Here is a 60948-nt window from a genome sequence, read left to right on the forward strand (position 1 = left end):
TGTGGAAGAGGCTCATCCAGCAGAGAAAATGGAGACTCTCTTATCCCTGGGAATAAAAACTTCACAATGTGTGGCTGCAGAGTAGAAGCTGCAGGATCTTGACCCCCCCCCCCGTGTCTTAGAAGTATTTATTGTTGGTTTTTTGTATCTTTTGTTTGCTAAGAGTCTCGCTACCCTGACCAGGAGAGCTTTTAACTAAATCCTGAAGGGGAAAGGACACAATATTTTAATCTGTTTTAGTATCTTAACTTTTGCATTTTAAAGTACTTTTGTAATTTTTTCTTTATCTTTTGTTTTGTTATCTTTTGTAAACACTTTGAGGGTTTTTGCAATCAAACAGTATACAAAATTTATGAAATAAATATTACAGACAACTGGGAACACTTGGTCCTGGGGATGATAGCTTCATTGATACACAGGAAACAGAGGTGGTGCTACAGGGACCTGCTAAAGAGCAGGAAACTACAAGAAGGAATGACTCATGTTTTCATTTGTCTCTATACTAATGCACAGAGTATGGGAAACAAGCAAGATAAATTTGAGCTCTTAATATAGGATGGCAAATAGGACCCGGTAGTCATTACTGAAACCTGGTGGGATGATACTTATGACTGGAATGTAGAAATTGAGGGGTATAACAATTTTTTTAAAAATAGACCAAACAGGAAGGGTGGAGGAGGAGCATTACCGTCCTCGTCTCTCTCTCTCTCCTGCACGCGCTCCGAAGAGGGAAAGGCAGCGCTAGCTGGCACGCCCGGCCTTGGCTGCATCGGGGCTTCCCGGCCAAGGCCTCTGGGGCTGTTTCCCCGCCCTGCCCCGCTGGAGTCATGTGGCTTGCGCCCTGCGCCGCCATCAGCGTTCTCCTTGCGGGAGAAGGGAGAGAGAGAGACGAGGCGGCAGGGCGCTCCTGGCGGCGCAGCTCCTTCTGCTGCGCGGAGGGTCGGCAAAACTTGGGTCCGGGGATCGGGAGCGGTGGGGGAGATTGAGGCAGTGCCGTGGATTCACTACTGAAAGTGTAGACAGACTGATAAAGGGGCTGTGGAAGTCTTCTGAACAAACATGGAATTTTGAGCTGCAGTAAAATTTAGTGTATACAGTATAGGTCTTTCGCAAAATCCATGTAAACAGTTTTTTTCCTCTCTCTCCTCCTTCTTTCACACTTGCACTCCCTCAACTGAGGAAACAGCAAAACTGCATTTGGGGGCAACTGGGAGTTCCTCTAGACATCCTGTCCACTGAGCATTCAATCCTGGTTTGCTAGCAAAAAAGCTTGCGTGGAGGCTATACTGGGCTTGCTCTTTATCAAGCATTTGTTCCAGTTTGATTGCACAGAGGTTATAAGGCTTCACATCAATTGATTGCTGTCCCACATTTTTTAGCACACCCCCTCATCACTTTCCTTACCACAAAAAAAGTTCAGAAGTTTTAGTTTTTCTCAACGCAGATTTGTATTGACAGAGCACTTCAACATACTCTAACTGACTGCCAGTATGCCATTGAATCCCTCCTGGAAATTGGTGGGACAGTCTGGAGGCGACCATGACACATGGCACATATAGTTTGCATGGAATAGCAAATTCCCCTTTCCCTGTACATTTCCAACTTACTGTTGTCAGAGGGAAACAGCTCCATACACACTCCATTAAAGGCACAGTTTGCATGGATCCTTCCTTTCCCTCTCTTCACCCCACACCCCAAAATAGAACAGGCTGTGGCTCCTTCATATAAGAGAGCATGTGGACTACTAGAAAGTAATGAGAGCTGCTTGCTCACCCACCTCATCCCCTGCCAATAAGGAAAGTAAGTTTCTGGCCAACACACAAACATACTTGGAAAGGTTTGATGAGTCACTGGTTCATATGCAGCCATCCAGCAAACAGCAGTAAAAAATTAGAACTCTTTCCCCTCAATTCATTTAAAAGGATTTCTTGGGGGGGGGGGAGAGAGCAGCAAGCCAGTTGAAAGAGAGCAGAACGAGGAGGAAAAAGTAGTACCTAAAGGAAATTATTATACACAGTTGGTTCTGGAAGTCTGTACTTAACCTGAAGCGTACTTAACCTGAAGCAAGCTTTCCCATTAAAAGTAATGAAAAGTGGATTAATCCGTTCCAGACTGTTCACGGAGTACTCAACCTGAAGCGTACTTAACCCGAAGTATGAGTGTAATTGGTTATGGAAATCCGTACTTAACCTGAAGCGTACTTAACCTGAAATGTACTTAACCTGAAGCGAACTTTCTCATTGAAAGTAATGGAAAGTGGATTAATCCATTCCAGACAGGTCCGCAGAGTACTTAAAACTGAAAGTACTCAAACCAAAGCGTACTTAAACCAAGGTATGACTGTAACCACAATGGGTGCCAATGTAGTGCAGCCTCTGGTGGAGGTGGAACAAAGCCATTGTGGCTAGTAGCCATTGATAAATAGCCTTATCTTCCATAGTTTTTTTTTCTAAATTCGTTTTAAAACCACCCAAATAGGTGGCCATCACTACTACCTCTGTTGGGAGCAAATTCCATAATTTTGTGAAACTAGCTTCTTGTGAACTCTGGAGATGCAGGGCACAATAATCAGACATCTCTCTCTCTTTTCTTTTACTCTGTGGAGCAATGCCTATGGTCAATATAGGCACCCTCCCTACTCCAAAGAATATATGTATTTAAGAAAAAAATCATTTAAAGCGGGGGTGGACAACACTGACAGAATTCAAAATCCATATGGTTTTTGTATGAAAGATCCAGAAGCAAGAGACTGGGTTCCTGAAAATGAATTCTGCATTCCTATTTCATTTTTTTCCATATGGATCACTCCAGAGAACTCCTTTCATAAAGCAAAAAAAAGTTTTCTGTCCCAGGGCCAATTTGACACCTCCCCCCCCAGTCCTCATGCTGCCTTCCCAAAGAAGGAGGCTGCTGGCAGGACCCTAGAGCCCTCCTACCTCCTTCCCCAAGCTGGGAAAATGCGAACTAGGCTTTGGGAAGATGGGCACCTGCTTCCCAATGCGCAAAACCTGGCTTACCTCACCTGGTTCTGGGAAGGCAGTGCAAGGGCTGGGGCAAGGTGTCAGATGTTGCTGAAGGCCACCAAAATATTGAGGACTGCTGGACCCACCTGATCTAGACTCTTGTCCTACTTTGGTGAATGTGCAAGGCCTGTAGTTTACAAGTCACAGGTTCCCCCCCCCCTGCTCTTGGAATCATTGAATTATAGAGTTGGAAGGGATCCTGAGGAGCAGCTGTCCCATGTGGGGATCGAACCTGCAACCTTAGCATTATCAGCACCACACTCTAACCAAGTTATCCAGGCTCTGAATATGGCCTACCTTAAAAACCATGGCCCTTTAGGATACTCTGCTGGAGGAGGGGGGGTACTCCTTGTACTGCTTTCTTCTCACTTTGCTCCAAACTGCACTGAGATTTGTGGTTGTAAATTTATAAGTATGTTTGTGCTCTACCCCACGCTCTGTTTCTTCCAAATATGCTTCGCTCCAATTAAACTGTCAAGCCCAGGGGGTCCTGAGGCTTATCAGTTGTCAAAGGTAACTTAGGTTTGGTTTGATTTGGTTTTTAAATGTTCCTATGGCAGCAGTGCAAGATGGGAAGTTCAGAATGTATAAAACCTGTTCTCAAGTGTCTGCAACCTCTGAAAAAGGGGCACTTAGGAAATTACACCCCTTCTTCCAGTTGTATTCTTATACTGAAGCCTCATACTTTAGTGGTGGAATACATGCCATGCATGCAGAAGGTCTCAGGTTCAATCCAGTACTCCAAAATTGCCAGGCACATTTTGCACATGGCTATTGGCCACTGAAGGCCTGATGTCTCCACCATCTGGAGTTGCATGCCTGGGGATCCTTGGATCCTGACCGTTTGCACACACTAGCAATGCATCCTGTAGAATTCTACCTGCTATATTTTTTATCTGCACAATCAGAATGAGTTTCAGGAACCAAAAAGTCTCATTGAAAAATACGACTTTCAAGCTGTCTGCCCCCAAAATGGCAACTAGGCATTCTGTTTGGTGACTGTAACCCTGGTTTAAGGAGCACCTAGATAATATATATTTAAGTTTCTAACACGGGTTCAATTCTTCCCTAGCATCATCGGTTAAAAACACATAGCTGCCAAGTTTTCCCTTTTCTCGTGAGGAAGCCTATTCAGCATAATGGAAAATCCCTTAAAAAAGGGATAACTTGGCAGCTATGTAAAAACAGCACTCGGCTATTTGGATGGATAGTCTAATGTGCCATTAGGTGACTTCCTGTGTCCATCCATGTATTTTTCACAGGCCCCTTGTTCAGAATACTATTCCGCTGACTTGGTCGCCTTAAGGTGCTACTGAAGGAATTTTTTTACTGAAGGAATTTTTTTATTTTATTTTGGTCGCCTGTGGTAAAGCTATGGAGGCACATGGGGAGTGCGAGCCGGGGGCCACCTCGCCGCGCCTCTCAGCTGTTCAGCGGAGGCGGCCCCAGGCCCGCGTTCCCTGCGCACCTCCGGAGAGCTGCCTGAAGCTGCTGAGTTTGGCGCCCCTTTCGTGCCCCTGATGGCCAGGTAAAGAGACTGCTTTTTACCCCTTCCCTTCACCAACAACCAAGGAACTCTCTTTTTATTTTTTATTTTTATTTTTTCTATTTTTATTTATTTTTTCTTAAAAAAGGTCAACAACTCTGGGAAATTGGGGGGGGGGGGCGCCAGAAGGTGATCGCCTAGGGCGCAAAAAACCCTAGCCCTGGACACTTTACATTTCTCCTTGTTAAAATTCATCTTGTTTGCTTTGACCCAGTTGTCTATTCCCGCCCGTCGTGACGTCACGACGCCCCGCCCCCAGGGGCTGCTTTCATCACGCGCGCTGCTCGGAACGGTCAGGAATCTTCCTCCGCCGCTGCCTGTTGCTAGTTTAAGGATTTTGGAAGAAGGATGCCAGCCATGCTGCTGCGACGGGCTGGCTGGGAGCGGGGCACAGGGGAAGCGCTCGCCGCCAGATTCTCCTATGCTCTGCTGCTGGCGCTGTTCGTGCCCTTCGCGACAGGGACAGAGGAAAAAGCAGGTAGGTGATCTCTCTCTCTCTCTCTCTCTCTCTCTCTCTCTCTCTCTCTCTCTCTCTCTCTCTCTCTCTCTCTCTCTCTCTCTCTCTCTCTCTCTCTCTCTCTCTCTCTCTCTCTCTCTCTCTCTCTCTCTCTCTCTCTCTCTCTCTCTCTCGTTTGAAAGTCACAGATCCCGAATCTCTCACAGGTGTTAAAAGTGGCTTGATGATCAATTCTTCTTCCCAGAGAATTCTGGAAATTGTGGTTCTTGTGAGGATGATAGAAGGGCTCTCCTAACAATTCTCAGCATTCTGAGTTCGTAGCCGATTGCTGATGGCCGAATGAGATGTGAGGGGCCCCAGGGCGAGGGTCAGGTTGGGAAGTGTCCGGTTGGGACTGTGACGTGGGCAGAGGGGGGCTCTTTAAAGCCCTGCCCCCCCTTTGTAGTCCTGATCGGAAGCTTCGCTCCTGTGTCCCCTTCACGTCAGGGTCTTCTTCTGCCGTGACTCTTGCAGCCGGAACCTTGCAAGGAGGAGGAAGAAGGAAGAGAGGAGGGAAAGTGGAGCGAACGGGAAGCACCCCCCCCCAGCAGAGTCTCCCCCCCAAGCGTCGGTTTGCAATCCAATAAAAAAGGCAATGCAAGAAAAGGTCAGCGCTCCTCCGGCGTTGGAGAGGGGGCGCAACTGCAATGGTCAACCCCCGTCGTTGCAAACTAACAAGCGACGCAAAACACACATTGCAGGCGGCTCGGGACATTTTTGCTGCTGCTGTTACTGGGGGTCGCTCCCTCCTGGATGTTTCTTCCTCTGCCCGCCCCCCCCATCTGTGGGTGTGCCGCTCCCCAACAGCCTGGAGACGTCAGGACCCTCGTTTGAGCCTGGAAGAAGGAGCAAGACAGAGGCTGCTCTGCACAGTCTCCTTTGCGCGCAAGCCAGCCAGCCAGCCAGCCAGCCAGCAAGCAAGCAAGCAAGCACGCACATCCATCCCCTCTCTCTCTCTCTCTCCCCGGGGCCTTTTCTCCCGTCTCCAAAGCTCCCCCTGCAAGAGTGGCTCGTAAAGCATTGGTCAAGAAGCCCCACAGGATATAGGCAGAGGAGGGGGGGGGGACAGACAGGCAAAAGCCCAGGCTCTGGAGCCCGCGCAAACTCCCCAGGGCGCACAAGGCGATGTTCAGCACGTTTACTCCATGGTGCAACTCCGGGAAGCGGTACTTTGTGGGGTCAGGGGCCCACGTAGCAGAAGGCTACCCCTAAAATGTGGTGGTAGTAGGGCTGAGGCAAGACGCCAGCGCGCAGAGCTTCCTAGGCTGGGGAGAATGAGGCAGCGGCTCCTTCACCTCCCCAGCCCAGCGAGCTCCGCCTCCGTGCGCAGCCCCGCAACACCCTGCCCCACTGACCACTGTTGAGTGGCGGGTGGCAGCCAGGAGCATTGGGACGGCCTCTCTGCAACAGCGGTCTCTTAAGACAGTTTCACGTTCGCAACCTGAGGTATGACTGTATGGATTCACCACAACTGAGGGTGGGGGTGAGGAGGGCTGCTTGCATTAATTTATTTTTGGTTTGCAATTGTTCCTGTTAATTATTATTATTCATAATGGAATTTACTACCCACACTTTTCCATAAAATCTCAGGGTAGCCCCCCCCCCAATTAATATTCTATCATAATAACTTCATTGATTAAAAGACAGGGTGAGAAAGAAAGAAAGAAAGAAAGAGTGAGTTGAAAAGAAAAACAAAAAAGTAACAAGATAGCAAAAAAATATACCACTCTTAACCACTACACCACGCTGGCGCTGGGTAGTTTACAACAAAACAAAAATACATTATTTCTTGCATTGTATTATCATATCATGCTTCCCTACTATTTTGAAAGCTGATTTTGCCCCATTTTAAATTAACACATTTTTTATTTATTTCTAGACCGTTGGCACTGCCCTTCAGCTAATCTTTCCATACCAGAAGGTTCTTCTGGGATGATCATTCCTAATAAAATATTGAACCATTCCAATAGTCTTCCTTTATACAAGAAGAACCACTCCTCGTCTTCTTGGCAATACATCTTGAGCATAGCCAAGAGACACCTGAATCACAGTGTCGGCACGTATGAAGCGGACATCTATATATCTGATAGCGGCCTTTCTGTCAAGAATGCTTATGAAGGACTTGCCGGAGAGTACCAGCTTGTTTATCAGCAAAATGAATCCTGTGTGCTTCAGTTCTTCCTTAATATACCTGGTAAGTTTCTGATGTGATTGACACCTAGAGATTCACAGTCACTGAGGGAGGAGACAATGGTTCCTTTTATTCATTTCTGTTTGTTATATATTTGTACTGTTCAGGAGCTTTAGAGGTTTCCTAGATTCAAGGTGTTGCCTGAGGATGCTCCTAGAGTTTTTGTTTCTGTGCAAAGGTGCCCTTCATTGTGCAATGACATCATGTATCTCTTAAGACGCCATCCACTTTGTCCCATTCGTAGTTTTATATGAATACCATTAATAAGTTGCCTTCTATCTGCACTTTCCTTGATTTGTCCTTCTGATAACTTCTCCATCCTAGAATGTTCGCCTAATCCAGTCTGCCTAATCCAGTCTGCCGGTCGATTTAATCCAGCCCCTGCATCAGTTACCGGTAATTTCTTGTGCTAAAATTCCCCCCAAAGCTCAACAACTTCAATCCTAAAAGAAGCTCAACAACTTTTGTTGGCCCACATTCATGTTCACTTCATCAAATCTGGCCCTCTTTGAAAAAAGTTTGGACACCCCTGTTCCAGGATGATCATTTCTCACATATCAATCCATCCCCTGCTACAAGCTCCCCATATCTGCTATAATTCAACCCCTAATTCAAGGTGCAGATATTTTTTTCTTAAAAATCAATTACAAAACTAAAACCTGCTCTAAAGGTCAACAGTTGAATCTTGCAAATAACTTGTGACCCACCAGATCACTAGCAATGTGTTATGGACTGTATCCAAATACCTTTTACTCAGAGTTTTAGAGTTTTAAAGTCCTGTACTGCTCAGGACTGCAATATATAAAGAACCGCATTTCTCCCTTTGAATGATCCTGTGAGGCGATTTCTGCTCTGCATACCTCTGAAGGAGGTCTGATCCTGCAGGGAATTGGCACACGCAGACACAACCACTGCACATCACCTGATGTCACCCAAGCTTTGGGGTGACAGATGTTGATTGACAGGTGGGCATGGTATGGAAGAAATTGTCCTGTATCCAACAGGTTCTCTACCCCTGCCCTCGTTCCTTTTCTGCTGAAAATATATTAAGGACATGTAATCAACGCAGCATCCTATATAATAAAGTGCAAGTGTCTCTGCGTCCAGTCCCTGTGTCTCTGTGTCCGCGCTACTGCGCATGTGCCCCACGGACACAGGGCTTGGACACAGAGACTGGACACACACACGTGCACGCTCTCCCTACCCCCGACCTACCGTTTCCCTGCGACCGCCAACCGCCACTCCCGGCCAGATTGAGCGTTGGCGGGGGGGGGGGGGGAGAGCGCGCATGTGTGTGCGTCCAGCAAGGACAGGTTCCAGGGTTCGGAGAAGCGCTGCGCAAGCACTTCTCCAAACCGCGGGATGTTTCCTTCCTATCGGCGGCTAGGGGAGAGGAAGGAAGGAGGAGAAAGGGCTGCTTTCTCCTCCTTCGTTCCTGTCCCCCCGTCGCCGACAGGAAGGAGAGGTCCTGGGAGCACAAGATCGAGGATCCGGTCTGCAGAGTCAGCGCCCAGCAACGCCGTGCTGGATTGAGGAGGCGATGCTCCGTGCGGTGCTGCTGGGTGCTGACTCTGCAGCCCGGTGCTCCGTGCAGCGCTGCTGGGTGCCGACCTGGCAGGCAGCTTTCTTGATCCGGCGGCATGCCGGGTCGGCGCTGATCAGCACTGCGCGGAGCACCGGATCGAGGAGCCGGTCTGCAGAGTCAGTGCCCAGCAACGCCGCACGGAGCATCGCCTCCTCAATCCAGCACGGTGTCCAGACCGGCTCCTCGATCTGGTGCTCCGCGCAGCACTCACATATGTTCTAGCGCCCGTTTATTTAACGGGCTGAATGACACGAGTAATTAATAAAAGATATATTGCACAAGTATAGCTTCCTCTAGAAACAAGATTCCACAAAGTTTGGTTTCCTGCTCCAGGCATATAAATGACCATCTGCAATGTTTGCTACTATAACAAAGCAGTTTCCAAAATCCATATTACAGAACACAAAGTGGTGCGGCTCACAGACAGGTAATTTTGCCCAGGATCAGAGTATAATCACGTGCATGCTTACATGGGACAAGTCCCCATGAATTCAGTTCTACCTATAAGCAGAGACGCAGATTGAAAGATCTAAACCTAATCTAGAACGTCAAACAGAAATAGTTATCAAAGTGAATGAATGTCAAACACAAGTAAGTAAATTCTTCACTGGCTCAATCTGCTAGTTCAGTGTTGCAAGTTTATGGCTCAAAGTGTAAGGTCTCTTAAGACAAGTTCATAAAAGGTTGTATTATTTGCGCATTCAACCCAATACCGGCAGCGATGCAGCATTTGCCGACACCCGGGGCGCAGAGGGTGAACAAAACCTGCCACGTCAATGCGGATAGTCTGCCCCCCAAAGATGATGGGATCCAGTAAGTTTCCAAACTGCCTTCAGAAACTTTGGTCAACAAGTGGAATATGACTTTTACCCAATGTGCAATTGCAAAGGTGTAATGAGTTCACGCCTCTCTTAAAATATGAGATCTAATCTGTCTGGTTGGTGGTAGATTTCTATTAATGAGTTGCCCTCATTTTCTTCCAGGGTCTACACACTGCCCTTCTCGTAACGTCTCCATAGCAGAAGGTTCAGCTGGGATGATCTTTGCTAATGTTTCCAGTTATCCCTACATTCTTTTATTTCTTAAGAGCAGTTCCTTTGATGGTCCCATATTAGCCATAACTGAAGGAGAACTGAGAGTCTACAATAGCTCATTCAAGGAACACTTCTATCTACAGGGAAATGACCTCTTTATCAAGAATTCCAGCAAACAGCTTGCTGGAGAATACCAACTTGAAGATTTTGAGAGGAAAATTTGTTTCCAAGTCTTCCTTAGCATACCTGGTGAGGTTCTGAAGTTACTGTAATGCAGTCATACCTCAAGTTACGAACGCTGTGGGTTGCACGTTTTCAGGTTGTGGACTGTGCCGAACCTGGAAGTACCGGAATGGGTTACTTCTGGTTTTCTGCACTTGCGCATACGCAGAAGTGCAAAATGACATCACAGGCATGCGCAGAAGCACCGAATCGTGTCACATGTGTGCGCAGACACGGCGCTGCAGGCTGCGAACGCTGTGGGTTGCGATCGTTCCTCCTGCACAGATCACGTTCGCAACCTGAGGTATGACTGTATGGATTCCCCACAACTGAGGGTGGGGGTGAGGAGGGCTGCTGCATTAATTTCTTTTTGGTTTGCAATTGTTCCTGTCAATTATTATTATTCATAATGGAATTTACTACCCACACTTCTCCATAAAATCTCAGGGTAGCCCCCCCCCCAATTAATATTCTATCATAAGAATTTCATTTATTAAAAGACAGGGTGAGAAAGAAAGAAAGAAAGTTGAAAAGCAAAAGCAAAAAAGTAACAAGATAGTAAAAATATACACACCTGTATATTGATGTATGGTAATGTAAGAGTACAGATTTCAGGGTAGAAGAAGAAGAAGAGTTTGGATTTGTTATCCCACTTTATCACTACCCAAAGGAGTCTCAAAGCGGCTTACAATCTCCTTTCCCTTCCTCCCCCACAACAAACACTCTGTGAGGTGAGTGGGGCTGAGAGACTTCAGAGAAGTGGGACTAGCCCAAGGTCACCCAGCAGCTGCATGTGGAGGAGCGGAGACGCGAACCCGGTTCCCCAGATTATGAGTCTACCACTCTTAACCACTACACCACGCTGGCGCTGGGTAGTTTACAACAAAACAAAAATACATTATTTCTTGCATTGTATTATCATATCATGCTTCCCTACTATTTTGAAAGCTGATTTTGCCCCATTTTAAATTAACACATTTTTTATTTATTTCTAGACCGTTGGCACTGCCCTTCAGCTAATCTTTCCATACCAGAAGGTTCTTCTGGGATGATCATTCCTAATAAAATATTGAACCATTCCAATAGTCTTCCTTTATACAAGAAGAACCACTCCTCGTCTTCTTGGCAATACATCTTGAGCATAGCCAAGAGACACCTGAATCACAGTGTCGGCACGTATGAAGCGGACATCTATATATCTGATAGCGGCCTTTCTGTCAAGAATGCTTATGAAGGACTTGCCGGAGAGTACCAGCTTGTTTATCAGCAAAATGAATCCTGTGTGCTTCAGTTCTTCCTTAATATACCTGGTAAGTTTCTGATGTGATTGACACCTAGAGATTCACAGTCACTGAGGGAGGAGACAATGGTTCCTTTTATTCATTTCTGTTTGTTATATATTTGTACTGTTCAGGAGCTTTAGAGGTTTCCTAGATTCAAGGTGTTGCCTGAGGATGCTCCTAGAGTTTTTGTTTCTGTGCAAAGGTGCCCTTCATTGTGCAATGACATCATGTATCTCTTAAGACGCCATCCACTTTGTCCCATTCGTAGTTTTATATGAATACCATTAATAAGTTGCCTTCTATCTGCACTTTCCTTGATTTGTCCTTCTGATAACTTCTCCATCCTAGAAGGTTCCTCTAGGACAGGCATGCCCAAAGTCTGGCCTGGGGGCCTAATCCAGTCTGCCGGTCGATTTAATCCAGCCCCTGCGTCAGTTACCGGTAATTTCTTGTGCTAAAATTCCCCAAAAGCTCAACAACTTCAATCCTAAAAGAAGCTCAACAACTTTTGTTGGCCCTCATGCATGTTCACTTCATCAAATCTGGCCCTCTTTGAAAAAAGTTTGGACACCCCTGTTCTAGGATGATCATTTCTCACATATCAATCCATCCCCTGCTACAATCTCCCCATATCTGCTATATTTCAGCCTCAAATTCATGGTACGGATATTTTTCTTAAAAAATCATATATAAGACTAAAACCTGCCCTAAAGGTCAACAGTTGAATCTTGTAAATACCTTGTGAACCACTAAGGTGAACCACAGATCACTAGCGATGTGTTATGGACTGTATCCAAATACTATTTACTCAGAGTTTTAGAGTTTTTAAGTCCTGTACTGCTCAGGACTGCAACATATAAAGAACTGCATTTCTCCCTTTGAATGATCCTGTGAGGCGATTTCTGCTCTGCATACCTCTGAAGGAGGTCTGATCCTGCAGGGAGCTGGCACACGCAGACACAACCACTGCACATCACCTGATATCACCCAAGCTTTGGGGTGACAGATGTTGATTGACAGGTGGGCATGGCATGGAAGAAATTGTCCTGTATCCAACAGGTTCTTTACCCCTCCCCTCGTTCCTTTTCTGCTGAAAATATATTAAGGACATGTAATCAATGCAGCATAATTAATAAAAGATATATTGCACAAGTATAGCTTCCTCTAGAAACAAGATTCCACAAAGTTTGGTTTCCTGCTCCAGGCATATAAATGACCATCTGCAATGTTTGCTACTATAACAAAGCAGTTTCCAAAATCCATATTACAGAACACAAAGTGGTGCGGCTCACAGACAGGTAATTTTGCCCAGGATCAGAGTATAATCACGTGCATGCTTACATGGGACAAGTCCCCATGAATTCAGTTCTACCTATAAGCAGAGACGCAGATTGAAAGATCTAAACCTAATCTAGAACGTCAAACAGAAATAGTTATCAAAGTGAATGAATGTCAAACACAAGTAAGTAAATTCTTCACTGGCTCAATCTGCTAGTTCAGTGTTGCAAGTTTATGGCTCAAAGTGTAAGGTCTCTTAAGACAAGTTCATAAAAGGTTGTATTATTTGCGCATTCAACCCAATACCGGCAGCGATGCAGCATTTGCCGACACCCGGGGCGCAGAGGGTGAACAAAACCTGCCACGTCAATGCGGATAGTCTGCCCCCCAAAGATGATGGGATCCAGTAAGTTTCCAAACTGCCTTCAGAAACTTTGGTCAACAAGTGGAATATGACTTTTACCCAATGTGCAATTGCAAAGGTGTAATGAGTTCACGCCTCTCTTAAGATATGAGATCTAATCTGTCTGGTTGGTGGTAGATTTCTATTAATGAGTTGCCCTCATTTTCTTCCAGGTTCTACACACTGCCCTTCTCGTAACGTCTCCATAGCAGAAGGTTCAGCTGGGATGATCTTTGCTAATGTTTCCAGTTATCCCTACATTCTTTTATTTCTTAAGAGCAGTTCCTTTGATGGTCCCATATTAGCCATAACTGAAGGAGAACTGAGAGTCTACAATAGCTCATTCAAGGAACACTTCTATCTACAGGGAAATGACCTCTTTATCAAGAATTCCAGCAAACAGCTTGCTGGAGAATACCAACTTGAAGATTTTGAGAGGAAAATTTGTTTCCAAGTCTTCCTTAGCATACCTGGTGAGGTTCTGAAGTTACTGTCATATGGATTCACCACTGGGGGTGGGGGTGGGGGTAGAGTTCGGGGTTAGGAGGGCTGCTTGCATTAATTTCTTTTTGGTTTGCATTTGTTCCTATTAGTTATTATTATCTATATATATATAAATGTAGGCATTGCGCACGCGGAGGTCACAGCCTTTCTCCGTAACTGCTGAACCGTAATATAACAAATTTGGCCACAACGTTGCATGCCCATCAGGGATGGATCTGGCATAATTCCCCCCCCCCAAAAAAACCCAACAACACACCTTTCACACCTAAAATAATGATTAAACACAGGTGTTAATGGGTGATTTTCCATTGATAATGCTCAAGGATGTGGACAAGGTGCTTGGACAAGGCGGCTACGACGCTTCATGGCTCATCATATCTGACAAGGATTGGAGACTAGTGGTGCCACGGAAGTAAACAAATGTCTCTCTGAGAGGAGAGACCACTCTAAGTAACCCTCCCTGAGCCCAGAAGATCTGGATCATTATACTGTAGCCTGCTTGCAAATGTCTCCTCGCAGGTGGTTCCTGAACTCCAGACATACTTGGATGAGATTAATTTTGTACTCAGGACCATTTCTGGCCCTGAGATGGCCTTGGTTGCCCTGTATGCAGGAGACACCGGTGGGAAGGAGCATAGCATTCCACTGGACCTCCTGGCCAGTGCAGGATTTACGTATAAGCTAAAAAAGCTATAGCTTAGGGCCCCCCAAAAAACTTAAAGGAAAATAACTGGATATAGATTTCCAACATATAAGATAAAAAAACAAATAAAATAAAACCTACATACAGCAACAGTGTTTTATTTTTGTGTGTATGGACCTATTGGGACGCAGGTGGCGCTGTGGTCTAAACCACAGAGCCTAGAGCTTGCTGATCACAAGGTTGGCGGTTCGAATGCCCGCTACAGGGTGAGCTCCCATTGTTCGGTCCCAACTCTTGCCCACCTAGCAGTTCGAAAGCATGTCAAAGTGCAAGTAGATAAATAGGTACCACTCCGGCGGGAAAGTAAACAGCGTTTCCGTGCGCTGCTCTGGTTCACCAGAAGCGGCTTTGTCATGCTGGCCACATGACCCGGAAGCTGTCTGCAGACAAACGTTGACTCCCTGGTCCTATAGAGCAAGATGAGCGCCACAACCCCAGTTGTTCTCAACTGAACCTAACGGTCAGGGGTACCTTTACCTATGGACCTGTTAGGTCCATAAATGACCATGTAGCATATATTCAACACCAAAAACGACGGCAATTTATTGTTGACAAAGGACAGCTAGTCATATAAAGGGCCCCAATACCTTCAGTAGCTTAGGGCCTCATCACCCCAAATCCGGCCCTGCTCCTGTCACCAGCATCTATCTTACTTAAGCTTACTTCAGAGGGTGAGATGGAAAGTCAGCCCTATTTGTATCTGAAGAAGTGTGCATGCACACAAAAGCTCATACCAATGACAAACTTAATTGGTCTCTAAGGTGCTACTGGAAGGATTTTAAATTTTATTTTGTTTCGACTATTTGTAATATGTTTGTGTATTTTTATTGTATTTTTACTTTAGCTGTAAATCCTTTGGGGGCTCGTTGTCATGGAAAGCGATATATAAACCTAAACCTAACCATTGAAGGAGAGGCATGCTATAAAGGCAACACAAAATAAATAATAGACTCATACCAGTAAACAATAAAACTGATTTGTTGTTCCACTTGCCATAATGGCTGAAAGCTCAGTAGGTAGACCATGAGACTCTTGATCTCAGGGTCAGAGGTTCAAGCAAGCCCCACGTTGGGCAAAAGACTCCTACATTGCACGAGGTTGGACTAGATGACCCCCGTGGTCCCTTCCAACTCTACAGTTCTATGCTTTTATGGCACATAGGTCTGGTTCTATCTAGCCTTCTTGGTGGGGTGGAATAATGCCACACATAGCTCTTTCCATGGTACAGCTACACTTAAAGGGTGTCAGAAGCATGCCCGCTGACTTTTTCTGTTTTCCAGTTTCAGGACGCAGACATGATTGCGCTTACGGCGCACTAGGGTTTGTCATCTTTTTGGTGCTCTGTTTCGCAATGCATCTATGTTGCAAAAGGAGAGAGAAAGGCACTGCTCAACTTGCTGGTGGCTTGGCAAATGGAACTCTGCCTCCTGGGTCACCAGAGGTACAAGAAAGCAGAGCAGACCCACCCGGGAGAGAAAATGGGAACTCTTTTCCTCATGAATGCGACCCTCAAACAAATGCCTTACTGCCTTGAAGGATAAAAAAGTTGGTTTTCAAATGAAAAAGTCTAAATTGGAAATGGAATTGTTAGATTCAAAAAGTAAGAATTTATCAAAAATGTATAATTTATTGTTGGAATGGCATACAAAAGATGAGCAAACAAAATGTGTAATGATTAAATGGGCAAATGATGTAGGACATAATATCATGGTGGAAGATTGGGAAAGGTTATGGATGTATAATATGAGATTTACCGCGTGTTCAGTGTTAAAAGAAAATTTGATGAAAATGATGTATAGATGGTATCTGACCCCGGTAAAGCTTGCAAAGATTTATCATAAACAAGATAATAAATGTTGAAAATATAAAAAACAAGAGGGAACTTTCTTCCACATGTGGTGGACGTGCCCCCAAGTGAGAGACTTCTGGGAAAAGATTTATAACGAATTGAAAAAAGTGTTGAAAAACACCTTTGCTAAAAAAACCAGAGGCCTTCTTACTTGGGATAACGGGAGAGGATATACCTAGGAAGGATGTTACTTTCTTTTTGTATGCCACAACAGCTGCAAGAATTCTACTTGCAAAGAATTGGAAGAAGGATGATTGGCTGAAGAAGTTGATAGAATATATGGAACTGTCTGAGTTGACCGGGAGACTCCGGGATCGGAGTGAAGAAGCAGCGGAAGAAGATTGGAAGGAATTTAAAATTTATTTAAAGAATAAGTGTTTAGTAGATTAGAAATAAGGGAAGTGAAGGAGAAAAAATAGAGGTTGTAGATAATATAATGGTAAGAGATAAGTATAGTTAGAAATAAGGATTTTATTTTATTGAGAAGAAAGATTTAGATAGAATATAATAGGATAAGATGTAAAAGATAGAAAAAATAAGGGATTATTAAGTAATAAGTAGAATTTATATAAGATTTAGACTTTACTACAGAAGTGATGAAAAGAATCGCAGAAGGAGAGGGAACGAGGAAGTCATTAGATTGGAGATAAGTTTAATAAGTTAGATTTTTTGTTTTCTATTTGAATTTTTGTCTTTTTTGTCTTTTTTCCCCTTTCTGTTGTGTGGGTGTGTATTTTTATATGCCTTGTTGTTTCAGAATTTTTTTTAATAAATATATTTGAAGGACTTCTCCTGTTCATTTTTCTAGCCATATGCTTTTTAAGATGCTGGCCATGTGCAATACACATCCTCTGATATCACCTCCCCCCCCCCCGCGCGCAACATGAAACCTTCACACGCCCTCCTGCCTGTACCATTATTATTTTTAAAAAAACCAAGTGGCCTTGAAGTGTATTTTCTTGTGAATTTGCACAAAAAGATGGGAAGCAGTTTGAGGGCATCAGCTCTGTTGAAAGATCAGCATTTGAGTTCAGTTCCCCCAAGCAAGGAAGCCTCAAACACTCCCCTTGGAGGAGACCCGGGTATCAACTCTGGCAAAGCCCACTCCTATGAGACACTGACTCAAACAGAAAGGACCAGGTGTGCAGCCTGGGAGTCATTCTGGACTCACAGCTGCCCATGGAGGCGCAGGTCAATTCTGTGTCAAGGGCGACTGTCTGCCAGCTCCATTTGGTATGCATGCTCTGGTTATCTCCTGCTTGGACTACTGCAATGCACTCTACGTGGGGCTACCTTTGAAGGTGATCTGAAAACTACTGTATAACTAATCCAGGATGCGGCAGCTAGACTGGTGACTGGGAGTGGGACCATATAGCACCGCTGGGACCATATAGCACCGATCGTAAAGGATCTTCACTAGCTCCCAGTACATTTCTGAGCACAAATCAAAGTGTTGGCTCTGATATATATATATATATATATATATATATATATATATATATATATACACATATACACACACACACACACGATTTTTTTTGTTAAGCAATACAACTTGCCAATACATAACCAATTACAATTTCTCCCCCCTTTCCACCCTCCCCTCCCTCCCTCTCCCACCCTCTCAGGACTTTCCTCAGCTCCCCTCTCTCATTTGTTTATACATATTTATACACGCTACTAAACTGTACATATGTTCTACTAATAAATTATGGATGTTTATTCAACACTTGCCAAGGAGTCCAAATCCTTTTGTTGTCTTTTGAAATAGTTTGTAAAAAGTTCCCATTCTTCCTTAAAGTCACGGTTGTCCTTCTCACATAGTTTATGTGTTAACTTTGCCAGTTGTGCATAGCTCATCAGTTTTTCTTGCCATTGTTCTTTCATTGGGACTTCTGGCTCTGACTTTTAAAGCCCTAAATGGCCTCTGCCCAGTATACGCGAAGGAGCATCTCCACCCCAATCGTTCAGCCCGGACACTGAGGTCCAGCTCCGAGGGCCTTCTCGGAAACCAGGAAACCAGGAAGAGGGCCTTCTCGGTAGTGGCACCCTCCCATCAGATGTCAAGGAAATAAACAACTACCTGACTTTTAGAAGACACCTGAAGGTAGTCCTGTTTAGGGAAGTTTTAAAGGACTGATGTTTTTATTATGTTTTTAGATAGGTATGTTGTAAGCCACCCAGAGTGGCTGGGGAAACCCAGCCAGATGGGCAGGGTATAAATAATAATAAAATTATTATTATTAGTCAGGAAAAAAACATTCCCTTCGATTTGCACGATATTTGCATCCCCTCCCCTTTTATCTCCAGGTTGAGACCTGGAATTTTTTTTTTTGGACTGGAAAAGCTGACAAGAAATGATAATGCATTTAACATTAATAAAATGGCAGAAGTTTCATTTGCAGTAGATGTTTTGAGGTGGTCCAGCATGCTTCTAAACTGAGGGGTTTTAGAGTGCAAGGTGGCTATTGTGTCCAAACAACTGCATGGTCCCTCACCTCTCAGTCATGTTTTAACCCAGCAAGAGCCAGTGAAGCAGGCCAACAACATAGTTGTGAGCAAATTCCTCTAACAGAGGCTGGATACGCACCAAAATGCCCCCCCCAACTTTTACAAACATTTTAACCAGAAAAACAAGGTCTTTACTTTCTGTACTTTCCCCTCGATTTCCCACTCTTCCCCTCCCTTTTTGAGTTTATTATTATTATTATTATTATTATTATTATTATTATTATTAAATCAATAAATAACCATACATAAGTAATCATAAAAATGTGCACCCCACCACTGAGACCATTCCATTATAACTTTCCAACCTCCCAAAATTTTGACACCTCTTGTGCTAGTTTAACCCCTTTCAGTTTTAACAATACAAATTCTATGAACACCCTCCATATCTCTTCAAAATCATTTCTGACGTTTGCATTTCTGAGGTTCCAAACAATGAAAACTGAAATTCTGGATGCTGGATACAAAAAATATTCCTAGAGAACAGTGATTCGGCACCTGCTGATGTGATTCAGTTGGGGGTAACACTATATGTAAGTTGTATGAAAACCCAAGGGCTAAATACTCACAGAAATTCATTTGCTCGTTTGTCACCCTTAAGTATCTGCTGTCTTGCTCAGTCAAACCACTCAATACAAGCTCTATGTATTATGAGGATTTTATCACATCTATTTTAACATGCTTCTAAGCATAGCTGCCAAGTTTTCCCTTTTCTCACGAGGAAGCCTATTCAGCATAAGGGAAAATCCCTTTAAAAAAGGGATAACTTGGCAGCTATGCTTCTAAGATTGTTCACCTCTTTCCTTTTCTGCTTTTTGGCTGTAGCCTTCATTTGGTCGATCAATAACATTTGTTTGTGTAATTTGTTTCAATTGTTTTTAATACTGAATTTTAACTTGTGGTAAGCTGCCCTGGGATCTATTGGTGAAGGGTAGCCAGTGCCGGATTTACATATAAGCAAAATAAGCTTCACTCTTTTGGGGGCCTCAAAAAATTTAAAGGAAAAAACAAAACTGGATGTACATTTCCAAAATATAAGATAAAAAACAAATAAAATAAAACCTACATACAGCAACAGTGTTTTGTGTGGTGTAGGCTCCTATGATGTACATATTTAGTTATGTGCAAATGGCTTTAGATACCTATTGGCTCCATAAATTACCATACAGCATATATTCAACACAAAAAACAGCGACAATTTGTTGTTGACAAAGGACAGCTGGACATATAAAGGACCCCATTACCTTCAGTAGCTTAGGGCCTCATCAAACCTAAATCTGGCCCTGAGGGTGGCTAAAAATAATATTGATAACAGATAATTAATAATCGTTTTTCCTTTTCAATATAAAGAATGTAATATAAAGGTTGTATGTTTGTTCAAGTAAAAACAAACCAACGTGACTTTACTGGTTTATTTTCTACAGTTCCTGTTCTTCAACGAACGCTGATACTGCATGTGGCGCTGCAGCAAGGAAAAAGTTCCTCCTCCTGCTGTTCTCGCCCACCCGCAGGAAAAAAAAACCCCAAACAATCTCTCCGATTACTCCGGGAAGCAGAGCTACTTCCTGCTGCAGGAAGCTCTATGGAGAAGTTTGAAAGAGCAGGAACAATAATCTCAGCACTGATTTGGTTCCCACCTCTCCCTCTCAATAACAAGAGTCCTGCGTGCTTTAAGCTGAAGATGAACATCAGTTGGAGAAGGCTAGAAGAGAGAGGAAGTAATTTATGGGAAGATTATGCACTCACACACACTTACACTCCCTTCCTCCGCTTAGAGCATTAAGCGCCCCAAACGTTTATTTGATTAATTGCAGGTGTTTGCACAAATCTGCTTATGGTGAGGAGCGCGCAGCAGCAGAATATGTGGCAACAGAGGCGCACCCATTGACATGAATTCTTGAAGAGCCACTGCCTGCCAGTACTAAGTGCTGAGCTAAAGGAACCGTCTGTCTGGCTTAGTCATAAGGAGGGTCCCTATCTTCCTAAAAGAACTCCCACGGTGGCTGCAGGGGTACAATGCACAATTGCCCCTTGTCGGAAATGCAGATGAGAGAAAGAGAAGGTTGTTGTTGTTTAGTCGTTTAGTCGTGTCCGACTCTTCGTGACCCCATGGACCATAGCACGCCAGGCAGTCTTGCACTGCCTCCCGCAGTTTGGTCAAACTCATGTTCGTAGCTTCGAGAACACTGTCCAACCATCTTGTCCTCTGTCGTCCCCTTCTCCTAGTGCCCTCAATCTTTCCCAACATCAGGGTCTTTTCCAAGGATTCTTCTCTTCTCAAAAAAAGAGAAGGTACAGGCTGGCATTTAGAGAAGGACGACGGACCCCGCGAAAAGCGCTCAAGAACCAAGCCCCCAATAAACTTCCTCTTACCTTCAAAAAGCAAGGTCCCCCTTCTTGGCATCCTTTGCGCTGTTCTGCCACAGCGTATTGTCCAGTGTCTCCTAGAGAAGGGAGGAGAATCTGCGAGATAGGGAAGGTCAGGGAGCCTGCCTTGCTTATCCTTCTCCGAATAGTCTTTGGTGCCTGCTCACCTTGCAGTTCTCGAGTCCTGTCCAATGTCCATCAAGGAGCTGAAGCTGGGTCCAGCCTGGACAGACAAGTGGATGCAGCGAAAGAGGCACAGCATTGCTCAGAATCATCACCATGAACTTCACAGCGCGGGGTCCGGTGCCCATCTTCACTTTCTCCCTCTGGCTGCCTCTTCTGGATCACTCCAGGCTTTCTCTCTTCTTTTTAGCCTCTCCAATTATTATTATTTTGGATCGCCTGTCAGGACAAGAGGCCCCAGAGATCAAGGCAGCTGCAAGCTCTCTATTGACTGCGGCTGTCCCAGAAAGATGTGGTGCGTTCTCCCCCAGGAAGCAGTGTTCCCACCCACAGCTTAACAGCATCAGCACCACGAACAGGTCAAGTTGGCAGGTAGACCAAGTGAGATATTTGCTGAAATCCTGAGCCGTTTCTGCTTGCGGATATCTAACTGCGATAGTTCAAGGACTTCAGTTTTAGTTTCCTTTTTCCTTGCTTCTGGCCACCCCTTTAAAGGAGGCGCTAGGAAGGGTTAGCCAGTGGTTAGGAAAGGAGCCGATTTCATGCTGACAGTCAGTGAGCAAAGCGCAACACAGAGACTGATTCATTTCTCAATTGCAACTCTCCCTGGCGCTCTTTGACTGGATGGGCACACACTTCAGCGGCACGGTTCATTTCCCAAAGAATATGTCAGTTCAACGGAAATAAGGGAGCATTTATTCTGAAAAGCGCGCTAGAAGATGTTCCCTGCGTCACACACAACTTCCCACCTGCAGTCTTCTTCTCCGCCCGCCTCTATAAACCTCCCAGAGGAGGATTTTCCTTCAAAAGGTAGCGAATCTCTTAAAGGTATATCGCCATGTCATAAGAATTTACAAACCACACCTCTGCCTCACACTAGGGTTACACTTACAGGTGAAACTCGGAAAATTAGAATATCGTCGAAAAGTGCATTTAATTCAGTAATGCAACTTAAAACCAATGTATGAGATAGATGCATGGCATGCAAAGCAAGATATGTCCAGCCTTTATTTGTTGTAATTGTAATTGGGTCAATTATAAATGGAATGTAATTAATGAAATGTAATAGCGATGTTTGTTTTTGTTTATTATTATATTATTGTAACTATGTGTTTTATTACTGTGGGATTTCCAAAAGAAAGCATTTGTAAAAATAAAATAAAATAAAATAAAAAGTTGCATTACTGAAATAAATGCACTTTTCGATGATATTCTATTTTTCCGAGTTTCACCTGTAAATAAAGCAGCCCGGCCCCAACACGTGTGCAATACCCCACGGAAGGGTAAACAATATTCTTTATGATAAAGGTCGAAGAATCTGAGTCTGCAAAACACGCCTATTTCCACATACAGAGCCCGCTGGGTGCTGGCAATGGAACGTTGAAACAAAGAGAGAGAGAGAGCCCTGTCAATCAAGCAGCAGGCTGCCCCGTAAAACAGCGGGACTCCAGTTACCAGCGCAAACCAATAATAATAATAATAATAATAATAATAATAATAATAATACCGTAATATATTTATACCCTGCCCACCTGGCTGGGTTTCCCCAGCCACTCTGGGCGGCTTCCAACAAAATATTAAAATACAATAGTGCGTCAAACATTAAACGCTTCCCTAAACAGGTTATTATAGGTTTCAGATACAGGAAAATCACACTCCACCTTGTTTCTTTCATCAAAATAAAAGTTTTATTTCCACCTCTCTGCACAAATGTCCCCAAGGAAGAAAAATAACACTGTATCAATGTATCAATAGACTTGGATGTATCAATGCTCTTGAATGTATCCTGTTACTTCCTTATCTTCTGAGTTAGCCAATAAAACTCAGAGACAAGAGGAGTTAGGAGTCCATTATGTTTATTGCAAAGCAATAAGGTTACAGTCGAATCTTTTTGGAATACTGGAACCCCGCCCAAAGGCCAGGCAGGGGTATTTATAACATTTCAGACAAAGGATTTCAATTTAACCAATCACATAAATCATTACATCATTTTAATATTTAATATTCATCACCTCATTTCATATTTAATACGTACGTCATTATCTAATCTAATACGCATGCGCAATAAGCGTTGCTAACTAAACTTTGATTCTTACCATGATCTGTTACATATTGTTAGTTTGCATGCATGGGAACCTGTTTTATGTGTGGATGTAACAATTTATGTTCTAGTTTATGAATTGTTTCTTTGTGATTTACGTATTAGCTGACCTTCTATCCCAGTAGGGACGGCTTCTTGCTGAATCATCAGTTTCTCTAAAGCAACAGGTTACCATAATTCACTAATATAAGCATATTCCAGGATTTACAGGGAATTACATTATTAACTTAATTGGGGCCCTTTGGGCCCCTGCTACAGTAGTAGTAGTATTTATTATTTATACCCCGCCCACTCTGGGCTGCTTACAGAATATATAAAAAAATTATAAAGCACCAAACATTAAAAGCTTCCTGATACAGGGCTGCCTTCAGATGTCTTCTAAAAGTTGTATAGTTCTTTATTTCCTTGACATTGGCAATTTTTGAGATAGTGTGGATAAGCCTGAGATCGGATGGACAGCAGTGATGTTACTCCTCTTGCAGTGAATGTACCTAAGAGAGCCAGTAGAGGGAGCCTCGTGGTCATCACTGCTGATTTTCAAACAGCTCTTCAAGTCCATAACTTGACTTGGTTTTTGTTTGTTTCCTTCCTGCTAGAAATGTGGAGATGAGGTGGAAACGCAGCTGACATCATTTGGCACATGGGCCAAAAGAGGAGTCATGGGGAGGGAGGGAGAACTTTTCAGGTAGGAGCAGAGCCATTTCCTTTATTCCTACTACGGTATACTCGCCATTCTCTCAGAACACTACTACTTAGCAAACAGTTTACTTTTTCCTTTTCCTGATGATAATTCTCCGTCCCAATATTTACGATCTCTGACCCCTGTCCCTTCCTCTGTGAAACTTTTCTGTCCTCAGTGCTCACTATTAGCTTTCCTCTGAAGCCGTTTGTTTAATCGCTGAGCAGTTTGAAAGTTTGTAAATATTTCAGCGACATCACAGCCATTGAGACAATGGCTGGATCCTTTCCAGGATCTAACAGCCAAAAAGCTACATTCAACACTTCCTTTAAGAGACTAGTTCACCAAGGGGGCAGCTGGAGCTTCAGAGAGGCAGAGGCTGGAAAGCCCTTGTTGACTTCCTTGCTTGCTGGAGCAATGTGCTCACCCAGAGCTATCCTGTCGCCATGGTGTTGTGACAACTGTGCTACCTTACCCCGTCACCTTGTCTTGCAGGCTCCAAGATATATGATCACTATAGATCAGGCATGTCCAAAGTCCGTTACGGGGGCCTAATCTGGTGCCTGCTGGTCAGTTTAATCCGGCCCCTGTGGCAGTTTATCTCCTGGGGTAAAATCCTAAAAAACGCTCAAGAACTTGAATCCTAAAAAAGGTCAACAACTTCTTTGGTCGGCCCCTCACACATGTTCACTTCATCAAATCTGGCCCTCTTTGAAAAAAGGTTTGGGCACCGCTGCTATAGATGAACATGTGTACATATATGATGTATGTTCATGTAGAGATGAACAGTTAGAAATAGGCTCGGGCCTCCAAGGTGCCTTGTGGAAGACTGGGGTGAAAACTGGGTGTCTATGTATTAGGAAGTGAATAAGGAACCTTTCCCCACTGGCTGTCTATCAACCCCAAACATACCTGCCTAATTGCTATACAGCTAGGACGGGCAGCTTTCTGGAAAGCAGGGAAGACAAAATGTATAATTCCCTCTCACTGCTCTCCCTCCTGAAACCTTCCCATATAGTGCAGCGAGGATAGGGATTGTTTTTGTTTTAAAGTCATAGTGTGCATCTCCCAGCCTTAACCCCCATTCCCTCTGGGATGCTATGAATGCTTTATGGGCTCAGACTGCTAAATCTCCTGTCCCCGTGTGATTTCCCACCCCTATCCATCCTCCACCTGCAATATTCATAGAATCATAGAGTTGGAAGAGACCACAAGGGCCATCCAGTCCAACCCCCTGCCAAGCAGGAAACACCATCAAAGCATTCTTGACATATGCCTGTCAAGCCTCTGCTTAAAGACCTCCAAATAAGGAGACTCCACCACACTTCTTGGCAGCAAATTCCACTGTTGAACAGCTCTTACTGTCAGGCAGTTCTTCCTAATGTTTAGGTGGACTCTAGTAGGCAAAGGTCTTTGTCCAGTGACAAAGGGAGTCTTATCATATGCCCCCAGTCACCTTTTTGTTTTGTTTCCCCCCAATAATTTTTATTCATTTTATAATAAGACATCATACAACAACAACAAAACACAACAAAACAAAAATAAAAACAACAAAAAAGAAACACTTCTCATACTTTGCTTAACATTGACTTAAGGACTTCCTCAGATCCCTCCCTTCTGATTTTCATTTTTTGAGATCATTTTGCTCCTTAGCAATTTTCATATATCTAAATTCCATTATCATCTAAATCAACCAATATTTTCAGCCATTCATATTTCCAAAACATTCATCTCTCTCTCTTTTTTATCTTACTATCCTCCTTCTCCTACCCCCCCCTCCCCAGGCCTCTTCCTGCCACTAGAAGGCCCCAGGGTGAACGGACAGTCAAAGGTAGTCCATTTTATGATTAGGCTTCTCCCCACCCCAAAACCTCCCCCTGCCACCAAGAGGCTCCAAGACTCCAGTCACCTTTTGGGAAAGGAAAACAACCCTGGTTGAAGGCTGCACCCTTAGAACACCTTGCCATTTGAAGAAGCAGGCAAGTAAAACACTGAGTGTCCTCTGGGCATTCCCCTTCCTGCACACACACGGCTGTGTAAGGCCCATTAACCAAGCAACCAACTCTAATTTAATACATCAAAAAGACTGTGGTTTCTATTTGACGTTGCTATTCCTCATCTGCCTTCTGCTTACAACTTTGCTGAGCCGCCACCCTTCCCATTGGTTTCTGCTTCAAGGTCGTAATTCTCTGAAATAATACAAGTAACAGTTTCTCTTCTCTTCCTAGCTGCCCAGCCTAAATGCATTGTGCAGCAGGTACCGGACCCTGCTAGACCACATCCTTTGCAGATCGTGTTATCTCGAGTGGTCTCATCATACCAGAGCTGCTTGCTTCTCTCATTTTCCAGAGACCTTTAACTTAACTTTAACTTACCACATAGAACAAAAATGAGAGACACAATTTGGAAACATTCAGTTAAGGAAGCAGTTCAATTGTTGGAGGTTTGAGATGGGTCCGATTTCAGAATTGGTGCAGTATCTAATTATATGACCCTCCAGGATGATGATCGGTGTGGCATTCTTCTGGGCTTTCTTGGGTGAGTAAAAGCAAAAGCAGATTTTGTTTTGGAAGTTGGTTCTTTGGGGACAATGTTGGGCAGAAGAGCCTGCAAATGGGCGGTTATTGCTATAAGCATTTTACAAATGGGATAGTGAAGCTGTTGGGGTGAGTTTCTGAAGTGCAGGAGAACCATATGAATGTCAATGAGTTTAGACACTTTGTTCTCCTTTAGAAAACACAAAGCAGATCACCCCATACCCTGGGTGGAATTCAACATCACGTTATGTCGAATCTTCCATCTACACAAGCAATTCAGCTTGCCAAGCAGAATGATCCCCTTCCTGTGTGTGCTGTTCTGAGCAGGGGTGTACCTAGGGGTTGGATAGGTTGGTGGCTGCCAAAGGCCCAGGCCCAGGAAAGGCACAAAATTGCCCTCAGTTTAGGAAGTCATTGGCGGAGCGCGAAAGGCAACGAAAAGGAAACTCTTTGAGTTTCTGGCCCATGGTGTCTTTCAGCTTTGGAGGCACCTATATGTCTCCATGCCTAAGAAGCAAAGGGGTCTAGTTATAGTTCTGGGAGTTCTCTTGACGTACCCTCGGCCAATTTTGTGGGCTGCACAAGGGGAGGAAGGGAGAAATCTCTCTTGCATGGGATGGGTTGAAGCCCTTTTGCAGGGCTTCTGATGACAAGTTTCATTAGCTGAATCCCTCCTGCTGAATCAAAACATGGATGAAAATACGCCTACTCTTGAAGTTTTATACTTTTCTGAATTTCGAGTTGGCGTGCCACACACAAAAAAGACTGCAAAATGCATATATCAGTGTGCAAAAATGTTTATATTGGGCAGCCGTGCATAAAGACGTGTATATAGGCTCTGACACCTGCTATTTTCTTAATGCGCCTCACATTGTGAGGAATTTCAGGGATAAACACTTTCCCTGTGCGTGGCTTTCTATGCAATTACATAGGGCCTTCTGGGTAGTGGCGGCCTCCCTGTGGAACGCCCTCCTGTCAAGGAAAGAAACAACTATCTGACTTTTAGAAGACATCTGAAGGCAGCCCTGCTTCGGGAAGTTTTTAATGCTTGATGTTTCATTGTGTTTTTAGTACTCTATTGGGAGCCTCCCAGAGTAGCTGGGCGCGGTATAAATAATAAATTCTTTTGCACTGATGTGGATGCAGTCTCAGTGGCACAGCCAGCGCCATAGGATTTTTTTGCATAACTACAACAACAACAACAACAATTTATTATTTATACCCCACCCATCTGGCTGAGTTTCCCCAGCCACTCTGGGCAGCTCCCAATCGAGTGTTAAACAACACAGCATTAGAGGTGAAACTCGGAAAATGAGAATATCGTCGAAAAATGCATTTATTTCATTAATGCAACTAATTATTTTTTCTTTTTCTTTTAATTTTTACAAATGCTTTCTTTTGGAAATTCCACAGTAATAAAACAAATAGTTACAATAACACAAAAATAAACATCGCTATTGCATTTCATTAATTGTTGTTGCTTAGTCGTTTAGTCGTGTCCGACTCTTCGTGACCCCATGGACCATAGCATGCCAGGCACTCCTGTCTTCCACTGCCTCCCACAGTTTGGTCTAACTCATGTTCGTAGCTTCGAGAACACTGTCCAACCATCTCGTCCTTTGTCATCCCCTTCTCCTAGTGCCCTCAATCTTTCCCAACATCAGGGTCTTTTCCAGGGAGTCTTCTCTTCTCATGAGGTGGTCAAAGTATTGGAGCCTCAGCTTCACGATCTGTCCTTTCATTAATTACATTCCATTTATAATTGACCCGCCTATTGACAAATAATTACAATTACAACAAATAAAGGCTTGACGTATCTTGCTTTGCATGTCATGCATCTATCTCATATATTGGTTTCACCTTTTAAGTTGCACTACTGAAATAAATGCACTTTTCGATGATATTCTAATTTTCCGAGTTTCACCTGTAAATATTAAAAACTTCCCTAAACAGGGCTGCCTTCAGATGGCTTTTAAAAATAGGATAGCTGCTTATTTCCTTGACATCTGATGGGAGGGCGCCCATCCACACGGCGGGCGCCACTACCAAGAAGGCTCTCTGTCTGGTTCCCTATAACCTCACTTCTCGCAATGAGGGAACTGCCAGAAGGCCCTCGGCGCTGGATCTCAGTGTCCGGGCATACCCTCCCATTCGTCTCCCTCTCTTTCTCATTCAGTCTCAGACTCTCTGCCTTTCTCCAAAATGCTGTTTCTTCCCACAAGCACTAGATTATCTTATCAGCTACTGGGCAGGGCCCCCTTCTCTGACAGACTTTTTCTGTACAGATGTTGTAAGAAAAACATGATGATGGCCACCATCAGGGGTGACTTTTGAAAGGGATTAGATAAATACATCAAGGATAAGGCTTTCAGTGGGTATTAGCCACACATAACATCTAGGAGTCTTGGTAGACCACAAACTTGACATGAGTCAACAGTGTGATGCAGCAGCTAAAAAAGCCAATGCAATTCTGGGCTGCATCAATTGGAGTATAGCAAGCCTGTTCAAGGGAAGTAATAGTACCACTGTATTCTGCTCTGGTCAGACCTCACCTGGAGTGCTGTGTCCACTTCTGGGCACCACAGTTCAAGAAGGATACTGACAAGCTGGAACGTGTCCAGAGGAGGGCAACCAAAATGGTCAAAGGCCTGGAAACGATGCCTTATGAGGAACAGCTAAGGGAGCTGGGCATGTTTAGCCTGGAGAAGAGAAGGTTAAGGGGTGATATGATAGCCATGTTCAAATATATCAAAGGATGTCATTTAGAGGAGGGAGAAAGGTTGTTTTCTGCTGCTCCAGAGAAGTGGATATGGAACAATGGATTCAAACTACAAGAAAGAAGATTCCACCTAAACATTAGGAAGAGCTTCCTGACAGTAGGATCTGTTCGGCAGTGGAATTTGCTGCCAAGGAGTGTGGTGGAGTCTCCTTCTTTGGAGGTCTTTAAGCAGAGGCTTGACAGGCATATGTGAAGAATGCTTTGATGGTGTTTCCTGCTTGGCAGGGGGTTGGACTGGATGGCCCTTGTGGTCTCTTCCAACTCTATGATTCTATGATTTATAGTAGACGACACATGCATTTTCCTTCTCTGTTGCTTCCAGGCATGGCATCTGCAGTGCCCATCTCCTCAGTTCACAGTTGGGTCAACGAGACTGTTCAGTTACCCTTCTCCCTTCAGCCCCCCAGTCCTCCTTGGGAATTCCTCCACATCACATGGAATTTTATCACCGGCAACAGAAATGCCCTTATCCTTGCATACCTTTTAGACAAATGCAATGGGACAGCTCTCAAATGGTGGGAGAAAGAATGCTATATTAACAAACAGGTGGCTGAGATGTATCGGCAGCGGGCAGACGTTCTGAAGAATGGCACTCTAGTGCTTTATCGCGTGGGGCTTCACGATACGGGGATGTACCGCACGACAATTATAACCATGGATTTCAGACGGCATGCAACAGTAAATCTCAAAGTGACTGAAGGTAATGGACAGCAATTAGCATAAATAAATATTTGGGGTGCTTCGTCCTTGGAATGATTGCCTGCTGTCCTGATGTGATCTCCGGGGCTTCAGTCCTATGTGTTTTTAACTCCACCAAATTCAGTGAGGCACAAGGTATGACTGAGAGTGCCATTGTTTCTTTTTTTTTCTTTTTAAAAAAATCATTTTTATTAAAATTTCCAAATTAACAATTCAATCAAATCACATAAAATCTTCCAAATTGAACATTTTTTTCATTTCATTATATATCATCTCCCAGAATTCCTTTACATGTCCACCACATATGATAAAAGGCGTCTTCTTTTTCCTTACATTTCCAGCATGTATTTGACCTTGTTTTGTACATTTTGGCTAGTTTACAAGGGGTTAAATACCAACAATACGTCAATTTCATATAATTTTCTTTCAACGTATAACACGCTGTAAACTTCAAATCCCAGTTCCATAGCTTGTCCCATGCTGTAAGTTGTGTATTATATCCAAAGTCCCTCGCCCAGTGTATCATAGCTGATTTAACCTGTTCATCTTTTGTATGCCATTGTAATATCAGTTTATACATTTTAGAAAGCGATTTAGTCTTGTTTTCTAACAGCTCTTTTTCAAATTTAGAGGGTTCATTATGGAAGCCTTTCTTTTTATCCATATTAAAACTATCATTTAGATGACTTACAACTTTGTTGAGCTGCAGCCCTTCCCCTCAGTTTCTGCTTCAAGGTCATAATTCTCTGAAATAATGCAAATAACAGTTTCTATTCTCTTCCTAGCTGCCCAGCCTAAATGCATTGTGCAGCAGGTACCGGGCCCTGCTAGACCACATCCTTTGCTGATCGTGTTATCTTGAGTGGTCTCATTACATTGTACCAGAGCTGCTTGCTTCTCTCATTTTCCAGAGTCCAGATCTTTATCTTACCACAGAGACTAAAAATGAGAGACACATTTTTGAAACATCCAATTAAGGAAGCAGTTCAATTGTTGGAGGTTTGAGACATGTATGAATTCAGAATTGGCGCGGTATATAATTGTATGACCCTCCAGGATGATGATCGCTGTGGCATTCTTACGGGCTTTCTCGGGTGGATAAAAGCAAAAGCAGATTGTGTTTTGGAAGTTAGTTTTTGGGGACAACATTGAACCTGCAAAATGGGCGGTTATTGCTATAAGCATGCACACGAAAGCTCATACCAAAATAAAAACTTAGTTGGTCTTTAAGGTGCTACTGAAGGAATTTTATTTTTTTACAAATGGGATAGTTAGACTGCTGGGGTGAGTTGCTGTGTGGCCTCTGAAGTGCAGGAGAACCAAATGAATGGCAGTGAGTTTAGACACTTTGTTCTCCTTTAGAAAACACAAAGCAGATCACCCCACACCCTGGGTGGAATTAAATATCACATTATGTTGAATCTCCCATCTGTACAAGCAATTCAGCTTGCCAAACAGAGTGATCCCTTTTCCCCTGTGTGTTACTCTGAGCAGGGGCGTACCTAGGGGCTGGATAGGTTGGTGGCTGCCAAGGGCGCAGGCCCAGGAAAGGCACAAAAAATGCCCTCAGTTTAGGAAGTCATTGGTAGAGCACAAAAGGCAATGAAAAGGAAACTCTGAGTTTTTGGTCCATGGTCTCTTTTAGCATTGGAGGCGCCTATACAGGTGAAACTCGGAAAATTAGAATATCGTCGAAAAGTGCATTTATTTCAGCAATGCAACTTATTATTATTATTTTTTCAAATGCTTTCTTTTGGAAACTCCACAGTAATAAAACAAATAGCTACGATAACACAAAATGAACATAACTATTACATTTCATTAATTACATTCCATTTATAATTGACCCGCCTAATGACAAATAATTACAATTACAACAAATAAAGGCTTGACATATCTTGCTTTGCATGTCATGCATCTATCTCATATATTGGTTTCACCTTTTAAGTTGCATTACTGAAATAAATGCACTTTTCGACGGTATTCTAATTTTCCGAGTTTCACCCGTATATCTCCATGCCAAGGAAGCAAGGGGGCCTAGTTACGCCTCTGGTTCTGGGGGTTCTCTTGACCCATCCTGTGCCAATTTTATGGGATGCACAAGGGGAGGAAGGAAGAAATCCCTCTTGCATGACTTGAAGCCCTTTCGCAGGGCTTCTGATGACAGGTTCTAAGAAAAACGTCATGATGGCCACCAACAATGGTGACTTTTGAAAGGGATTGGATAAATATGTCAAGGATAAGGCTTTCAATGGGTATTAGCCAGACATAACATTTATGTATAGCAGACAACACATGCATTTTCCTTCTCTGTTGCTTACAGGCATGACATCAGCAGTGCCCATCTCCACAGCTCACAGTTGGGTCAACCAGACTGAAGGTAATGGACAGCGATTAGCATAAATAAATATTTGGGGTGCTTCATGCTTGGAATGATTCCCTGCTGTCCTGATGTGATCTCCAGGGCTTCAATCCTATGCGTTTTTAACTCCACCAAATTCAGTGAGGCACAAGGTATGACTGAGAGTGCCATTGTTTCTTTCTTTCTTTCTTTTTTTAAAAATATTTTTATTAAATTTTCCGAATTAACAATTCAATCAAATCACATTAAATCATCCAAATTGAACATTTTTTTCATTTCATTATATATGACCTCCCAGAATTCTTTTACTACCTTCCATGTCCACCACATATGATAAAAGGTGTCTTCTTTTTCCTTACATTTCCAGCTTGTATTTGACCTTGTTTTGTACATTTTGGCTAGTTTACTAGGGGTTAAATACCAACAATGCATCAATTTCATATAATTTTCTTTCAACGTATAACACGCTGCAAACTTCAAATCCCAGTAATTGCTTCCGTTTTTGAACGCACCTCAGAAGCCGAATGGCTTCTGAGGCGCGTTTCTCCATTTTTTCAATGGATTTTGTTGACCGCTCATTGATCCTCGGTTTCCGAACATTTCTGAAGTCGAATGGTCTTCCGGAACGGATTACGTTCCAAAACCGAGGTTCCAATGTATAATCCTTCTGACTCACCTGTAATGCTTTAACTTATGGATTTTTGCTTGAAACAAATCACATTATTTTTCTTTCTTTTATTCCGCTTCATCTTCTTTATGTAATTAAATAAAAATTAAAGGATGGCATTCAGCTCAGTCTTACTCAGAATAGACCCCCTGAAGAAGACTTAACTGAATAACACCTATATATTTTTATTTTAAAAAAACAAAAGCTGGTTGGTGTCATATTACCCAAGGTATTTTAAGGAAGACGTGTTCTGTTTCTTGTTTCTCACCTTTTCTGATTAAATATCCCCCTTTTTCACCCCCCACATCTACTGTAGGAGCAGGATCATTAACCCAGGAAAAACTCAGCACTGAGAATATGGTTCGGATGGTTTTGGGTGGCCTCCTCCTGTTCTTCCTGGGGGTCATGATAAGTAAGTGCTGCATTTCTTAAAAAACAAAACAAAACATTGCTTGGAAAAAGAGCAAAGGGAAATGTTGGGTGATGTTTTTTGCCATGTGGGTGACAGACAGGTGGGGGTGGATGACTTCTTGTCACATAAAACACACCTAGACCCTCACCCAACTTCTAGAGCAGCATAGCATCGCATGGGCATGGGCATAAGCAGACATTTGAGCTCTTTGGTCTGATGAGTCGTTCAACTTGACAGGAACTGACAGAGGGAAGGTTACACAGCATACAGGCCCATGATCAAGAATGAAATCAGCAAGAGGAATTGGTAGATTTAAAAATCTGGACACTTTGGTGGTTTCAGGCAGTAATCAAGGGATGAAGAACCTCAGGCTCAGGAACCAAATGTGACCCTCCATATATGCATCTCTCTCTCTCTTTGCTGCCAATGGCAGCCATTTTGTGCTGGCACCTTCATATATTATTTATACCCTGCCCATCTGGCTGGGTTTCCCCAGCCACTCTGGGCGGCTTCCAACAAAATATTAAAATACGGAAATCCACCAGACATTAAAAGCTTCCCTAACAGGCTGCCTTAAGATGCCTTCTAAAGGTCTAGTAATTGTTGTTCTCTTTGACCTCTGGTGGGAGGGCATTCCACAGGGTGGGTGCCACTACTGAGAAGGCCCTCTGCCTGCTTCCCTGTAACTTGGCTCCTCGTAGCAAGGGAACTGCCAGAAGGCCCTCGGCGCTGGACCTCAGTGTCCAGGCAGAACAATGGGGGTGGAGATGCTCCTTCAGGTATACTGGACCGAGGCTGTTTAAGGCTTTAAAGGTCAGCACCAACACTTTGAATTGTGCTCGGAAACGTACTGTCAATATATGAGTGCTGGCACTGTGTGTGTGTGGCTTTTTTTAACCGGAATGCACTGTCCATGAGGGCCCCTCAAAGGGCTGCAAAACACATAGCCACTGGTGTGACCAGTGTATGCACTGATGTTTATAGCAGGGCCAGGAACATAGCTGCCAACTCTCCCATTTTTGGCGGGAAACCCCCGTTTTTAAAGCCGTTTCCCGCTGGCAGCCTGGATTTTTAAAAACCCCGTAAATCCCCCGGATTTCTTACCGGCCAGGGAAGGCTCCTTCTGCGCATGTTTCTGATGCTGTGGACATTCTGGAAATGGGCAGAGCGGCACAGGAAGTCGCTTCTATGCATGTGTAGAAGCAACTTCCTGTGCCGGCGGTGCTGATCCCGTATTTTGTAAGAGGAGACTTGGTAGCTATGGCCAGGAAGCATGATGCCTCCATATGCTGAAACTGCATGTCTAGAGGTTCAGGTGAGTTCCCAAGTACCTGTAGTTCAAAGACAGGGGTGGGGAACCCTTTTCAGCTTAGGGAGCTGCAATCTCAAGAGGACCATCTTTTGGGAGCTGACACAGTGGTGGGTGGAGCCAGGTGGCATTTTTTTTCCTTTGAAAAGACTTCTCAATACCCAGATGCAAACATAAAGGTATATTTGTGAACCCTCATTGATATCCTGACCCTGTACAGTGGAACCTCGGTTCTCGAATGTCTCCATTGATGAACGATTCGGAACCCGAGTGCCAAAAACCCAAAACTAATTGCTTCCGTTTTCAAATGCACCTCGGAAGTCGAATGGCTTCCGAGGTACGTTTCTTCATTTTTTGTCAATGGATTTTGCTGACTGTCCATTGATCCTCAGTTTTTGAACATTTTGGAAGTCAAATGGTCTTCTGGAACAGATTATGTTCGAAAGCCAAGGTTCCACTGTAGAAGAACCAAGTTCTTCTGACTCACCTATCCTGCTTTAACTTATGGATCTTTGTTTTAAACAAATAACATTAACAGTATTTTCCTTTCTTTTATTCTGCTGTATCGTCTTCATGTAATTAAAGAAAAAATAAAGGATGGCATTCAGCTTAGACGTACTCAGAATAGACCCCCTGAAGAAGGCTTAATTGGATAACACCCATATTTTTTTAAAACAAAAACAAAAGCTGGTTGGAGTCACATTACAGCCAAGCTAAAGTTCCCAAGAAGGGCACAGGGCAAGAGCCAGAGAGAGGCGTGGCCTGCAGAGGTTCTAGAGGTCAAGAAAGAGAATTCTGGAGTGCCATGTTCAGCCCATATGCCAGAGGTTCCTTACCTGTTCCAAGCCAAGTGGCAAGGGGGAGCATGATTTCTATGTTGTGCTAACAAACTGTTGCTGCAAAATAATCATTATGGGAACAGGGATCTTCATCGAAACATCCATAGCTTGGGGGCCAAACTCCACTCTTTTTATCCTAGCATTTTTGCACAGTGGATGGAAGCATCACTCAGGGAAGGAAGACTGTGGGCCATCCTGGGAAATCCACCATTGACTGGAGCTGACATGTCATGAATGACCCACCTGCTCATTTCGTGAATCAAGGAGAGCAACAGGACACCTATCAAAAATCAGGAACTGCAGTTCTCAGCCACTCAAGTATCATGATCTGGAAGTAACTGAATATCTTGAACTGAAACAGGCATACAAATATGACTTCATCCAGCACTGTGAAGCCCTTAAGTTCAGGCAGCAGAGAGAGAACTAGTGTTTGGACTTCAGCCCTTAGACTCCAACTCCTAGCTGCCCCAGTCAGTTTGGCCAGTGTTCAGGTATGAAGGGAGTCATATTTCTTGGTATCTGAAGGAGTGTGCATGCACACGAAAGCTCATACCAATGACAAACTTAGTTGGTCTCTAAGGTGCCGCTGGAAGGAATTTTTAAAATTTTGTTTAATTAACGGCAAGATAGGCAATATTCATGTGTGCTCAAGTCACAATGAAGTACAATTTCTAGGCACTCTAAAGGTCACACTGTGCCCAGGAAGAATTGGTCATGGAACAGCCAGAGGGGTGGTAACCCTGGACTTAATCTTAAGTGGTACCCAAGGCCTGGTGTGAGATGTAAATGTTGTTGAACCAATACGGAGCAGTGGTCATAGGACTATCAAATTCAATATATATCTAAATAGACAATTGCCAAGAAAACCCAACACAGCCACTTTAGAGGTGTACTGTTATTCGCTCACTAAGGAAGCCCTCTGACCTCTCCATAGAGGTTATTTAGGTTCAAAGTATAGTTAAGCAAGGGATTTTCAATGGTTTGTCTGCTCCCAGCTCCCATGTGACCCCACCTTTGCTTCTTGGTGAATCCAGAGTTCAACTCTACAATTTTCTAGACCAAATAATGGGTTGAGAGACTTTGTTGCCTTGGCTGCATAGAATTCTGAAGGAGAGAGCTTAATTCTCACCAGAGGCATAGTTCTCAAATCCTGCTTGCTCCAAGATAAGGTATACCCTTCCCTTCCCTTCTTTCTTTTCGGTGTAAGGCTATCATAAATTGCTCTTCTTAATCTCTAGGCTTTTCAGTAGTCAGGGGTTCTATAGAATTATGGTGTGTGTGTAATTGCTTTATGATTACAGTGGTACCTCGCAAGACGAATGCCTCTCACAATGAAAAACTCACAAGACGAAAGGGGTTCACGATTTTTTTGGTGACTCGCAAGACGAATTTTTCTATGGCCACGCTTCACAAGACGAAATTATTGCAATACGAAACGAATCGCGGAACAAATTAATTTCATCTTGCAAGGCACCACTGTATTTTCAGCCTGCACTTTTTAACCTTGCTGTCTGAAGCAGCTCCCATATATGCTGTCTTTCTTCATTTCTGTTTAATAACTCAATAAATAATCTTTTTCTTCTACCTGGTGTGACAAGTTCTTTTTTGGGTATACAGGCTAAAGGTATACACATTTTTAGTGGATGCACAGCCTGACTCCACATAAAAGTTTCCACCCTCCCAGAGCTGTGCATTGAGTTCATGCCTGTGGTGAACACATATGTGGAATCAGATGTACACTGCCTAACAGGTACGCAGTTAGGGTCAAATCTTTCCAAAATATTTGGGAGCTGTATAAAACCAGAATTTTAAAAGCTCAGCTGTAATGTATACTGCAGGACCAAGAGTATGCCCTTATGTCGTTGATAAGCAAAGTGGGAAAAAAAGTATTAGAGACACAAAGGCTTACATTAGAAAATGAAAGTATTGTCCAAATGAGGAGAACAAAAAGGAGCACAAATTTTGCCTAAAAATGTGCAAGAGGACAATAAGGGATGCAAATAAATAATTTGTGGAGCACATTCCTAAAAACCTGAAGACTAACAACCACGAAATATTTAAATAAATTAGTACTGTATCAGGTGACTGCCTAGTGAGGTGGCTCTTTGAGAGCACCAACAAGCATAAAGAAAGAGGTGGTTCAGTTGATATTGTGTGCTTGGACTTTTAAAAAGCTTTTGACAAAGTAATTCACCCAAGACTATTGAATAAGCTTAGCAGTCATGGAGTAAGAGGCGAGGTCCTCTTGTGGATCTTGTAGCAAGTTAAATAACAGGAAACAGAGGGTAGGATTAAATGGACAGTTTTCTCATAGAACCATAGAATTGCAGGGTTGGAAGGGTCCCTGAGGGTCACCTAGGCCAATTCCTTGCAATGTGGGAATCTCAACTAAAGCATCCATGACAGTTGGCTACCCAACCTCTGCTTGAAAACCTCCAAGGAAGGAGAGGGTAGCCAGCAGAGTCCAGAAGGAAATTGACGCAAGGGATTTGAATGCTCAGGCAGCTGGGCTGAAAGTCTGCGCTACAGCCCAGTCCTACCCTCTCACTGGTTTAAAGTCAAGGGTCACCAACGAAGGGTCTAGAGGATCACGGACATCGCCCTCCAAGTTCATTGTCTTCTCAGTTGCCCCATAGGGAAGCATGATGCAAACTTTTGCAAACATGTTTTCTCCTGCCGTACACCTGCGCAAGCAGCTGCAAAGAGAGTGTGGAACTTTGAGGAGGTGATTATATCTCCCCTACAATTATCAAAAGCATTGTGATAGATTTGTGTTCTCATAGGGTTTTTCAGAGGTCACTTTTGAGATCAGTGATAATAATAATAATAATAATCGGAATCCAGAATCATTGATCATTCTTTTTGCCAAATATGGAAACAGCAACATAAATATATATACTGAATTATTAAGAATGAGGGCTGGGAGTAAGACCATCCGAGGTGGTAGGTTAGTCTGATATTTGTTTCTTTGTTAGCACTGAAGCCAGCCTCGAGCTCCTCCTCTGATAAGTCAGTCACAGGATGAAGAGTTTGTGTGTCCTTCCTAGCAAATGTTTCCATCATTGCTCTGAGTATAATAAAGTCAGTTGAAGGAAGGTCTCACTTGTTTGTGCCTAAAATGATCCTTCTGTTAGTATTGCTTCATTTGCCAGTTGAGGTAGCAACGGCGGAAGATCTAGATCTGTCAGACCTACGGACATCTTCAAATAATTATTACAGTCCAGGGGATTACACCATTGCTGGAGTTATCCCTGTGAGGACCGCTCTGTATCCAAAACATGCTTTCAGGTCTGACCCTGTCAGCGACTTCCTTCCGTAAGTGCTATTTGCTCATAGCTTTTGATTTTTCTCAGCCAATCATTATCTTGTATACAGTCTATATACAGAGTGAGCAGCAGATTCTTAAGCTCCATAGTTTAGCGGAATGGATTGAAATTTGACTGGGGCAGTAGGAGGCTCACCTGCAGATATGAAGGAAATGTGCCTCAAAGTTCCCTATTTTGGGGGCTGAGATCTGGCTTTACAACACCTATTTCTTGTACATCTGTAAGTTTCTTCACGTTCTCCCCAGTGTTCTCTGTTGTCTGCTTGCTGCATCTACATCAGCCCTGCTGTTAGTTTTAGATAGTCTACCCAGCACACAGGTGGCCGTTCTCCTGGTCTTTAAAAACTGTAGGATCTCCACCCTAGCACTGCTTTACTCCATCGGCCTGAGTGGTTTCTTGTAACATCTCCTGCATATATCCATTTTAATACACTGTATAAACTGGTCAACATTCCATTTGTTTTCCATCCAGAGTATTGCAGATGAACTACCAGCATGTTCTGGCCATTTTGCTTGCCATTAATGAGATCAATGAAAATCCCAAGCTCTTGCCTAATATTACCTTAGGCTACAATATCTTTGAAAACTGTTTCAGTGTCAGGATAACCTATGAAGCCACAATGGACCTCCTCTCAACTGGACTTTGGATGGTCCCTAATTTCAGGTGTGGACAACATGGAAAGATCCTGGCTGCTATTCAAGGAGGGGACTTCGAAACTTTTTTTCAGATGTCAACCATGCTAGACATCTTCAAGATCCCCCAGGTATGGAGAACGGGGGGGAACCTGTCAGAGCAAATCTCAGACCCAACTTTTAAAACTTGAAATGGAGGTCTTGGAGATTGAAGAGTTTATAACATTTCCCCCCCTCTCAGGTTGGGAGAACTCTGTTGATGTCTACATCAGGAAATCTAGGTTATTTCGTATACCGCTTTCTCATAAAATGTCAGGGTGTTATAAAAGCAATATAATATTCAAAAGCAGAACAAAACAATAATGAAAACCGCTACTCAATTTTTAAAAAGTTGTGATAAACACATGTACTCACACACTTCACATTCTGTGTGATATAGAAAAATAATAGGAATAGTTTAAAATAGAGAAAAAGTAGTTAAGTTCATACACAGTGCAGATGATACAAACTTGTTGCACCACAGAGATGGGAGGGTTTTTTACACACACACACACACACACACACACACACACACACACACACACACACACATTTTCGAAGGGAGCCAAATGTACAGTGAATGAAAACAAATGCAAATGATCCTTAACCCTCTTACCTGGCAGTAAGTCCAAAAAAATTCAGTGGGACTTATATCTGAGTACGTATACATGTTTGAGTGGAAGCTATTTTAGAATGGCAATCTCTCTTGTGGGATGGATTGAGTAGGTAGAGGAGGCTACCCTATATTAATTACAAGTTATCTCTCCTGGCAGCAGTGGGGTTGAAGAGAGTTTTGAAATCCCATCCTTGGCAGCAAAATTAAAAGCATGGGATCTAGGCTATACAAACTTGTTTGGAGTACGTCCAGCTAACCAACTGTGTATTGGTCCCCCCCCCTCCCCTTGCTTAACCACAACACAGAACCAAGCACAGACTGTAAAGTAAATGGAAGGTAGTGTTACTTATTTAATTTATTGCACTCATTTTCAGCAAACAGCAGCAGCAAAAATAATGCAGGTAAAAATATTTCCAGCTTACAAAATACATAGTTGAATTCTAAAATGGAGCCTACACTGATGAAGAGCATAAACATCCATCAATCTCCATTGAAGAAATGGTATAAAAGGAGAAAGAGCAAACAAGCAACAGAGGAAGGAGAAGGGTTTAAATCTTTCATTTCTTTCACCTTGAAACCAGGGAAATGACGGCACACAGAGCTCTCTCTCTACCAGTTGCATTCCTATGGTCTGAGTCTGCCTATCTAGAAATTTATAGCTCTGTAGTTGTTAGCCCCTAGGCTTACTAATTAACAAGAATATTCAGTACAGTACATTGTTAGATTTTCGACTGCAAATCTCCCACAATATCCAGACATTATTTCCAACGCTAAACATCGTTTCCTTTCCTTTCCAGCTCACTTACGGTTTTGTCAACCAGATTCTGAGTGACAAAACCCAGTTCCCCTCTTCCTACTGGATGAGCCCAAAGGAAACTCCGCAATACAGGGGGATAGTTCTGCTGCTGCTGCATTTCAGGTGGACGTGGGTTGGTCTGCTTGCTCCAGACAACGAAGGTGGAAATCTATTTGTGAGAACCATGGAGGCGATGCTATTTAGGAGTGGCATATGTGTAGCCTTCACCTTTGGGTTCCCGCAAATATTTTCTGACCTTCGTGTTCCAAAGAAGACCCTTTTAAGACTTATAGCAGTTCTTTCACAGCGGAAGGCCAACGTGATTATTTATTATGGAGATTCTGACACAATGTTTCTGTTGCCACATGTGCTGTACAGAGTTGAACTGGAAATCAGTGCCCCGGTAGGGAAAGTTTGGATCTCTACAGCTCTGTGGGGCTTCACCTTAAGCACATCTTTTGAGTACTGGGACGTCATATTCTTCCAAGGTGCATTGTTCTTCAGCATCCAAACAAAGAAGGGTTCAAAATCCCAGGATGTTTTCCTGACTCAAGATGAAGATTCCTTCGATCAGATTTGGTCAGAAACCTTTGATTGCTCTCATCCCAACCACAGATGGTCAAGGAAAACCTGGAGAAGATGCACGGAGAAGGGGAAAATGGAAGCAGTTTGGCTTGGGAAAGGCATGTCTGCGGAGAGCTATGTTGTTTATAGTGCTGTCTATGTCACAGCACATGCCTTCCATGCTCTGATGACATCTGCATCTAGCCGTGTGATGACTACAGAACAAGGCAGATTGGACCTTCTGAACATGGAGTCATGGCGGGTGAGAGAGGGAGGGAGACAAAGAAAACTTCCCACCTATAGAGGTGGTTCCTCACTGTGCCTGTGCATATTATCCTCACTTATTTCCAAATCAGTCACTGCTTGGTAGGGTGCGGAATGTCACTCTGCTACATCTTGTCACTGGACGTGATCCTTTGGTTCACTCCTGCTAATTCAGTAGAACTATCCCTTGTGAATATTCAGGAAGGTTAGCTGAGAAGGACTTATAACCAGGGTTCAGTATTCCACCAGTTATTTATAATCTCCATTTTATACAGCTGAGAGAGAGAGAGAGAGAGAGAGAGAGATTACAGCCAGGACTAAATGGAAGTTTTGTTTGAAGTGAAGGTTCCACCACCGCAAAAAAATAAAAAATAAAATTGAGAACCACTGGATTAGTTTTTGCAACCCTGTTGTGCATGTGGGGTGGGGGAGGAGGCAAAGAATCTCCTGCTTCCCTTTCTACCCTCCCCAGCACATGTTCAATTAGAGTTTAAAACACTTGGGGCCGGCTTTCAAATACGTTTGGAGATTGGCTCAGGGTTGGATATTATTATTATTATTTATTTATACCCCGCCCATCTGGCTGGGTTTTCCCTGCCACTCTGGGCGGCTTCCAACAAATACCAAAATACATTAAAATATCAGATTAAAAACTTTCCTAAACAGGGCTGCCTTTAGGTGTTTTCTAAATGTCAGGTTTATTTCCTTGACCTCCGATGGGAGGGCGTTCCACAGGGCGGGCGCCACTACTGAGAAGGCCCTCTGCCTGGTTCCCTGTAGCTTTGCTTCTCGCAGTGAGGGAACCCCCAGAAGGCCTTTGGCGCTGGACCTCAGTGTCCGGGCTGAACAATGGGGGTGGAGATGCTCCTTCAGGTATATAGGACCAAGGCCGTTTAGGGCTTTAAAGGTCAGCACCAACACTTTGAATTGTGCTTGGAAATGTACTGGGAGCCAATGTAGGTCTCTTAGGACCGGTGTTATGTGGTCTCGGCGGCTGCTCCCAGTCACCAGTCTAGCTGCCACATTCTGGATTAATTGCAGTTTCCGGGTCACCTTCAAAGGCAGCCCCACACAGAGCGCATTGCAGTAGTCCAAGTGGGAGATAACTAGAGCATGCACCACTCTGGTGAGACAGTCTGCAGGCAGATGGGTCTCAGCCTGTGTACCAGATGGAGCTGGTAGACAGCCGCCCTGGACACAGAATTAACCTGTGCCTCCATGGACAGCTGTGAGTCCAAAATGACTCCTAGGCTGCACACCTGGTCCTTCAAGGGCACAGTCACCCCATTCAGGACCAGGGAGTCCCTCACACCTGCCCGCCCCCTGTCCCCCCAAAAGAGTACTTCTGTCTTGACAGGATTCAGCCTCAATCTGTTAGCCGCCATCCAACCTCCAACCGCCTCCAGGCACTCACGCAGGACCTTCACCGCCTTCACTGCTTCTGATTTAAAAGAGAGATAGAGTTGGGTGTCATCCGCATACTGATGAACACCCAGCTGATCTGAAGTACCAGATTGGGCGCCATCTTGGATTGGGAGGGGAAGGTGCTGGTGTCACAGTTCTATTAAATAGTTTACAGTCACTTTAAACATTCTACTGTCATGGTGGAACATGTTGTTGTTTTTAAACTAATATTACTTCAAGAGAAGGTTTGACCTATTTTCCCCCTCTAGTGGAGGTTCCCTACCCCGGCTGGCTCCACTCAGCTTCTGCCTTCAGTGATTCTCAACTTTATCTTCAGACTCTTCACTGATGCAATGACAACTCAACCAACATACTACCTGACTGCCCCCTAAATAGCACTGTTCCTAAAATTTGTATTCTCATTGGAATATCACTAAGGGCCCATTGCTTTGAATATAATGCCCACTCAAGGATCTCTCACAATTTAACCCTTTTCAATTATCCCAACCATAGCTGCCAAGTCTCCCGCTTTTCCAGCTGTTCCTAGCTGAAAAAATGTCCCCCCCCGGTTTATTCTGGCGCGGCGGCCATTTTGGAACTGGGCGGAGCATGCTCAGAAGCGACTTTTGATGCTGCTTTGCCCAATTCCAAAATGGCTGCAGTGCGACTTCTGGCGCGGTGGCCATTTTGGAACTGGGCAAAGCAGCATCAAAAGTCACTTCTGAGCATGCTCCGCCCAGTTCCAAAATGGCGGCAGCGCTACTTCTGGCCTGCTATTTCCGGCCCGGTCCATTATTTCTCTGACAGCAACTTGGCAGGTATGATCCCGACCCATATAAAAGCTAGATTCTGTGGTTCATCAAAACACATATGGCAAATCCGTTACAGTCTTGCTGCTTCTTGGCAGACTTCCAGCTGAACTCACCATATACATGAATCACTCTCCCAGGATTTCATTATGTCCTCTGTCAGGGGTCAGAAACTTGTTCCCACGTTCAAGAATTGCATTGGTTGCTGCCAAAGAACTAGAAACAGGGGTCAGCAAACTTTTTCAGCAGGGGGCCGGTCCACTGTCCCTCAGACCTTGTGGGGGGCCGGACTATATTTTGAAAAAATATATGAATGAATTCCTATGCCCCACAAATAACCCAGAGATGCATTTTAAATAAAAGAACACATTCTACTCTTGCAAAAACATGCTGATTCCCGAACCGTCTGCAGGCCGGATTTAGAAGGCGATTGGGACGCACCCAGGCCCCGGGCCTTAGTTTGGGGACCCTGAACGAAGAGGAAGTGAAATGTGTAATTGTTTCTCCATCTTGCAAATATTGTCCTTTTAGCTTCACCCCTTTGTGAGAAGCATCCGCTTCAACAATACTGCCATGGGCGAGGTGCATTTTGATGGAGATAGGGAGCTCGCGGCCGACTATGATATTGTGAATTTTGTCACATTTCCTAACCAAACTGCCGCACGAGTGAAAGTTGGGAAGCTGCAGACCCAAACCTCCTTGGGTGTAGAGCTGACTATTCATGAGAAGGACACCACATGGCCCAGCTGGTTTAACCAGGTAGGGAGTGGATTCTTATCTTACAAGTTGGGGAAGTGTAGCTAGCAATGGGTGAACCTGTCAGTTTGGTTCTTCGAGATTATTCCAATCTTAAATTCAGTTCTCCAAATTCTGGCATAATTACGAAAAAATAAATAAACAGAATCCTCAAGAAAATCTATCAGCATTTTGGTACAAATTTATCCCAATGCACACATGTCTTCATGCAATTTTGCCAGATGTTCACATTTTTTGCAATGCAGTTTCCCCTAAATACAGTACTTGGATGTAAATGTGCACCTTTTTGGGGTGAAATTACGTTGAGAAAATTGGGGTGCACATTAGATTTGATGGTGCATTAGATTTGTGTAAATACGGTATATTTTGCTAACATAGAATAAGAATAAGAATAATAAGAATATGAATTTTATTATTTATACCCTGCCCATCTGGGTGGGTTTCCCCAGCCACTCTTGCTACTAACATATTCATTGTCATAGATTCTTAATATTTTCACACACACACACACACACACACACACACACACACCTTGGCTGGAGAACTGCATTGCAGATTTTGGAGAAGTGCAGATTTCAAAGGAGGACTGTATTTCTATTCTCATATGGTTTTAGAGAGTGTGGACTACGTAGGCTCACCTTTTAATGCTGAAATATCTCCACCATCCATAAATGTAGTGTATTACCTAAGAATGCTGACTGTGAGCCTGAAGATGAACAAACTACAGTAGCTGGTCTCAGTCAAAAACAGCTACAAGGTCATTGCGATATATATCAGTGATGATGTATAACAGGCATGGCCAAACTTGGCCCTCCAGCTGTTTTGGGACTACAATTCCCATCATCCCTGACCACTGGACCTGTTAGCTAGGGATGATGGGAGTTGTAGTCCCAAAACAGCTGGAGGGCCAGGTTTGGCCATGCTTGATGTATAAGAAGCTTTCTATAGCATCTCCCCCCCACCCCCAATAAAACAAAAACGGAAAACAAAGCAATCTTATGGCATCCTATTTTATTTAGTGTTCAAAGGAGGGAGGGATGAGGAAAATGTGGCCTCCAGGTGCTGCTGGAGTCCAACTCCCATCAACCACTGTGAACATAGTCAAGAGCTAAGTTTCATGTGATATGTACTCCATGAATTTCTGGAGGGCCAGAGGTTTCCCACCCCCACTTTAAGGTGATAAAGGATTCCTTGTCTGAGTGTAATAGAAAGACACAGTTAATATTCCAGGAGAAGTGCTTTGAACATGAGACACAGAGAGATACCATTTCTTCTGCAAGGCATGGACCCACCTGTACAGAATGGTTTAGTAATTATTTTTTATTTTATTACTTATTGAATTTATTTACTGCCCTATACCCGGAGGTCTCAGGGCGGTTCACATAAAAGGATCACAGTATATAAAATAAAAATAAAAGCAATAACTCAATAATACCGCCCCCCCCAAGAGCCACATTTTAAAAGGGCATAGGATGTCAATCAAAGGCCTGGTTAAAAAGGAATGCTTTTACCTGGTGCCTAATGGTGTATAATGAAGGCACCAGGCAGGCTTCCCTGGGGAGAGTATTCCGCAGACTGGGAGCCACTGCAGAGAAGGCCCCGTTCTCGTGTTGCCACCCTCTGGACCTCTTGGGGAAGAGGCACACAAAGAAGGGCCTCAGAAGATGATCTCAGGGTCCGTGTAGGTTCATATGGAAGGAGGCGGTCCTTGAGGTATTGCGGTCCTGAGCTATAACTTCCAACTCTGTTTCTATATACAAAGCAGTGATTCATCAAACACTCTTTCATTCCTTGCTGTCCAGACAACGCCCCGTTCTACCTGCACAGAAAGCTGCCAACCTGGAGCTCGCAAGGTGGTGCCAGAAGGAAAGAAGATATGCTGCTATTATTGTGCCCTGTGCCTCGAAGGGACCATTTCTACTCAGACAGGTAAATGGTTTTGAAGGAACAGCAAGTCACGGGAGACGTGGGTTCTGAGAAGCAGCTTCAGGATGGAAGCATCCATGTTAAGCCTGAAAAAACATCTTAGCAAAGGAATACAGGGATCGTTGCAAAATTGAAACACAACATTTCAAGAAGCTGATTTTGCGTGGTTGCAGTCCTCCAACACAATGGAAAAGGTCTCGAATTCCAGAGATTCCGCCAAAAACTATACAATCCTGAAATCATGAGATTGATGTTTTTGGATTCTCCATTTATAAAAAGGAAAAACATTTAAATTCAATGTACTGAAATAAGTTTTTCTTTTTTTTCTTTCAGATGCAGGTCATTGTCTTGAGTGTCCAAAAGATCAGTACTCAAACAGTGAGAGGGATCAATGTATCCCCAAGACTATAATCTTCCTCTCCTATGAAGAACCACTGGGGATTACCTTGGTTTTCTTTGCCCTAATCTTGTGCCTAATCACAAGTACTATTTTGGGAATCTTCATTAAATACCAAGACACTCCACTTGTTAAAGCCAACAATCGAAACCTCACTTACACCCTCCTCGTTTCTCTCCTGCTTTCCTTTTTGTCCTCCTTTCTTTTCATTGGCCAGCCTCAAAAGGTCACCTGCCTTCTCCGCCAAACCATCTTCAGCATCATCTTCTCGGTCGCCGTCTCTTCCGTGCTGGCAAAAACTATAACTGTGGTTTTGGCATTCATGGCCACAAAACCAGGGAATAGCATTAGCAAGTGGGTGGGAAAGAGTTTGGCAAATGGTATTGTCCTCTTTGGTTCTGTCTTTCAGTTTGGCATCTGTATTGCCTGGATCGGAATATCTCCTCCATTCCCAGAACTGGACATGGATTCCCAAGTCACACAGACAATTCTGCAGTGCAATGAAGGATCCATCACTATGTTTTACTTTGCTCTTGGCTACATGGGCCTTCTGGCTGCCATCTCTTTTACGGTTGCGTTCCTCGCCAGGAAGCTCCCTGGGGGTTTCAACGAAGCCAAGTTTATCACCTTCAGCATGCTGGTGTTTTGCAGTGTTTGGGTCTCCTTTGTGCCAACTTACTTGAGCACCAAGGGGAAATACATGGTCGCTGTGCAGATCTTCTCCATCTTGGCTTCCAGTGCTGGGCTCCTGGGCTGCATCTTCCTTCCCAAATGCTACATCATTGTGCTGAGGCCTGATCTGAATACAAAGGAACACCTAATGGTGAAAAGAAAATAATAAGGTTGTGTCAAATGTATAGGTCAGCCACAATTCAGCAGTCTGTATATATTTCACTTGCTACATTATCAAGGCTCAGTCACACACACACACACACACACACACACACACACACACACACACACAGCTATTCTTAAAAAGTATGAGATTGTTTTTTGGTATGAGATCCACGCAAGGGCCTTAATATCATGCTCCTTCATTCACCATGTATCATTTCTCCTAAGGGTCATGAAATGTTGAAAAGGAAGACACTCTGGGAAGAAGCCTACAGCCACCAGTGAGAGATTGGTAGTAGGATAGGAGAAGTTGGAACTACTTTCCCTCCCTTCACAGACTTACCACCTGACTTTGCCTAGAGTCCTTTCCATCTGCTTGCAACAGAGACCAGGAGCGTGCAGGAGAAACAATCTGATGGCAGAGACTCAGTAGCTTCAATGTTATCACCTGGGACTTGTGAGCCAATTTGTGGGCTCTCAGCTACCTAGAGCCATAGATGTGTTACCAATGCAGTGTAATTCAAAATGACCTTGGTGTCCTTTGTAAATCTCCTAGGCTACAACCATTAAGATGAAGGTCTCACCCTGACCCACACTTACTGTTGCTCCTCATTTCGAGGTAGCTGCTAAAGACCATGGGTTATATTGACTGAGAGTAGATCCATTGAAATTAATGGATATAAGGGGGGGGAGGGAATTCAGTGCTGAGCCTTCTGGATCATTCCAGCAGCAAAAGCATTTCTGCTTTCCAGATGGAATAATGACCCTTCTTCCCACCCCAATGCTGTTTGGGAGACCTCCAACTTTCTCAGAAGCTATTGCAGGGGCAAGTGGAGGAAGGAGAAATGGGGAAGCCCTGTTCCACAAGCAGAAGTCCTTACAAAGAGGTTCCACTGGTAGACTCATTACGTTAAACCTACTCCAGGACTATTTTAGATCCATTAACTTCAATGGGTCTGTTGTGAGTGGAACTCAATTGAACACCACCCTTTGCAAGCAGACAAACACGACAGCTTGTTGAGGTATAACTGCCCCATGAACAAACTGGACGAAGCATAACTTCCGCGAATGGCGCCAACTTTTCAACGTTTTCATTTTTTGATACCCTCTCCTAGAAAATGGGACTGCTAGAGACCAGGGAATGTGAAGCGAGTGCATTATATTAGTTACCACTCCTAAGTATGAATTAAATGTCTCTGCTTCCTGCAGGGACTACACTGTGGTCAAAGACTGGAAAAAGCCCGACCCTCTTTAGGCAATCCTGATCAAAATCTCGATATAAGGTTTTTGTATGCAAATCAGAATGAATATTCAATAAACAAGTTTTTGGAGGAGTCCTTAATTGCCCCTCATGCTATTATTAATCAAATGAGGTGGAAGGCCAGGACCAGATTCTACTTTGCAGGCAATGCAGGAACATACATCAAAATCACATTCCTGGTTATTTTGAGAGAGTTCTACCAGTGGTGGTAAAACTAGCCCCCCCAGATGTTGTTAGATGTCAGGGACTAGCAGGACACTGACCCGTGTGCATTGGGGGAAGCGGGGCTGGAGCCTGACTCAGGAGAGGGGGCTAGTTATTTGTGGGGACCTGTACCAGCCAGGAGTCAAGAGTAAGGGGAAGTTGGGAAGGAACAGTGAAGGAAGAGGAGGACGAGGCAGGCCAGCCAAGAGAAGAGCCAGGTGCTTCCTTGCCCTCCCACAGTTTAGGAGAATTGAAACAAGAAGAGCAGAGGCAGCTTCTCACGTGGGCACAGTCTCCAGCTGTGTGTCCGCAGCCCATGGGGAGACAATACAGGGTGTATTGAGAGCCAGTGTGGTGTAGTGGTTAAGAGTGGTAGACTCGTAATCTGGGGAACCGGGTTCGTGTCTCCGCTCCTCCACATGCAGCTGCTGGGTGACCTTGGGCTAGTCACACTTCTCTGAAGTCTCTCAGCCCCACTCACCTCACAGAGTGTTTGTTGTGGGGGAGGAAGGGAAAGGAGAATGTTAGCATAGCCGCTTGGAGACTCCTTAGGGTAGTGATAATGCGGTATATCAAATCCAAACTACTCCTCCTCCTCCTCCTCCTCCTCCTCCTCCTCCTCCTCCTCCTCCTCCTCCTCCTCCTCCTCCTCTCTCTTCTTCTTCTTCTTCTTCTTCTTCTTCTTCTTCTTCTTCTTCTTCTTCTTCTTCTTCTTCTTCTTCTTCTTCTTCTTCTTCTTCTTTGCATACTGTGGACATCCCCCCCTCCCCCTGTTGCTGCAACTTCTCCATAGAGCACAGACCTGGGAATTACTGCTTAGATGCAAGGGTAGTGTGCATGGGTATTCAGAGGAGTGAAAACCTCTGTTAAGTGTCAGCTTGGATGATAAAAGGCTATCTGCCATATGGCACACGGCCCTTGACTTTAGACTACAGTGCCCACCAGCCAAGACAGCCTGCCCAGTAGTCAGAGATGGAGTTGAGCAACAACTGGAGGCTTATGAGCTGCCCGCACCTCCACTTAACTTTAGTTCAATTTCATCGTCCCTTCAATTGTCCCAAGGGAAAGCATGACATAAAGTTTTGCAAACAGGTTTTCTCCTTCTCAGCACCTGTGAATGTGCCATAGAGGGTATGCAAAGAGGAGGCCATATGTCCCCTGCAATTATCGAAATCACCGTCATTGATGTGTGTTCCTGTGACCAAGGTCCCCTAAGTTATTTTTACCCAGAGGTCACTTATGCGTGAATAATAATAATAATAACAACCCAGAATCATTGATCATTTATTCCTCAAATCTGGAAAGAGAGCAACATAAATATATAAAGATATTGATGTAATGAGAACGAGGGCTGAGATTTAGACTCTCAATCTGATGTTTGTATCTTCTTTTCCACGGAAGCCAGGTTTGGGCTCTTCCTCTGAGAAGCCAGACACAGGATGAGGCTTGCCAGACTGTCATGGTTTTTTCCTGGCAAATTTATCTCCCAGTGCATGGACTGGGTATACTGCAGAGTTAATTGAAGGAAGGTGTCTCTTCCTTGTGTCTAAAATGATCCTGCTGCTAATATTGCTTCATTTGCCCTTTGGGGTAGTGATGAATGAAGAAGTAGACCTCTCAAACCTACAGACACCTCCAAATAATTATTACAGTCCCGGAGATTACCTCATTACTGGAGTTATACCAGTGGGAGCAGCTGTCTATCCAACATATGCTTTCATGTCTGACCCCACCCATGACTTCCAACCGTAAGTGTCACTTCATGTTAGCCTTTAACTGTCCTCAGACAATTCTGTTATTCTCTGTAGCAGTTTCTATTTGATATTTGGGGTGAGCATCAGTTTCTTAAGCTCCTTAGTTTTGAAATACGATTTGAAAGGTGACTATGAAAATGGACGATTTGCTTGGCTGTATTAATGGAAGCTGCTCACGAAAGTCTCCATTTTCCAGGAACAAACATTTATTCCTGGTAAAACACTTTCACTGCTAGGGTGACAATATGGGAGATGCTGTTTCACACAGTCATTTCTGTGAGTTGCTTGATATGCTTTTCTTCTTTCAGGTATTTAAAAGTGTCATTTGTGAGAGGGGAGTAAATCTACCTTAGCTCTAGTGTAATATGTAAATATCTGCATTAATGGGGAACCTGTTCTCTGAGTGCCAGCCCCTTTGAAGGCAAAATGACTTCATCCCCATGCAAGAGGGAGGTGACGCGTTAGCAGACGTGGGGGAACAACAAAAGTTTGCAGAAGTACAAAAAATAGTGGAGAACACTGAAAGGGGACAGTAATTCTAAAACAACCCAATGATGACTAAATATGCTCAGTGGGCAAAGAATGCTGACTGACTGCTGGGGAGGGGGAACAGAAAATCTCTTCCCCCTCCCTCTCCCTCCCCCCCTCTCTCTTGTGTGTATATGTGTGTCTGTGTGTAATGGAATGGAGTTGCCAAGAAATGGGCATGGCAGATGGACATAGGGCTTGTCCGCACTTGTCCTGTGCCTTAAAAGCATGGGTCTGAGCAGTCTCGCCTTTGTCCTACTGTTTCCCCCGCAAAAACTGCTCTTTATCAAGTGGTAGAACATTGACACTGGCCTCCACCCCTCTTGTGTTAAAATGAGTGTTTAACAGGGATGGGGTTTCAACTTGGGTGGGGGCTGTTTTATTTGGAGGGTGGGGTTGTATTAAATCATTTTTAAATGTTATATGTTAATTTGGATGGTTATATATATAGGCTGGAGTACAGTTCAGGGACTTCTGTATTGCAGATAAGTGTGTATACATTACTGTTGTTTATTGCTTTGATTATTCTGTATTTTGTTTTGATTATTTCTACTATGTATTTTGTGCTGTGTATATTGTAATTTTCTGTTGTGGACTGCCTTGAGATCAACTTGAATAGGGTATACAGTATAATAATAATAATAATAATAATAATAATAATAATAATATAATTACTTGACAAATATTGTGTGATAAGCATCCTCATATAACTTATATGCTGAAGTCTAATAAATGCACAAAGAGGTTAAGACCATAGGGTAATCTCTCTTGCTATGTTAGCTCACCTTTGTTACCCTCTAGCCTACCTGATGATCATAATGTGTGAAGAGGCTAAGCTACTTTGCTCCAGCTTAGAAGCTCTTGAGTTCCTATACCAATAATTTAGGAATTTTCACCACTTTGTAATGAAGCCAAGTTTTTATGCCTTTACATATTTTATATGTGGGGGACCTGTAAAAAGGTAGAATAGAATAGAATACGTAAAAGGGTAAACAGTATTGGAAAATAATGTATAATGAATTGGAAAAGAAATGTTTAAAAGCACCTTTCCAAAAAAAAACAAAAAAAAACCCCACAAAAGCAAAACACAGAGTCCTTTTCATTAGGGATAATTCAAATGGAAATTCCCAGGTGTCAACCAAGGTTATTTATGTAGCCCATGTTTTGTTATTTATGCAGCCCATGTTTTGTTAGTCCCAAAATGGAAAACGAGCTAAGTCCCAACCAAAAGAGAATGGCAACTTACACTGATGGAATATGTGCAGCTTGCGGACCTAACATATAGAATAAGAGAACAAGAAGAACATACGTTTAAAGAAGATTGGAAAATGTTTATTGAATATATGGGGGGGGGAATTGTGTACACTTGAAAAGGTTGGCAGCATTAAGACAAATTCAAAAGTGTAAATAGATTTTGATAGAAGTAATAATGGAATACTGAATGGTTTAGTTTATATAAAATATGCAGGGATTTATGCTATGCAAAATTAACCATGGAAAGAGAAGAAGAAGAAGAAGAAGAAGAAGAAGAAGAAGAAGAAGAAGAAGAAGAAGAAGAAGAAGAAGAAGAAGAGGAGGAGGAGGAGGAGGAGTTTGGATTTGATATCCCGCTTTATCACTACCCGAAGGAGTCTCAAAGCGGCTCACTATCTCCCTACCCATCCTCCCCCACAACAAACACTCTGTGAGGTGGGTGGGGCTGAGAGACTTCAAAGAAGTGTGACTAGCCCAAGGTCACCCAGCAGCTGCATGTGGAGGAGCGGAGACGCGAACCCGGTTCACCAGATTACGAGTCTACCGCTCTTTACCACTGCACCACACTGGGAAGTCATTGATATTTTAAAGCTGTTTAAACAAACGCGGTTGGCGCTATGGTCTAAACCACTGAGATCAGGGCTTGCTGATCGGAAAGTTGGCAGTTTGAATCCCTTTGACGGGGTGAGTTCCCATTGCTCGGTCCCAGCTCCTGTCAACCTAGCAGTTCAAAAGGACATCAAAGTGCAAGTACGGTAGATAAATAGGTACCGCTCCAGCGGGAAGGTAAAGGGTGTTTCCATGTGCTGCTCTGGTTTCGCCAGAAGTGGCTTAGTCATGCTGGCCACATGACCTGGAAAAACTGTCTGCGGAAGTGGACAAACGCCGACTCCCTCAGCCAGTCAAGCGAGATGAGCGCTGCAACTCCAGAGTTGTTCGCGACAGGACTTAACTGTCAGGGGTCCTTTACCTTTTTTAAATGAATACTCTAAATTGGAAAACAGAAAATTTAATTTAAAAATCTATATATATAAATAAAATAACATACCGTGAACCTGACATTTGAAGAGTCTATAAGTAAACCATTTTTAACTTACCAAACGTGATCTTTTTCAATGCTAGGGGAAGTGGGAAACTTTGGAAAGATCTTAGAAGGCCATATATTGTAGGACTCACAAACTGTAGTTCCATGCTTTGCTTTCCTGCATATTTTGTGATTATAAATCTTTGTAGGAATTCTCTCAAAGAAAACATGTCCCAAACTTAGATCTTGGCATCCAGGATTCCTCTTTTATACCTATTTTTTCATTGTACCAACAGATATGACATTTGCTTTTCATTCCAGGATTCTGGAGAGGAACCACCAAGACATTCTGACCATCTTGTTTGCCATTAATGAGATCAATGAAAACCCCAAGCTCTTACCTAACATCACTCTTGGCTACAGCATCTATGAAAATTGTTTCAGTGCCAGGACAGCCTCTGAAGCCATGGTAGACCTGCTCTCTAGCAGGCATTGGCTGGTCCCTAATTTCAGGTGTGGAAGCCATGGAAAGATCCTGGCTGTTATTCAAGGAGGGGACTCTGAAACCTTTTTTCAAATGGCAGTCATGCTAAATGCTTACAAGGTCCCGCAGGTATGGAGAACAAGGGGAGGCCTGACTGAGCAAATCTCAGATCTAACTGCTTAACTCTTGTAATTGAATCAGGGGTCATGGGGGTTGAAGAGTATAGAACCCTTTTCTCGGTTTGGGAGTTTTCCGTTGATGTTTGGCTCAAGGAAGTTGGGGGTAAACATGTGAACTCACACTGTTTACCTTTAGCAGCTCTGTAGTACACTTAGGAAGATGTAGTACACTTTGAATTCTCCTCAGAAAAACTTCTTTGTGTTGGTTCCCTTCCCAACACCCCAAAGGGGACATTTAGGGCATCTAAGAGGGCAGTACAGGGTGTATTGGTGTACTAAGCCCATAGCTAACAGTAGGCTAGGACTCTTAGCTTGAAGACAAAGAAGAAGATGAAGATGATGAAGAAGAGGAAGAGGAGGGGGAATAAGAAGTCAGGGACTCAGAAATTTATACAGAAAGTTAGGAAGCAAAATGTGAGGGCAAACTTGCAAGGCTTCAACAGGAACCATATGGCTAAGGATTCCTTAACATTTAGTCACTGTTGTTAAACTGTCAAGACAAATAAACCTGAACTGAGAGTTGCAAAAAATGTAATAATAATAATAATAATAATAATAATAATAATAATAATAATAATAATTTATTCATATCCCGCCCATCTGGCTGGGTTTCCCCAGCCACTCTGAGCAGTTCCCAACTGAATATTAAAAACATAATACAGAGCAGCATTAAACATTAAAAAATTCCCTAAACAGTGCTGCCTTCAGATGTCTTTTGAAAGTCAGATAGTTGTTCATTTCCTTGACATCTGATGGGAGGGTGTTCCACACAGCGGGCGCCACTGCTGAGAAGGCCCTCTGCCTGGTTCCCTGTAACCTCAATTCTCGCAGTGAGGGAACCACCAGAAGGCCCTTGGCGATTATTTATCAGAGTTAGCACACCTTTTGGTTGTTGTTGTTGTTGTTATTGTGATTATCTGCTGTAATAATATCAGAACTTTGGAAATTGAAGTTAAACTGGATGGGGAGCTTTCCTAGTTTTGTGCATCCTTATTTTCTTCATGAAATCTGAGAATGCTATATTCTATGTTTGCATTTCCTAATTTCTATTCTATATATTCTATTCTATATTTGCATTTCCCATTGTGTGCAGATTATTTCCAACACTAAGCATTGATTCCTTTCCTTCTAGCTCACTTACGGTTTTGCTAACCGTATTCTGAATGCTAAAACTAAGTTTCCCTCTTCCTACTGGATGAGCCCAAAGGAAACTCTGCAATACATGGGGATAGTCCAGTTGCTCCTGCATTTCAGGTGGACGTGGGTCGGACTCCTTGCTCCAGAAAATAATGATGGAGATCACTTCCTGCAAACCATGATGGCAACATTTGTTAAGAGTGATATTTGTGTTGCCTTCACATATGGAATCCCACAATTGTCTTCTGTTAAAATCCATGGTGTAAAACAACACTTGATACATTTTCAAGCCAACCTTACACAGAAGAAAGCCAATGTGATTATTTATTATGGGGACTCCGACTCAATGTTTCTGTTGCCACACATGCTAAATGAAATTGAAAGAAAAAGCAATATTTCTGTAGGGAAAGTTTGGATCTCTACAGCTCTGTGGGGCTTCACCTTAAGCTCATCTTTTGCATATCGGAATATCAAATCCTTCCACGGCGCACTGTCCTTCGCCATCCAAGCAAACAAGAGGTCAAAATCCCGCAACCTTTTCTTGACTCAAGATGAAGATTCATTGGATCGTGCTTGGTCAGAAACATTTGACTGCTCTCATCCCAGCCAGAAATGGTCGAGGAAAACTTGGAAAAGATGCACAAGGAGGGGAAAATTGGAAGGTCTCCCCTCAGATTGGCATGAGAAAGGCATGTCTGCTGAGAGCTACATTGTTTACAGTGCTGTCTATGTCACAGCACAAGCCTTGCATGCTCTGATGACCTCTGCATCAAGCCACATGTTGAGTACCAAAAGAGGCAGTCAGGACGTTCTGAATGTAGAGCCATGGCAGGTGAGAGAGACACAGGGGGCAGGGGGAGGGAGAGAGGGGGATTGGGGATTTTCCTGTTGTCAGAGTCTCTTTTTTTGCCCTGAATTGGAACAAGTGGCAACTTGGGATTTGTGCCGTTTGCTTTGATTCAGTGGTAAAAGGCAGGAGGAAAAGCACTGGAGGGCATGGGGAATGCTCAGACCTGTGCCTAGAAATGCGACACAAAATGAGCCTTTGGCCTCCAGGACCACCTCAAGCTGCTTGCCGCAGCATGTCCCAATAAGGAGAGACTGTAGCTCAGTAACAGAGCACCCCAAGGTTGAAATCCTGGAATTTCTAGTGAAATATATTTAGGCAATCAGGTAATGCATCAGTTTCCATTAAAGAAATGGAGGTGGGGCGGGGAATTAAGATTAGGATGGAAGAAGGAAGGAATGTGATTCACTGACCCATAGTACAGTGGTGTCTCGCTAGACGAATGCCCTGTAAGACGAATTTTTCGCTTAATGAAAAGATTTTTTCAAGCAGAGGTTGCCTCGCTAGACGAATTCGTTTTGTGAAAAATTTGACTAGCGAATCGCGGTTTCCCATAGGAATGCATTAAAATTCAATTAATGCATTCCTATGGGCAATTTTTTTAAAAAAAATATTCATGCTTTCTTATGGGATTCGCTAGACCAATTTTCCGCAATACGAATTGACTCACAGAACGAATTAAATTCGTCTTGCGAGGCACCACTGTACACATGTTGACATTTTATCTCTCTCTTTCTAGCTTCACCCGTTTCTGAGAAGGCTCCACTTCAACAGTGCTACTACCATAGATGACAGGTATTTTGACGAGGACAGGGAGTTGGTGGCTGATTATGATATTGCAAATTTGGTCACATTTCCTAACCAATCTGCCATAAGAGTGAAAGTTGGGAAGCTGGAGAGGCAACCATCTTCCGGTCTAGAGCTAACTATTCACGAGGAAGCCATTGTGTGGCCCAACTGGTTCAATCAGGTGAGGAATCTATTCACAGAATCCTAGAAACCTAGAGTTGGAAGGGACCTGAGGGTCATCTTGTCCATCCCCCTGCAATGCAGGATTCTCAGCTAAAGCATCCGTGACAGATGGCCATCCAACCTATTCATAATTTACAAGCTGGCGTAATGTCATAGTGAGCTTTGAGCCTGGAAGTCTCTACTTCAAATTAGCAAATAGCAATATAGCTGGTCTCAGCCTCAATCTATCCTTGGTTGTTTAGAGTCAGGTAGGTAGCCGTGTTGGTCTGATGCCGTCGATATATATACAGTGGTACATCGGTTTACAAACACAATGGGTTCCGGAAGTCTGTACTTAACCTGAAGCGTACTTAACCTGAAGCGAACTTTCCCATTGAAAGTAATGGAAAGTGGATTAATCTGTTCCAGACGGGTCCACGGAGTACTCATCCTGAAGTGTACTTAACCCGAAGTATGAATGTCATTGGTTCCGGAAAGTTCCGGAAGTCTGTACTTAACCTGAAGCATACTTAACCTGAAGCGAACTTTCCCATTGAAAGTAATGGAAAGTGGATTAATCCGTTCCAGACAGGTCCGCAGAAATACTCTGAAATAAACTGAAAATACTCAAACCAAGGCGTACTTAAACCGAGGTATGACCATATATATACACACACCGACCAGCTAAGTTTGCTCTGGGCATGCACACGAAAGCTTATACCCAGAACAAACTTAGATGGTCTCTAAGGTGCTACTGGACAATTTTATAAATTTTTTATACCGGTATATTTTGGTTGTTTAGAGATCAGGGATGGGAACATGATCCGGTTGTTCTGCAAGGAATGGACACATGAAAACAGAATGGTATAGTACCTCCGGAAATCCCTCAGCTTTTTCCTTTCTTGATTCCCTTCAGACACGGCCCCATTCTACTTGTACAGAAAGCTGCCAACCTGGATACAGCAAGATCGTTTATGTAGGACAACCAATTTGCTGCTATGATTGTGCCCCGTGCAGAGAAGGAACCATTTCTACTCATACCGGTAAATGGGTTTGAAGGAACAGAAGACCCCCGGCCGGGGGGGGGGGTTTCAAGGATTAGGTTCACGATGAAAATTGTCATGTTTGGTCTAAACTGAAATTTTGCAAATAAAGTAAGTTCATCTTTGCTAAATTCTAATCCAGAATTTCAAGAGGGATATTTAAATATTAATTTGGAGTTCCGGTGAATCAATTCTAGGCAAGCAATCTTCCTAGTGCATTGCTTGAGAGTGTTGCTTTAAGCAGCCTCAGGTTACAGCTTGTTCATCTATTCTAAAATGACTAAAAATCCTTAGCAGCAGGAACGTAGAAACAAAGAAAATCATCAAACCATTAATTCTAGCATGCGGGGGGCTACCCAAATGGAATAATTTGGCATCTCAATGACTGGTATTATTAATTGTATTATAATTTGTCATTTTTATAATGAGGCTATTCTTGGATTGTTGTAACTGAAAACTTTTTTTGTAATATTTTTTTGTAATATTCTCTCACCCATCCCTTCCTTACTTCCTTCTCTCTCTTCCCCTCTCTTGCCCCCCCCCAGTTTTGATCCTGGGTACGCCCCTTCATAAACACATTAAAAGGCAGTGGATTGTTTAATCAGCTAGGCTGATTAGGAACTACAATACAAGGTAGAATGTTCAGTAAAAATACAATATAAAATAAAAATGAAACAAACTTTAACATTTTGGTAGGGAATTTCAGGATAATAAGGGGAAAAACCTTATACCTGAAGTAGTGTCTCCAACCCCATCGTTCAGCTGAGGTCCAGCTCCGAGGGCCTTCTGGTGGTTCCCTCACTGTGAGAAGTGAGGTTACAGAAAACCAGGCAGAGGGCCTTCTCGGTAGTGGTGCCCACCCTGTGAAATGCCCTCCCACCAGATGTCAAGGAAATAAACAACTATCTGACTTTTAGAGGACATCTGAAGGCAGGCCTCTTTAGGGAAGTTTTTAATCTTTGAGGTTTTATCATGTTTTTAATATTCTGTTGGGAGCCGCCCAGAGTGGCTAGGGAAAAACAGCCAGATGGGTGGGGTATATAATAATAATAATAATAATAATAATAATAATAATAATAATAATAATGCAATCATTGGTTTGATTTCTTTCAGATGCAGATTATTGCCACCAGTGTCCAGAAGATAAATACCCAGACAATGAGAGGGATCAATGTTTTCCCAAGACCATAGTCTTCCTCTCCTATGAAGAACCTCTGGGGATTACCCTGGCCTCATTTGCCCTCTTCTTGTGTTTCATCACAGCTTCTGTTCTCGGAATCTTTATTAAATACCAAGGCACTCCAATAGTTAAAGCAAACCATCAAGACCTCACGTACACCCTCCTTGTTTCTCTTCTGTGTTGTTTGTTATCTTCCCTTCTATTCATTGGCCAGCCTCAAAAGCTGAACTGCATTCTCCGTCAAATAGCTTTCGGCATAAGCATCTCAGTCACCCTCTCTTCGGTTCTGGCAAAAATGACCACTGTGCTGTTGGCATTCATGGCCACAAAGCCAGGGAGCAGCGTCAGCCAATGGGTGGGAAAGAGTTTGCCAAAGGCAATTGTCCTCTTCTGTTCCGGCATTCAGTTTGTCGTCTGCATGGTCTTGATTGGAATTTATCCCCCCTTCCCAGATGTTGACAAGGATTCCCCAGCTGGTCAGATTGTATTGCAATGCAATGAAGGTTCTGGCACTCTATTTTATTGGATCTTTCTCTACGTAGCTCTCCTGGGTACTGCCTCTTTTGGTGTTGCTTTCTTAACTATGAAACTACCCCGGGGTTTCCAAGAAACCAAGCTTATCACTTTAAGCACACTAATGTTTGGCAGCATTTGGGTCTCTGCTCTCATAGTGTATGTAGGCACCAAAGCAAAAACCTCGGCAGTTTGGCGGGTCTGTTCCATCTTGGTTTCTAGTGCTGGGTTACTGGGTTTCATCTTCCTTCCCAAATGCTACATCATTGTACTGAGGCCTGATCTGAATACAAAGGAGCACCTAATGATGAAAAGGAAGAAAAAAAGGGGGGTTGTGTCGGATGTATAGTACAGCCACATTTCATTTTTTAAAATACAATTTATTAATTTTATAATAAGCAAAACAAAAATTCAAATAATAAATCTTAACTCAATTGACTTCCCTCCACTCCCTTTCTTGGTTCCATTGTTTTATTCTTATTCAAGCATGTCTATAAAGTCTTATAATCTTAACAATCCAATTTTAAATCCGTATTCATCTTAATACAAATGAATTTCTACTAATGTAAAGGTCTATACACAACCCTTAAAAATCATGCATTAAACATTTCCCTTTTTAAAGAAAAAAACCACAGTGCCCTTTCTTTCTTGGGTTTCAAGTTATCTA

General features: G+C 43.4%; 4 protein-coding genes across 5 annotated transcripts in view; all 4 read left to right on the forward strand.

The window, feature by feature from the left end:
* The window catches only part of LOC132591688 (uncharacterized), an 11088-nt gene extending 10707 nt beyond the window's left edge, over window positions 1-381 (forward strand). Inside the window, exon 4 of the mRNA XM_088663396.1 lies at window positions 1-381. This exon is cut by the window's left edge and continues 163 nt beyond it. The gene's annotated coding sequence lies outside the window, so the exon portion shown is untranslated.
* Window positions 382-4912: 4531 nt separating this feature from the next.
* Window positions 4913-37143, forward strand: LOC118081060 (uncharacterized). Of its 2 annotated transcripts, XM_088663393.1 has the most exons (7): window positions 4913-5047; window positions 6945-7259; window positions 9825-10124; window positions 11093-11407; window positions 32294-32350; window positions 33316-33411; window positions 35700-37143. In XM_088663393.1, exons 1-7 carry the CDS (start codon window positions 4918-4920, stop codon window positions 35771-35773), a joined length of 1287 nt encoding a protein of 428 aa, XP_088519519.1. In that variant the 5' UTR covers window positions 4913-4917; the 3' UTR covers window positions 35774-37143. The 2 variants fall into 2 exon arrangements, with proteins under 2 accessions (XP_088519519.1, XP_060127181.1); XM_060271198.2 differs by lacking the exons at window positions 32294-32350; window positions 33316-33411; window positions 35700-37143 and adding exons at window positions 13235-13534; window positions 15549-16903.
* Window positions 37144-38416: 1273 nt separating this feature from the next.
* On the forward strand, window positions 38417-47926 carry LOC148687033 (vomeronasal type-2 receptor 26-like). The gene is made up of 6 exons (XM_088662469.1): window positions 38417-38874; window positions 39357-39648; window positions 40970-41794; window positions 44541-44768; window positions 46568-46694; window positions 47025-47926. The coding sequence occupies exons 1-6, from the start codon at window positions 38678-38680 to the stop codon at window positions 47924-47926; spliced, it is 2571 nt and encodes an 856-aa protein (XP_088518595.1). The 5' UTR covers window positions 38417-38677.
* Window positions 47927-50938: 3012 nt separating this feature from the next.
* On the forward strand, window positions 50939-60630 carry LOC148687034 (vomeronasal type-2 receptor 26-like). The gene is made up of 6 exons (XM_088662470.1): window positions 50939-51135; window positions 54269-54560; window positions 55743-56579; window positions 57334-57564; window positions 58462-58588; window positions 59702-60630. Exons 1-6 carry the CDS (start codon window positions 50939-50941, stop codon window positions 60628-60630), a joined length of 2613 nt encoding a protein of 870 aa, XP_088518596.1.
* Window positions 60631-60948: the final 318 nt, after the last annotated feature.

The sequence above is a fragment of the Zootoca vivipara genome, chromosome 2 (assembly GCF_965207765.1).
Source record: "Zootoca vivipara chromosome 2, rZooViv2.hap1.1, whole genome shotgun sequence".
In the NCBI taxonomy this organism is placed as follows: Eukaryota; Metazoa; Chordata; class Lepidosauria; order Squamata; family Lacertidae; genus Zootoca; species Zootoca vivipara.

What these genes read in the sequence shown, in the direction of transcription:
- LOC148687034 (XM_088662470.1), top strand. Translation starts at nt 50,939, where the DNA reads ATGATCCTGCTGCTAATATTGCTTCATTTGCCCTTTGGGGTAGTGATG. An exon ending in CCCACCCATGACTTCCAACC is followed by an intron (nt 51,136 to 54,268) that starts GTAAGTGTCACT and finishes TTTTCATTCCAG; the next exon opens with GATTCTGGAGAGGAACCACC. An exon ending in TGAATGTAGAGCCATGGCAG is followed by an intron (nt 56,580 to 57,333) that starts GTGAGAGAGACA and finishes CTCTCTTTCTAG; the next exon opens with CTTCACCCGTTTCTGAGAAG.
- LOC118081060 (XM_060271198.2), top strand. Translation starts at nt 4,918, where the DNA reads ATGCCAGCCATGCTGCTGCGACGGGCTGGCTGGGAGCGGGGCACAGGG. An exon ending in GTTCTTCCTTAATATACCTG is followed by an intron (nt 7,260 to 9,824) that starts GTAAGTTTCTGA and finishes ATTTTCTTCCAG; the next exon opens with GGTCTACACACTGCCCTTCT. An exon ending in AGTCTTCCTTAGCATACCTG is followed by an intron (nt 10,125 to 11,092) that starts GTGAGGTTCTGA and finishes ATTTATTTCTAG; the next exon opens with ACCGTTGGCACTGCCCTTCA.
- LOC148687033 (XM_088662469.1), top strand. Translation starts at nt 38,678, where the DNA reads ATGATCCTTCTGTTAGTATTGCTTCATTTGCCAGTTGAGGTAGCAACG. An exon ending in TGAACATGGAGTCATGGCGG is followed by an intron (nt 41,795 to 44,540) that starts GTGAGAGAGGGA and finishes TTGTCCTTTTAG; the next exon opens with CTTCACCCCTTTGTGAGAAG. An exon ending in GGCCCAGCTGGTTTAACCAG is followed by an intron (nt 44,769 to 46,567) that starts GTAGGGAGTGGA and finishes CTTGCTGTCCAG; the next exon opens with ACAACGCCCCGTTCTACCTG.